General features: G+C 34.4%; 2 protein-coding genes across 2 annotated transcripts; one reads left to right on the top strand and one right to left on the bottom strand.

Annotated features, from left to right (window-relative positions):
• The first annotated feature begins 21644 nt into the window (after positions 1–21644).
• On the top strand, positions 21645–23017 carry LOC149556627 (calcium uniporter protein 5, mitochondrial-like). Its single transcript, XM_089831040.1, has 2 exons — positions 21645–22366; positions 22480–23017. The coding sequence occupies exons 1-2, from the start codon at positions 21818–21820 to the stop codon at positions 22912–22914; spliced, it is 984 nt and encodes a 327-aa protein (XP_089687166.1). The 5' UTR covers positions 21645–21817; the 3' UTR covers positions 22915–23017.
• Positions 23018–59648: 36631 nt separating this feature from the next.
• LOC149556626 (calcium uniporter protein 5, mitochondrial-like) lies at positions 59649–61583 on the bottom strand. Its single transcript, XM_089785898.1, has 2 exons — positions 60936–61583; positions 59649–60248 (listed from the first exon to the last, which is right to left on the bottom strand). Exons 1-2 carry the CDS (start codon positions 61440–61442, stop codon positions 59796–59798), a joined length of 960 nt encoding a protein of 319 aa, XP_089642024.1. The 5' UTR covers positions 61443–61583; the 3' UTR covers positions 59649–59795.
• Between the last annotated feature and the right edge of the window lie 10506 nt (positions 61584–72089).

Genomic DNA, 72089 nt, shown 5'->3' with positions numbered 1-72089 from the left:
ATAATTGTATCTGAAATTTTGTTTATATGTTCTTGCATATTGAATCTCTTTTAGGTGGTTATCATCTAAAGAAATTGATTAAAAAAATATAAATTATTGGAAGAGAAAATTTTTATAGCTTATGTGTGAAATGTGAAAGTGCCTACCTTCAACCTTTTTCAATGCTCAAGATTGAATTGTGTGGACTTGTACAATCTAGGTCAATGTGGATGGTTGAGAGGCACTTGAAATTTATGAAGTGCTTGGCTCAACAAAGAGCATGTCCTACGGATTCTATGGTAGAGAGAGATATAGTATACCAGACCATGGTGTATATTAGTGAAAATCTTCTAAAGTTTACAGTAAATATCTATATAGATCGCATTTGAGATTCCAACTCTATTAACAAATTCGAAAGGGAGTACTTAATAGAGAAAGGTATATTGAGGAGAGTGAGAAGTAATTATAAGTTGTTGAGATAGAAAAAACATGGCCACACTTTAAAAAAGAACCTCGTATATCTCAAGCTTTCATTGGTAGCAGATGGTGTGAATTCATTTGAAGATATGAGATCTATTTACTCAATGTGGCCTATTTTTATTATTAATAATAGCATTGCTCCTTGGATGTCCATAAAAAGGGAGCAGATAATATTGTCAATGATTGTATCATGTATTTTTTCATTTAATAGTTATCTAAATTAATAGTCATAATAATTATGTAATGTTTCTGTTCATTCAATTATTAGGTAAGCATCAAGTTAAAGATATGGACATGTATATTAAGCTCTTTATTGATGAGTTGTTAAAGTTATGGAATGGGTTACTATGTATGACATCTCTAGACCAATAAGAGAAAGACAATTTCAATTCCATGCAATGATTGTATGGACAATACATGATGCCCCTAGGCTAACTCATTTTTGTGGTATGTTATATCATTAAGGTCACATATTTTTAGTTTGTTATAGTGCTTACACATTATTGTTGTATGCTTAAGCTATGCATGATAATTGTACATGATCTTTTAAGTCTTCAGACAAAGAAAAAAATTGCATGTCCAATTTGTGGTCCAAAGATCAAATCTCATAATTCAAGAAGTTTAGGAAAGTAGGTGTTCGATGAGTTTAGGAACTTTATCCACAATAATCATAAGTATCAAATTACTAAAAAACATCATTTTAATGGAAAAAAAGAGACAATATCAAGGCTACGAAGAATGACACCTCATCTATGGAAGTTAGAATATGATCGACTAAATCACAAAGGTAATGTCCAGTTTGTGGTCCAAAGTTTGAAATTTATATTTTAATATTATCTTTTATTTAGTAATGATGTAATTGATACTCGTGAAGGTTGTCAAGGCATCATTGAATTTTTTTTTAGAGGAATAAATAGCTATCCTACTCAATTTAGTAGGTTATCATACTACAAAGATCTCTTAATCATGCATTTGTTTGATACTATGCATATTGGAAAGAATGTAACATAGACACTATGAAAAATATTAGATAGAGGGTGTGATAGAGAAAAAAATGGTAAAATTGGTACTAACATTCATGAATCCAATCATGCATTGAAAGATTTTATTGAATCAAATAGAAATTAGATTACATAAATACAAGTGTCTTTCCTTGGTTGTAATGAAGCAACAAAGTGATGTATTAAAAGAAGTCATAAAAAAATTTAAAAAAATTTCACAGGATTTGCTACAAATATAAGTACTCTTGTATAAAAAAAAAATGATTTTGGGCTAGGGTTGAAAACACATGATTGACATACCTTTGTCAAGTTAACTCATGTTCTCTATTTACAATATATTTGTAAAATTGAATGTACTACCTATTGTACTATTTCATAATATATTGAAATGATCATTTTTTAATGATTGCAATACATCTTACCTCTATCTCTCCCACACCAGTTTGACAACTTCATTATAAAAGTTATATATGATCTTGGAAAATATATGAGGTTAGAAGTGTTATTTCTTAGATTTGTTGCACATATATTATATTTATGACTTGCTTTACTTTTTATGTAATCTAGTGTATAATTTTATCTGAAATATCATTTATATGTTTTTGCATGTTGAATCTCTTTTAGGTGGTTATCATCTAAAGAAATTTATAAAAAAGATATAAAATATTGGAAGAGAAAAATTATAAATCTTATGTGTGAAATGCAAGTGTCTACCTTCAACCTTTTTCAATGCTCAAGAATACAACCTCATACATCAAGTTGAAAAGATTGAATTGTGTGGACCTATACAAACTAAGTCGATGTGGATAGTTGAGAGGCACTTAAAATTTATGAAGGGCTCATTTTGACAAAGAGCACATTCAGAGGGTTATATGGTCGAGGGATATATGGTATACCAGACCATGATGTACATTAGTGAATATCTTCCAAAGTTTGCAGCAAATATTCATGTAGATCACACTTAAAATCTCAACTTTATTAAAAAATTAAAAAGGTGTACCTGATAGAAAAAGGTAAATTGAGGAGAGTGAGAGTAATTATAAGTTGTTGAGATAGAAGAAACATGGCCACACTTTAAATAAAAACTTCGTAATCTCAAGCTTTCATTGGCAGTGGACGATGTCAATCCATTTGAAGATATGAGTCTGTTTACTCTGTGTGGCCTATTTTTGTTATGAACAATAACATTCGTCCTTAGATGTCCATAAAGAGGGAGAATATAATGTTGTCAATGATTGTACCAGGTATTTTTTTTTCATTTAATAGTTATCTAAATTAATTTATAAAAACGCATGAAAATGGTTATAATAATTATGTAATGTTTCTATTCATTCAATTACTAGGTAAGTATCAAGTTAAAGAGATGAACATGTATATTGAGCTCCTTAGTGATGAGTTATTGAAGTTATGGAATGAGGTCACTATGTATGACATATCTATACCAACATGATAAAGACAATTTCAATTCCATGCAATACTTGTATGGACAATACATGATGCCCCTATGCTAGCTCATTTTTGTGGTATGTTATATTGTTAAGGTCACATATTTTGGTTTGTTATAGTGCTTACACATTATTGTTGTATGCTAAAGTTGCGCATGATAATTGTACATGATCTTTTAGGTCTTTAAACAAAAGAAAAATTTGCATGTATAATTTGTGGTCCGAAGATGAAATCTCGTCATTCAAGAAGTTTAGGAAAGCAGGTGTTCGATAAGTTTAGACACTTTCTCTATAATCATTATAAGTATTGAATTATTAAAAAAAATCTTTTTAATGAGAAAGAAGAGACAACATCAAGGTCATGAAGAATGTCATCTCATCTATGTCCAATTTGTGGTCTGAAGTTTGAAATTTATATTTTGATATTATCTTTTATTTAGTAATGATGTAATTGATGCTTGTGAAGGTCGTCAAGGCATCAATGACCAACTTCTTAGAGGAATAAAAAGTTATCCTACTCAATTTAGTAGGTTACTATACTACAAGGATCTCTCAATCATGCATTTGTTTGATGTTATGCATATTAGAAAGAATGTAATAGAGACACTATGGAAAATATTGGATGGAAGGTGTGATAGAGAAAAATTGTCAAAATTTGTATTGACATTCATGAATCTAATCATGCACTGAAAGATTTCATTGAATCAAATAACAATGGAGACCGCATAAATACAAGTGCTCTTCCATAATTATTAACGGAGTGATGAAGTAATAAAAAAATAAAAAATTTCACAAGATTTGCTACATATATAAGTACTCTTGTATCAAAGAAAGGTGATTTTGGACCAATATTGAAAACACATGATTGACATACCTTTGTCAAGGTAAGTCATGTTCTCTATTTACAATATATTTGTAAAATTGAATGTGCTACCTATTGTATTATTTTTTTTTTTTTGAAAAAAGAGGGGTAAAAACTTTATTGAAACTTAGAACAAAGCAGTACAAAACAAGATAGGGCCAAAGCCCCAAAAGAATCAAAAGCCTACATCATCTCTCTCTGACTCCATTGATATCCTCTGTCAAAATCCTCTCCAATTCCTGACATAATTCCCCTGGTAATTGCTCCCACTCATCAATCCTCCAACCATCGAAGTTCCCAGAAGCCCATTTAGCCAAACTATCTGCACTACCTATTGTATTATTTCATAACATATTGAAATGATCATTTTTAAATAATTTTAATACATCCTACCTCTATCCCTCCCACACTAGTTTGACAACAGTATTAAAAAAGTTATATATGATTTTGGAAAATACATGAAGTTAGAAATGTTATTTCTTAGATTTTTTGCTAATATATTATATTTATGACTTGTTTTATTTTTTTATGTAATCTATTTTATAATTTTATCTAAAATCTCATTTATATGTTCTTGCGTGATGAATCTCTTTTAGGTGGTTATCATATAAAGAAATTGATAAAAAATATATAAAATATTGGAAAAGAAAAATTACACAACTTATGTGTGAAATGAAAAAGTGTCTACCCTCAACCTTTTTCAATGCTTAAGAATTCTACTTCATACATCAAGTTTAGGAGATTGAATTGTGTGCACCTATACAAATTAGGTCAATGTGGATAGTTGAGAGGGACTTGAAATTTATGAAGGGCTTGGTTCGACAAAGAGCATGTCTTAAGGATTATATGGTAGAGGGATATATGGTATAGCAGACCATGGTGTACATTAGTGAATATATTTCAAAGTTTGCAGCAAATATCCATGTAGATCAGATTTGGGATTCAAACTCTATTAGAATATTTGAAGGGGAGTGCCTGACGAGGAAAGCTAGATTGAGGAGAGCGAGAGGTAATTATAATTTTTTTTTTTTTGTAGTTAATTAATTATTATCTATCATCAATATAAATTGTTTCTAATTGGTCTAGTTGTTTTCTTTATAGTTGGTCATGAGTGGGATGCACTACATTTGTATATTGCAAACAATCTTAATTGGATGATGGTATGCATTCAACAATCTCAAGAGAATGATTGCTCATTAACATGGGATGATGTTGCTCATTAGTTAAAGAAGCTCATCATAATGAAGATTCCAATATTATGCCAACGGTACTTGATCTAGCATATGACTTAAGAGATAGAAAGCTACGCAAAAGATTACTAATCATGAGCCATAAGTTTAATATCAACTCATAGATCGATGCAAATAATCTTGACATGCTTGAATAATTGCAGATCAAATACCATAATGCTATGTACTACTATGGCTATAAATTTTGCATAAAAAGTCAGACAAAATGAAGAAAACTTGTGATTCCGAGATAAGTGTAGTCTTCACGGTCACCAGTATTTCATCTAAAAATGACATACATCCTCAAAAATTTGAAATTTGATACTATGGCCTTTTGGATGATATTCTTGAGTGCAACTTTAGTTCATGCAAATTAGTTCCATTTATCATCAAATGGTACAAGCTATGGATCAATCAATGATCTTGATAGGATTGTTATTGAACATGATAGTGGATTTACAATGATCAGTGCAAGGTCATTTGAGCTAGTTGGATATGAGCCCTATGTTCTTTCAAGCCAATGCAAAGAAGTGTTTTACTTTCGTATTCCACAAAAACTAGGTTGGTCATTTGTTGGTAGACATGAGCGAAGAGGAAGATCGATAAAGTATAATGTGATCGAAGAAGAAGATATTGAAGAATCAAAAAATAAAGTAAATGATGATCATGAATGACTGTTACACAATGATGATGATGATGAAAAAGATGATGATTCTGGTCAAGTTGATGATAATGGTGACGATGATGATGATGATGACAATGATGATCATGATCATGCTAGTGAAGATGGTGATGATAGTCATGATAATGGTGCTGAAGATGATGATGATAGCGATGAAGATGGTGGTGGTGACAACAATGATCAAAGTGACAAGTACGATGATGGTGATAATAATGATGACATGGATGAAAATGATGATTAATGAAATGTTTGTCAAGGTACGATCAATGTCAAGTATGATAGGGTCATGATTTTTAGTTATAGATTTTTTTATATTTTGATGAATGCATCATATAATTTGTCTTCTATGTAATTTGTAGTTTATAGAGCATTGTAAGTGAACAACTTTTCATTCATTATAATATGGGTGAATTTGATAAGTGAGGTGACTAAATTTTTCTTTCAAAACCATATGTGCAGATATAAACATTAAGTACAACATGTCCAATATTTTTTTAGATATACACATTAACTAGACCATATTTTTGGCTAACTTAAGCTAAATAATTTACATATGCATGCTATTCAATGCCTTTGACCAGGATCTTGTATAGTCACATGGATTGATAGGTATATGTCAATAGACCATATAGATACAATATTTTATTTGCATATCTTCTCTTTACCATCAACATCAACTTTTGTCCTAGTATGTCTCTCATTTTATGGATTGTAGGTATCACCAAGTAGGTATTTGTCTGATCTATCTTCCTTGAGTGAGGAAAATATGGGAATAGAAGATAAAAGTGAGACATCTAGTAGGTCTAAAATAGTGAGATCAACTAGAGGTCAAAATACTAGAAGAAAATTCAACAATGAATGCAATTTTTTCTTTCTGAGGGGGGTCATGTTCTTATGATAGTGAGATTGAAGGTAATGGGAAGGTTCCCTTAAGGTATACACATCTTCAGAAAGAATGGGTACCCAAGGAACTACCTCTAGTTAACACTGATTTTTCTATTAATGAAACGATATATCACATAGTTCCATCTTCATTACATGGATTGAGCCTATTTTCCATGGATGGAATAAAGGTCTAGTACAATAAAATTGTTGAATTGATGGAGTATGTAGGACCTTGTTACAATTAAAACAATTAGATATGGATTGTGGAATATAAAAAAGTATGTGTGAGCATGCATTGTCACCAAATTATATACAATGAAAAGAATGTGACCAAAGTAAAATGTTCACTATGTATATTGATGGAAGGCCAAAAGCAACAGGAAATATTGCAGGATTTCTAAATAGTTTTCGACGTGTGTCAACTAATAAGTTTGTGAATTGTATATTCAAGACACACGAGGGAAATCATGTTTTTGTATGTGTGATAAAATCAATAAGTGCATGGGAAGAGCTTTTGATAGTTTACAATTTGAATTGTGTAGATACAAAAAATTTCCCTATCATGGGATTGGTAAGTATAAGATTTAAACCAATTGCCTCCAATCAATATTGACTCCAATATACAATCTACTTTATTATTAATAATTTTTTTGGTAAGTCTATTACTTTCATTTCACTACTAATTGCTAAGAATGACTAATATTTTTCACTGGGTGACATGGATAGACCACTACCCATAGGCGGGAATGCACCATCTCACATACCTTCTTCAACGAAGGTAAACCTTAATTATTGTAATTGTTTAAATTATATAGAAAAAAATGTCATATTATTAGGTTCTTTTCTTTAAGACTTTGGAGTTATTTTGATGAAATTTTATTGATATTGATATCACAAATGATAGGAAAAAGCTAAAATGATAGCAAATCAAATGTGATCTGAAATATAAGCATCATTTCTAGATGACATCACCCTTAGTGTTGACCCAATGTTCATGGCCCAACAAATCATACAAAAATACAATGATGAAATTGTTAACATTATCATTGAGGGTGACACAAGCGAGGAGATAGAGGCACTGAAAGAAGAATTGGCCTATAGAGTCAAACCTTTGAAGGTAAGTAGTAATTAATTTAAAGAAATAATAGAAGTTCAATAGATGTTCATATTTATAGTATCTTATGGATCGTGATCTAAAATATTATGTGTTCTTCTACAACAATTTGTGACACATATGACATCGTGTGGTGAACATGGTGAGGGTTGTAGCACACAACTTTTGTGTAACACTTTCTCTTTACAACATTATTGAAAATTATAGTATTATTACACCATTGAATTTACTTAAGGCAATTAATTAGTGTTAAAATAGGAAATCTAATATTGAAAGTGAAACTGGTGCAATATTGTTTGTTTTCATCAACATTATAACACTTAACTTTTATTTTTGGATGCTTCTAGCTAGTATCCCATTTGATCTTTATCCATTTCAAATCTCTTTGCTAACAATATTTTATTCTTTAGCTCATGATGAAGTGCAAATGGATCCTTTAGTCGTCACTTTGATATTGCTAAGTGCATTGTCGACAACAAGGAGCATGCAAACATCCTCATCTATGTCACTGGTAAAACCTTGTTTTACTATATTTTGTAATGTGCTAATCGTGCATTGTTTTTTTTGTTGGGCAAATTTTATACTCATAAAAAATAGATAGACCTTCAATTGATAGAGCAACAGAGACTAGTACTACTAAAGCTGATCCATTTCCTAAAGTAGTCTGTGTGACTAGTACTAGTTCATTTGTGGGGACATTGTTGCTGAACAAGAAAACTATGTTTCCATTAAAATTAAAAAAGCTTCTAGGTGCTTTAAAATTGTTATTATTTATAGTATAACTATAGTTTATTTATGTTTTGGACTGATAATCTCATGATGTTTTTGTAGGAAATAAAATTTTCTTTGATTATCTTTTTGATATGACATTGAGGCTATTTGGACCCACCATACATAAAATGTACGTAGTTTCATATCATTGCTACACTATTTTTCTTTTCTTCTATTTATTGTACTATAATTAATTTATTGATCTAACAATTTTATTTTATTTTAAAAAAAGGTGGAATGACCAAGGTCCTCAATTAAAAAATCAACTCATTACATCTTTTGAGGACCTTTTTGGAAAAAAACATTTTTGACTCTTCCCTACTTCTTAAAAGAGCATCAAGACATATAAAGACCATGAGGGACCAATATAGAAGGGGTATAAAGGAGAACCCAAAGTACGACTGTCCTCCTATGATTCCATTGATGGAGTGGAATGAAATAATAGATGCAAAAGAGAAAAGGCTACGTGATAATAAAGGAAATAAAACAGAACATGGCAAAAGAAGGTATGTCATGATAGTATTAAGTAGAATTTAATCACACACTAATTAGTGATATTTGTATAAATATATAATATAACATGTTTCAAATTGTTCATGGACTGCATGACACATTAGTTGCTACAAAAGCAAGACTAGAAAAGGTTAGCCAACACAAACTTGACTTTGGTGGCTATATGAATCTTTAGTCTTGACTTGTAAGTAGCAGCAATAGAATTTTATATAATTTTTTAAATATAATATTGTAAACAATTTTGTTTAATCAAACCATACATGCAAAACTAATGATATTAAGAAAAAAATACAAGGCACAACATTCTCACGGATGAAGATAAAAAATTTGCCTTGAAGGAAGGCTATAAAGTTGTGGCTACACACTTATGCCAAGAATCTTAAAGCCATACCCAAGAATTCGGTGCACCAAATGAGACACAAATAAATTGGTCAGATGAAAAGTAAATCAAATTGAATAGTTGAGAAATTTCTTTTTTGGTGTTAGTTTTGAACATAAATTGACTACATAACAATGCGTATAACATTTCACTACAGCCTTCATATCCTATCACAGAACCTGCGCATGATAAAAACCATGATGTGCATCATAGTGGTGGAGGTATTAATTTGCTATTGGAAATTGATTATAAAATTATGAATACAATTTAACATCTTCAGTTGCAATTTGATGTGTAACCTTTTTTTAATAGTTTAGAGCATGTTGAACATCATGGAGAAGGAGTGGAGCACATTCCAAGTGTTTAGCATGTTGACGTGGCAGTGGATCAAAATGTTAATGTACATGATGTGGCATTGTCAAGTAAGAAGAAAACATGTTATGTTGTACTACTAAACTAAATACTTGTAATAGTTAAAAAAAGAAAAAGAGTATGCCAAATTAACTCATTTACTTGTTCTTGTAACAGAGCCCTCTTTAGTGCAGCAACCTCCCGCTCCTCGAAACAGGAGGAGGCATCTTAATTTAAAATTACATGTGCCACAAGAGGAGGATGAGGAAGATATTAATGCTCCTATCAACCTTTTTCTTAAGAGAGCCAAGAAAAATAAAAAGAAGAAATGATTTTTAAAAAATGCTCTTTGATAAACCTTGTTTGATAAACTTTGTTCGATAATGAAAGAACATTGTTTTAAGTAATTATCTATGAATGTTGCATATTAATATTGATTTTTCTTTCATGTTAATGAATATTGTTATGTGTTAATAAAGTCTTGATTAGTATTATGTATTAATGAATTTTATATCATATTAATGAATGTTATGTGATTGTATTGATTGAATTTTATAGTTCATAAATGGATGAATAAATGAATGAAGTATGTAATTGGATGATAATGGGTAATTTAGATTGATGTTAGGGGGAGGGGGGTGAGGCCAGATGAGCTTCCACCTTCACGTGGTTGCCCTTGTTAAGTAGAGAATATTAAAGTATTCTTGAAACCAAGTGAAGCTCAAACTAACATACCAAGGATATCTTCCTAACTAGCTAATAATTTCTTTTGTTTGAGATAGAGTTCCATGTCCATTCCTTTATCAATAACTACCCTTTTAGGCTCCTCAATTTCCTACTCTATTCTTTTTTCTTCTTCAAAACTATTACCAAAGTAGCAATTTATTCTTGATTATCTTTAGCTTAGTTACCAGACAATATAATTTTGATCCCGATACCTCTGCTTCCTTCAACTATTGTTCTATTGTATTCATTAGGTCTATTAAATCATATGATGATAACTTAGTTGGGTTGTTGATATAGGTCTATTGGTGGAAGAACCTAATGGAGATAACACTATGATTCTTTCACAGAATAACTATCTGTTGAACCTGATTACGGGCAATGACCATGTGCTTCTGCTCCAAAATACTAATCATTTGAATATTGCAGTGAGTGGGCTAATGCCACTACCTAATAATAACAACTATTGCAATGATCTCTACAAGCGGTGTGGCAAGTTTCTACTGGATGTTCAACACATCACTAAGGAAAGAGGGGAGAAATATCCTACAAAGTATTTGTTTATAATGCTCTACAATCACCTCAAAAAGATAATGCATAGAATTAAAAACCAAATCTTGGTTCTTTCATTCAAATAAGATTAGATGTATGTTGAAATGCATGGTTGACCTTCTTTAGCATGCTTTTCTTTCATCTAATATTCTCATATTCATATTTAATGTGGTTGTGTTGGCATCACTATTATCCATGACTTGATAATACTCTATTATATTGACATTGCTATCTACAATATTGAATAGTTTTGTAGATCTCCAAAAACCACAGGTGGAACTTGATGGAAAACCATGTGATTTTGTTGGGAAAAGTGGTCTCGTGGCTCTATATAACAATCTTTTTAGTTAGGTTTACAATAGCCTTAATCTTATTTATGATTTCCATATTTCTAATGCTCAATATACTTTCTTAGGAGATAAATAGGAAAGAGAATTTATTTAAATACATTACACAAATTAAAGTATGTCTTGCTATCATGCAGCTGGATGTTGCATCATCTAAACTTCTTGTAACTAATAAAAAATTCAAGGATTCAAAGTTCAGAAAATAATTGAGTGAAACTGTAGGTTCTTTGCTACAGTTGCGCGTAGTTCCAATTTTCAATGAAAATGATACAGTGAGCAAAAGGAAACACCATACAAGGTATTTATTCCTACAATGAATTTAAACCACATGCTTCTTTGATAAGTATGCCAAATTGTTATTTTCAATCATGTTGTAAGATTGTATCTATTTATGTATTCTAGATGTAAAGATGTTAAATTGGTCTCTTTCACAATTTGGGATGATACTTGGTGCTAACAATGTTGAATCAAATGAAAGTCATTGCTTATAATTCTGAATATTGGGGATTAGGCTACACTACCATTTATCTTTTTCATGTTGTTGAATGAAAGAATCTCTTGCTGATGCATTTGGTTTGATTTTGAAAAACTGGTTATATAGCTAAAAGTACATTATTTAGTATTGAATCAAATGAAATTGGTGTTGATGCCCTAATACATTTGGTCTACATCGTCCTGGTCTACACATTTTAAAGAACTGATTAATCTTGGAACATTTGAACCTGGCTTTTCATTATGGGCAAAAGTTCGCAATAGATAATTTATCAAAAGATGGAGAACAAATTTTAATCGCATCCCATCATTCTAAAATGGGCCAATCCATCTTTTTAATACCCTACAAAAGAGGTGTAATTAGATGGAAAATAAATTGTTAGTGTTCACCACCATGAGGTATAGAAGTATAATTGTATAACATGTCATAACTTGTATAATTTTAATGAGAAAATTGTAATCTTTGAACCTTGCAGGCACTCAATTTTCATGAAATATTAATAACGGACTATTGTTGATTTGATTTGTGTATTAGACTTTCGTTTACATGTCTGTGAACCTGATTAAGGTAAGGGAACAAAAATGAGTTCTTGGTATAATGATATTTATGCATCAAACCTAAAAATGAGAGTTTCTACATAGGAACAACATCATGATAGACCTTGTAATAATATAAATTATATACTTCCAAATATATCATAAATTGTAATAGCTGATTAAACTTTTAGTCCCTTCTTAACTTGCCCATTGTAGGGTTATCATATGAGGTGGCCAAGTGAAGCTTCTGGTGCAAGTAATGGTGGAAGAGGCCCCTTGATATGGAGAATTCCCTTGCACTTTCTAGGCCCAATCTCAAAAGGTGCCTCTTCTTGTGCCCATCTATGGTCACTACTATGTCCCTTCTTCTCCTAATATTGCTAGTAATCTAGTGTTTTTTGTCTATAAGAATGAAGTCTTGTGTGGTGGATTTGATCTTGGTGACTACTTTGAAAGGGAGGAGTTTGGGCTTTAGGATCCCTTGGATTTCACAAATAGTTTTGATGATGGTAGTCTAATGTGCCTCAGAAGGGATAGGTCTTTGAGGTCAATGATGAGGTATTGGAGGAAGAGCATGGGAAAAGATGAATTTGAACTTGTTGATGGTAAGGTGTACAAGAATATAGAGGCACGGAGGAGGAACCTTGATTCTCTTGCAAAATGCTCATATTTTGTGAATAAGAAGAGCTTCATGGAGTGGCCAAGGAGGGGTGTTTTTGTCTTTGATAGGATTAGTACCCCAAAATTTCTCCAAGAGAGGATCATCTCAGACTACTGAGAGTGAATCAAATTCATACTCTCCAGAATTTGTACTACATGGAGTCAGATTGTAGAATTTCCCAATAATTACGGGGACCCATTCTCCACTTTAATTGTCATCTTGATTTTTACAAAGTCTTTCAACAACTATAGTATGACTGGACTCACCCTGTTCCTGTTGAATTTAGGGAGTATCAGTTTCCATTCTCTTTTCGCGCTTTCTCTTCCTTTTAGTCTCATTTTTGTTGCGTGTTATGAAATCAGAGAGATTGAATTCAATAGTCCCTTATAGTTTGAATCCCTAGTAAGAGCCATCTATGACCCATGATTTGGTCTTAACTTTTCGCCCTTCTATTTTTATTTTGTTATTTTTCTTTTCATGATGTTCTCCATCTTTGTAAATTATATTAAAAAAAAAATATTAAACTTTTAATGTTGACCTAGTTTATATCTTACGATGAACGAAGCAAATAGTTGATGGATAGAGGAAATAGTCCAAAAATGCATTTGAGTGGCAAAGTCACTGACTCAACAACCCATCAACTTGAGTTTATTAAAAATTGGAATAAGAATAAGCTATTCTTATTCCACCTTTTTTTAGTAATATCGCTATGCTCATTTTGGGGTCAAATTAGGATAGACGAATTCTAATTCTAATTTTGTATTTTGCAAACAAACATTAGATTGACGAATGGAAGAATTTAGATTTTTCAATTCCTACAACCAAACAGACCTAATGAATTAACTTTCTCCTCTTCGAATTCTCTTGTGCAACCTAATATTACTACTTGATTTTAAATAATCATTAATAACCTCATGTTCCCATAGTGTTGTTAAGTACACTTTCTGCTTAAATTTAATATAATACAATATCTTTTCCTACTATTGTGGAGTAGCTATTGTTTAGGAAATAAAAATAAGCTATGAAGAAAATGGAGGGTCTTAAGATAAGCCTTATCGAAAAAACTGTGAATGTCTTGACATATCTTTTTCCCTTACGAAAAGTTTATGTGAAAAAAATATATTAAAGTTATTGATATATATATTCTATTGCATACATACATATATATATATATATATACATATATATATATTTCTTAAATGATAATATAATATAATTAATATCATTTTTAAATATTTTTAATTGAACGATAAAAATTATATTATAAAAATATAAATTAAAATATAAAAATACATAAAAAATATTAAACATTAATACATTACATTAATAAAAAAATTCTTAAAAATTATTAGTTTCACAATAGTACTTAGGAACAAGTACTAATATATCATAATAGTATTGAGCCTATAACAAGTACTAACAGCAAAATTGAGACCTTATTCTAAACCCTCCTTATTTTAAACTCCACATTCCACTTATTTCTCAATTTTCCATTTTCCAAATAGAAAATGGATAAGAATTTGGGGTTCATTGAGGCAAAACCTAAATACAAACAAATTGCACAATTAAAAAGTGTAACACTCTATTTATCTATGGAACCATAACCAACTATAGTTGTAGACAAAAGAGGAATAATTCTTTGAATACTTAGCACATCAAAGAAGGCAAAAATGTAGTCACATCCACTCACGCCATATCTCTCCAATATATACTAGCACTTGCACCAGAAAGAGGTGCAAGGGGTACGTCGATAAGTTTTATTAGAAAAGAAAAAATGTAAGAGATGTAAAATTGATAGCATATAATCAAATTTTTATATAGAATAGAGGCATATACACACAACTAATCTCTTTAGAAGTTTAAAAGTTGTAGAACATTCCAATTCAAGAGTTGTTTTGAATACATTTAAAAAAATATTTGTTTCACTATAAATACAAAAAAAATTGGAGTCTACTAGGTAGAAAATAAAAGGAAAATGAGATTAATTGATAAGAGGAAGTAGATATGAGTCATTTTTATTAAATTTAGAATTATAATTTTTTTTTAAAGCATTCAAAAGGTAACTTGGCATACCTGATTTTGGATTTCAGTTTGAGGATGCACATTCCAATTGACAGACACATTAAACCCTGGTTGTAGAGTATTCAGCTCTAATGTATTACTGGAGGAAAGGTTGGGCAAAATTAGCCATGACCTAGAAAACCAAAATAAATGTTAAATTTGAAAAAAAAAGCAATAACATGTATAGTACTAAATGGAATTAACCTGGATAGGTCACACAAGTGAAAGCAGTATTCACCAAAATATAATAGTGTGTAAATGTCACCTGTACTATTTCAATGATTTTCAAAATATAATAATGTGTAAATGTCAATTGTACCAATATTAGAAAATGTAGTATATGCAAACACAAATGAAATGGGCAAATATAATATTGTGTATTTATGTCAATTGTACCAACATTAGAAAATGTAGTATATGTAAACACAAATGAAATGGGCATAAAACTAAGTGAGTACAAAACTGATATTACTTTTTGAACAACAATGGATAAAAATTAATCTAAATCTTGAACAAAGAAAGCACATTTTTTTGGATTCCATTGGGATAAAATAGTTACATAGTAAAAACATTCTAATTTTACATTTTTCACCCTTAATGTCAAGAAAGAGGAGAAGTTGACGATAGAATACAAGAAAGATAAAATGCAACAATTTGATGGAAAAAATAAAAACTTTCTTATAGAAGTAATAAAATCATAAAATAACATTAACTTTCATGTTGATTTCATTAGAACAAAGAAAACACATTTGTTTTCGATTTCATTGGGTTTAAATAGTTACATAGTAAAAGAATAATACATAACAAGATAATTAAATAATAAAATAACATACGAATATTTGAATATATAAATTGAAGAAAACTAAACTTAATCACAATTTTTAAAAATTGTCAATTACACTCATAAGTATAAGATAAGATAACATAAGTTTAAAATGAAAATGAAATATTTTAAATAAAATCTAATGGAATGAATTTATAATTTTGAATATTTTAATTCATAATATACAGTAAATAAAAATGATAATTATTTTATTAGGAAAAGAAAAATCTCTATATGAAAACACATTTTGATAGAGGAAACCTACACCTAATTTTAATCTATGGTTTTTTAATATGATATGTAGCTCATTAAGCAAGGTCGGATTTGCGGCCTAAATTTTATTTTTATTTTTATTTTTTTTCAAGAATAGATAGCCCTTGGATTGTGATATCTAAACCAAGACAACTCAAAGGGGAAAAAATCCTAAATCATCGCAGACAGAAATAAAAAATTGAAGGATGAAGTAAACAAAAATAATTAAATAACATTTTTACCTATGCAAGGGTTTCCGGCAGCAAAATGCAAGGAAAAGGATAAGCAAATAAGACCGCTCAATATTGTATTGGTCCTGTTTTTTCAACTTTTATTAATATTTTTTCATTTAAGTTAGTATTAAAGCTAAAGAGATATTTTTTCGTGAAAGATTTGAAGGCCTATGCTAGATTTTTTAATAAAACCTATCGGCATATCCCTTATTTATTTTGAAATACTATGACTTCAGTTTAATTGGCTCTCATTGCTCTGTTATAGTTACAAACAAGTCTAGATGGAGGTTTCAATACTTTCTATGGTAGCAGGAAGGTCAAAGATTAGAGGAATATTGCAATCATTGTAAAAGATGTGAAAGGTTCAAGACAATTATTTAGTGAATTGAAAAAAAAAATGCAAAGAATTGTTGAATTGAGGATGACAATTTATTTAATTTAAGTGATAGCAGGTGTGAAAACAATGTAAACAACCATTTGACATTTATACAATGATAATTTCTTGATCTAAATAAAGAAAGGATACTACTATAATAGCCATTCAATATTTGGCTCGGGCATCCTATGGAATAAGGACAAGTTTAAAGTTTAAAGAACATTTGTATATGGAGTTACTATTTTCAAATACGTTTTATTTAATTTAAAGTTATTTTAAATTTGGTTTAAATCTAATTTTTTTTATACCTTTTGTTTAATTTAGGATTATTTCAAATTTGATTTAAATATAATTTTATTGATAGAATACTTGTTCCAGTGGAGAATAGTTGATCGAGAAATTACCTTTAGTCTCGCATTTCTTCATCCTGCTTCGACCTTGGACTGGTAATCCCCTAGCATAGGAAAAAGGGACAATAATGGTGGCACATAGAACTTAGGTCCAAATTACTATAAGGATTTGAATGTATCTCTCTCTTCTACTGGTCTCTCTAATAATGGCACATCATTCTTGGGTTGATAGCACCATGGAATGGAGATGATCTTGTACCAAGATCCAAGTATATCCCCTTTACTACTTCCAACTTGCTTTCCCTCCCCATTAATTTACTCATGATTTCCCAACACAAATTGTTTTTGCTTTTGCAAAATCCAACATAAATTCTTCTTTTTGCTATTACGGGAGAGATAGAAAAGAGCAAAAAGTGTGTCAAATGGAGAGGTGAACATAAAGGTGCAACAGATTGAAAGAAATGGTTTTTGAAAGACAAAATGATAACGTGTATTGAAAGTGATTGCATTGACAACTAATGTGTATGAGGAGTTGTAGGAGATGAGAATTTCAGTTATTGCTATGATCTAATTAGATACAATCCTTTAATTTTAAGATTTGACGGTGATAGATAGCACAATAATTTCAAATCCCATTCATTAAAAATGTGCACGAGAGATAACATGGTTGGAGGGATATAGTTAATGCAGATTAGATGCGATTCTTGCAATTCAAGATTCACGTGCCACTGAATGGCACCAATGTTTACTAGCACCGTAAAATTAGAGGTTGTCTCATTACCTGAATTAGTGTACTAAAAGTAGTCTTCACATTATGGAGCCATTGTACAATTGGGTTGTGATACATCAAATCCGATGAACAAATTTTGTCAAATTTTGTATCAGAATATTTAATGCTTATGAGAGGAATATGCATGAACACTAAAGATATCATGTCTGGCAAACTAATTTTTCAATTTCTTACCACAAAATTCATACCTAGTCATAGGTATTTCTACTTACTAGAATTCTAGAACACATGACTACTCAGTACAACCCATGTCTGTTGAGCTAATTTTTCAATTTTGTACTAGAAAATGTGGGCCTGTGCACAAGTATTTCTACTTTCCTATAAGAATTCTGGAACACCCTTGTTCAACGTAATGAGCTATTTAAATATTAGAAATTATGAAAACAAACAATGTGCTGATAATGAATTCTGCTACAAATGCAAAACTGTCGGCTAGTAGCATTGACCGAGAACAAAAGAATGCAATGAAAAAAAACTACTTTGTCGCTCCATTTCACCATATCTTTTTTATATAAAAAAATTCACAGCCCAAAACAGGAAAAGAAAACAAAATCGCTTTCTTGGGCAGGCTCTAAATTCCTAACCTTGTTATTATCATGATTAAATCTTACTCACCCAAAATTTCGCATATAAAAACACAATAGAGTAAATCAGTAGCCAAAAATCCAACATTGTTTAAATTCAAATAGACAACTGCAGATTATGCAAATACAACACATGTCACGATAGAACCTAATGTCATAACGTCATATTTACAACAAGAAGCCAAATTTGTCAAAAATCAACCTTCATTTCAATTAAAATACAAAATTGCACAATAACTAAACAACCAAGAGCCACAGCCTCACATTTACAACCATAAACTATAAAATCCCACAATACGCTAGTGTTCTAGCAACCCTTTACAGATAGGAAGTCCCTCCTATTCACCTTGGTAAATATCAATTCAAGCTCCAAAGGGTTAAAGTAGCCATGGATCATTTGACATCCAAAATGGGGAAAAGTGGTTGATTAGTTGCTATCAAATTCCATGGAAGAAGTGACGTGGGCTCAGTGGCTTCCAGCCCCACAATTGGGTCTGAAAATTTATGAAGTGACAAAGCAGGCCAAATAAAAGATGCCAAGAAATATTCCAATCGAGCTATACAAAGAATCTCCTTCTTTTTCATGCACAATCTCATGATGTGACTCCTTAGTCATAAATTTAACCTCTTGGGTAACATATGATGCAAAAACAATCCAGGTTGGAGAACGAAAATAATAGATGCTAAGGCAATTCCAATGAAAATAAACACAAGCACTACTCTTTGTAAATTAAAAAAAAAGAGATTGTTAGCAACAACCAACCTTTGCAAGCTTGTAGAATTAAAGATCAACAAATGTGTAAAGCTTGAGGAGTTTCCAAGTGATTCTGGAGTTGGTTGTTTGGAGAAAGTGGAGATTGATTTTTCTAAGAAGCTACATGATAATATTATGCTACCAAAAACACCCATCAAGTTACTTGTAGGAGAATGGACTAGATAGGTGTGTTAAGGTTCTATATGAGGGCCTTGTTATTCAATTCTACCTATATCAATCGCAGCCCTACCTAAGGTTAGACCTTGTGATCTTGTACAGTTATATTTTGAAAGAAGATAAATTGAGATTTAGAATATATTTAACAAAATTAATTAATTTTAATTTTAAAAATAATACAATAATCATAAAGTAAAATGTTTAAAAATAATTTGATTTTTGATTTTTTTTTAAAAGTTTGTATTTGTATGACATAGATCGTACAATAATCACATATCAAACATTATTTTAGGCGATTAAATAATTAAAATAAAAAATATTAATATACTTTTAAATGTGCCAAATTTAAAATTAAATTTATTTACAAGATTTTTATTTAGGTTAAATATAATTAAAATGATTTATGCATAAGTGATAATAAATTTAATTATAATTACTATCTGATTTCTTTGGATATAAATGCAAAAGATTTTTTTGAAACTTTCATTTGCTCAATCTTTCATGGTCTCCATCCTTATTTTAAACCCAAAAAAAAAAAGTTGAAAAAACATTGCATTTTGCATCAAAGAACACAATTGAATACCCATCATAAAAAATGCAAAATAGAGTAAATTCCACAAGATAAACTGAAAAGATTTGAAAATTAACGCAAATATACAAATGGGCAAATTTTGATTGCAGAATGGGACGACCTGAACCGTGGCGATGATTTTTATAGAGAAGAATGGAAAATGGGAACATGCCTATGTTGAAAGAAGATTTAGTAGACATTGAATGCCACAACATAGAATGTGATATCTATAATGACATTTATAGCCATTTATTCAAGAAAAATGTATTCCATGATATAAAAAAACAATGAGGCCTTGAGTTTTTTTCATGAACATGATGTGTATTTGTTGGAAGACGTACCTAAAAATGACTGGAATGAAGATTGTACAGCGTATTCACACATAGGTAGGCAAAATTCCTAAAAGAAGTTTAGACTCATGGAATGACATGATTGTTGGATATGCACAATATGGATTTTTTTGGAAAGGCTTTCAAAACTTTCAATAAAATGCAATTGGATGGTGTAAAGATTGATCCCATGACCTTTTTCTCAATTCTCGGAATACCAAAATGGGGAGATTAGAAATAGGGTATGGATATCCACCAAAGCATAATTAAAGGGGGATTTGTGCCATATATTATAGTTGAAAATGCAATAATCTATAAGAAATGGAGTCGACATCCAAGGTAACATACAAACAAAGAAGCCCCATATTGGTCCAAGTCTAAAGCTAAGTGTCAGTTAACCCTTAACGCGTTTACATTTTATTATTATTATTTAATTCATAATTATACATAACCAGAGACTGTCTATTAATCTAGATTGATTTTTTCCTATGTTGATGTATCTCATTAGATTAGCCTAGAGTAAGCATAGATCAAACTTATTTCCCTTCAAAAGCTACATCATCCTCTTTTTGTTGGGGGATGGGAGAGAGAGAGTAAGGGGTGGCAGAGAGAGAAAGTAGGGGATAGGAGAGAGAGTGAGAGTAGGAGATGGGAGAGAGAGAGTAGAGAGGGAGAGAGAGAGTGAGAGAGAGAGAGAGAGTAGGCAGTGGGAGAGGGAGAGCGAGAGAGAGATAAATATAGTAGGGGATGGGAGAGAGAGAGTGAGAGAAAAAGAAAGTAGGGGATGTGAGAGAGAGTAGAGGGTGGGAGAGAGAGTAGGGGATGGGAGAGAGAATAGGGGTGGGAGAATGAGAGAGAGTAGAGGATGGGGGAGAGAGAGTGAGAGAGAGTAGACAAAACCTAAATACAAACAAATTGCACAATTAAAAAGTGTAACACTCTATTTATCTATGGAACCATAACCAACTATAGTTGTAGACAAAAGAGGAATAATTCTTTGAATACCTAGCACGTCAAAGAAGGCGGAAATGTAGTCACATCCACTCACGCCATATCTCTCCAATATATATTATAATTAATTTAAATGTTTTCACGGGCTTTTAACAGCTGTCTGCATTTTAAAACCAACCATAAAAAGGGCCAAACAAACATAGAAAGTGGAAATTAGTAGAGTTTTGCACGGAATGCCATAATCCAACGGCCGTATTTCTCACGGAAGTCGGTAACAAACTCCATTGAAACGGGCCGATAATTCTGACGCAGACGGGCAGCTGACATGGTAGCGGGCAGCGGGTAGAAATATTCGATTTAAAGCAGAAGGAATTCAACGGTGCAAGCACGATCAAATTTTGAGGGTGAATTCGATTTTGATGACGGATCCATTTGAGAAAAGCTCGAATATTCGATTTGTCCCATCAGGACTGGGCGGCCTTAAATACTACTCCCTTGCCATTGTGCTTTCATTCCATGGCTGTTTCTTTGCAGCCAAGGATTTTGTGGGGCTGCGACTGTAAATGAGGTCCAAAGTCATGGCGAAGGCCGCTCCAAAAGCGCTCTGCCATGTCTGGCGCTGTTTTCAGCGCAATGGTTCTGAAGCCTGTAAGTTTAGAGTGGCGTCGCCATTGTTGGGCTCTTGCCCGTACCAGTGCATTCACCGGCGTGACTTGGTCGAGGCGAGGCAGACACCACAAGTACGGCCTTGGGTATTCAATGGCGAGCTGCTGCGGGAACAATTGCGCACAAATTTGAAGAAGAACGATTTGGGTGAAAATTTGAAGAAGAATGATGAGCACCTGTGGCCTCAGCAGACCAGTTCCCCGGAATCGCAAAAGATTGGAGTGGAGGAGTGGAGAAGATTGGCGAGATTGAATCGGTTAGATGCCTTTAAAAGAAGGATAGAGCAAATCCCTCATGAGATCATTTCTTACAGGGAGCTTCTGAGAGTCTGTATGGCATCAGCAGAACAGAGTTCTGAAGAGGAAGCCGTCGCATTTGTTGAAAATTTGGATGAATCCGGCCACGTTCTTGTGCTAGGCCAGACCGTTCACCTTCGTCCACACAAGGTATCTTTATCTTTTCCATTTTCACCCGTATCTCTCGTTTTCTATTTTCACGGTTTTTAGAGTGTTAGGGTTTCGAGGGTTTGCTAAGGGTTTGGTATTGCATGCTGTTTTAGGTGGCACGAGCTTTAGAGATGGTAATGGAAATGGCTGTCCTTCCCGAGACCGATCGGCGCTGCCTAGAGCTCGCAAATTTGGAGGATCAGAAGAAGAAAATTGATGAAGAAGCCGTGAAGCGGGCAAGAGCTGAATCATGGGGAGGATTGATGCTTTTTACTGTCAAGACGGCTCTTTTAATGAGGTGGACCTTCTGGGAGCTGTCGTGGGATGTGATGGAGCCAGTTTGCTTCTTTCTCACGTCGGCTTACGTTATGGCAGGATATGCATTCTTCCTCAGAACTTCCACTGCTCCCACATTTGAGGGCGTCTTCAAAGTTCGCTTTGAGGCGAGGCAGAGGCAGATCATGAAGGAGAGAAATTTTGATCTCGGGCGCTTCCAACAACTTAACACGGTTTTCAAGCCAAAAAAATCGATCGCCTATGCTAACTAACAGTAGGATTAGCCGTATCACCAGCAAATTTTGCCCCTAAAGACAAGAATTTTTCTTTTCTTTTTCTTTTCGTCTAATCCCATGATTTTATGATTTAGGTTCAGACATTTTTGTGGCTTCATTTTTTTTCACCGAGAGCTGGAGATTTCTCTTTGAGAACATTTTCCAGGGTTTTTGGGTCAGATTACTGACTAATTTCTTGACTGCTTGTTTCTAACCTTAATTGATTCATTCTACTTTACGCTGACTGACTGTTTGTTTCTAACCCTAATTGATCCTTTCTGCTTTTATCAGTTTGTTTATAGCCCTAATCGTTTCATTCTGTTATACTCTAACTACCATTTTAAGAAGATTTTTTTAACCTTATTTTATTCGTTCTGCTTTAATCTAACAGACAGTTTGTTTCTAACGTTAATTGATTCATTTTGCGTCTCTGACTACCATTTAAAGAAGGTTCCGGTAAATTCTTTTCTAAATGAATAATGATACTCTACCACTGCGAATATAGAAATGAAGTTTCGGCTATAATACCTTGATTTCTTAAGGGGTTTCCATCCACTACAATCTCTTTTGAGATTCCTTAGGGTTTTGAGCGCAATGGCTAATTCTTTTAGATTTGTTCTAAACACAACTTTTTACACCGGCTTACAACAAATTACATTTAAAGAGAAGTGAGAATTTCATTTTAAATGAAATACTTGCTGCTACTGTAAATGGGATATGTATTAGTTACCACGATTCCTGACAATGTTTCAGTTGCCATTATGCTAAAAGATACCCTCCACTCATGTTAGCTCTATGGGACGTGATTTACTTAATATCCTTTATCGGAGATTTCTTAGGGTTATATACTGAATTAATTTGTAGTGTTAGGGATACCATTGTTTTAAAGCCGGTTCTTGGTGACACCTCACAAAATGGTATGATTTTCATGATGTGAGAAACATATGTAAAATATATTCACTGACTGAAACTTGTAGGCCAGAGCCTTGGACAAAATTTCCACTTAGAGAGGCTGTTATTTTCCAACCCCACTAACGCAAGGCAATAGAGGCAAATTTCTTGCTGTTAAATCAAACTAAATATATGTTCTTGTTCCCAGCATATTCACCTTATTGAATTACAACCTAAATCTGATTAGTAGGCCACTAAATCATGACCGGAGAAATATAGTGAATTCTAAACCAGGCTGTGTCTTGACAACCTGTACCTAGACTTTGATGCAAAGCCTCACCGCATCCTACAAATTTACATGTTAAAATCCAATGCCGTGGTACACGAAGATGAGCCATCCTTTACCCTGTCTCCACTATCCCCCAGGCGCTGTCTGCAAAGCGGTAGATGTTTATTCCTAGGGGTGTCCAGGATGCCAGGGCATACACCCATGATTGCTATTGGATAACTCGACGAAACTTGAATGTCCCAGGAATGACAGGGATTTATGGAGTTTGCTGCATTTTAGGGATTCTGAATCCCTTAAACATTACACCACATCTTTCAGTGCACTATTTGTTCACCATAACACAAGGAATTATTTTTACATAACTGGGAATGTTATCATATATATCCTTAGTAGTGGAATGATTGTAGGAGATATTTTTCTACAACAAACAAGTTAAATTATGATATTGCTACCAGGATTTAATTATGTATTTTAATTATGGAGGAAAAACTGTAGTTAAACAGTGCTCGTAGTTAACCCTGTTTGAACTGAAATAGTACTAGGATCAGTGACTAATGAAAAACATCACCTAAATCCAATTGAGTGTCAATTGTTCTATTCAATCGCATGAGACATTAGTTCCCTTGAAACATGGGTCAGTAAGTTTGACCTGGAAACTACACATTTAAATCCCATTAGTTCCCTTGAAACATGGGTCAGTAAGTTTGACCTGGAAACTACACATTTAAATCCTGATAGCAAGATAAGAAACTACATAGCTAAATCCTGATAGCAAGATAGATAGATAGATAGATAGATAAAATTTTAACGTCCACGAGGCTAAAAATAGCCTATGGGACAGCAAGACAACTCAAGTAGACTTAAGTAACAATGTTCGTTGCTTGTGTAGGATGATGATGAGTCCACCCAATTGCTCAATGTACTCTTTGTTGAATAGGTTATGCCAAGAACTGTCACATATAGTGTCCGCAAATTTATCTCTACTACTCTTGTAGGCTTCACATTCTAAAATAAAGTGTTGTTCAGTTTCCACTTTTCCAAAATTGCAGAATTTGCAAATTTTTTCTTCCCAAGCCTCTTTTGGCCTCTTCCAACGTCCGTTCTCACAACAAAGTTGGTGAGAGTTGGTTCTCAGCTGAGCAATAAGAATTTTAGCCCTCCAAGAAATGTTGGCTCCTATGTATGCTTTTTGGAGTTGATCACAAGCGGGGTTGAACTCATTTATATAATATAATTTCTTCCTTCCGATCTCGCTTCTCCAATTTCTCTTGTAGAATTTTTCCATGACAAAGACCTTTATTTCTTTATTATTTGTGGGACACACATTGAATTGAATATTCCATTTACTCATCCATTTGATGTTTTGTTGCATCCATGTCCTTTTTCGCTGACATAGTGTGTCACTAAAGACCACTTTAGGCCATCTATCCTTTTCCATTTTTTCGAATTTTTTTTAGATAACTTAGAAGGCGAACCATAGCAAGTGCCTCAATAGCAGCAGCCCCCATTTCACTTAGCATGATATCATATGGAATAGTGCTTTTGATTTTAAACTTGCTTGTGATCAAGCGTTTTTGGATTCCTTCGATTTGTTTCCATTGTGCTTATAGTAGTGTTGCTGGCCCATAATTCACACCCGTAAAGAACAACTGGCAGCATAAGAAGACCGAACAAGGTTTGAATAGTTTTCCAATCCCACAACTCTGCTTCACGACACTTATTCTGAAGAGCATAAAAGGCCTTCCACCCACCTAATATCCTTTTATACCTGCAGCTAGACTAGTTTAGTTTTTTGTTGAAATCGATGCCAAGGTGTTTATACTCCGCAACTTCTTCAAGAACACTTCCATTGTAATAAAATTTATGTTGGTGTTGTTTTTTATTATTAGAGAAAATCATAACCTTAGTCTTGCTGATATTGACCTGCATCTCCACCATTTCGCAAAAGCACTCAAGAGAAGATAGACGATCTTGCAAACCATAGGCAGATTTGGCAATTAAAATGAGATCGTCCGCATATAGGAGCAGTTTTATAACAAATTCACCTAGCTGAATGCCTTCACCCTTTTGCATGTTTAACCACTCTTTCAATTTGTTAATATATAAACCAAACAAAGTAGGAGATAAAGGGCAACCCTGTTTGACCCCGATATCGCTCCTAAAACATTCTAAAATGCCATCTGAAGTTCTGATTTTAACTTTCACCTCTTCGTACATCCTATGAACAGCAACTCTGAGATGCATAGGAATTCTCAATTCTTCCATCTTAAACCAAAGCTTGTCTCTTGGGACGGTGTTAAAAGCCTTTTTAAAATCGACAAAGCAACAAAATACCTCTTCCTTTTTCTCCTATTCTTTTTCAATAATGTGTCTCAAAGGGACACAGTGATCCACTGTCGAGTGCTTTGGCCTAAAACCAGCTTGCCCTTTAGCACGTTTATGGTTTTCTTCTGCCCATTTGCTGATCCTAGTTTCTATCATGCTGTCAAAAAGTTTAGCAAAGAGGGGATTGATCATTATAGTCTTGTAGTTGGAGGGATTGTTAATATCACCACTCTTACAAAGTGGTATTGCAAGGCTGATTGTCCAATCTTTCGAAAACCCTTCTTGGAAAATTTTGTTGAAAATTTCAGTGATGTGCGGTGCAAGAGTTTTCATACCCCACTTCAGATATTCTGCTTGGAGCGCAACAAGGTCTTTTGCTTTACCTCCACCTAACTTCTTAATCCCTGCCTCTATCTCTTGCACAGTGAAAAGATTTGTATCATCATTGACTAAAGGTGGCTGTCCCACTCCACCCTCTTGTTCATAAAGTTTCTTAGCATATTCAAACCATTGGGTGGCAGTAATATTATTATTTTCAGTTTATTTTCTCCTTGATTGGAGTTCTTTCCAAAAACGTTTGGAGTTATTTCTGCCCAAGAAAATTAACTCCTCTCTCCTTGTGAACATAAAATCAGTTTTTTTCTTCTTTAGGATCTGTTTGTAAGTCTTAATGTCAAGGTTAGTTTTATTTGACTCCCTTAGGTTTCTTCTAGCCCTCTTGCATTCCTTATCAAACCAAGCATTGGTTGGAAAACAATTAGTTTCAGATTTTCTATTTTTTGCTCTCTTGCATTTTGAAAGAGCCTAATGAATCAAATTTGATAAATCATAACTGTTAACACCATGTTTATACATAGGGTGTCCCATACAAAGTTTTTCAAGAGTAGTTTTGAAAGTGTTATTGTTTTTTGAAGTTAACAAAATTCTGCCCTAAGAAGGGGGGTATTGAGGGCCTTGGGTTTTTGCTCCAATCCGCCTATCCTTTGCCCAATACAAATTTACGTACAGCGGTCTATGATCTGATTTGAGATCCCAAATGTGTTCTCCAATTGCAACTTCTTCAATATTTTCATACAAATTCTGCGAACAAATTACATAATCTACCACACTTGCTCCGTTGTATGTGTTGCAAGTGAAAGTGCCTGACTTAGCCCATCTAGCCAAACCATTACAAATTACGAGATCAAATGTGCCACATAGAGTGATCAATTTTTTCCCAAAATGATTGCAGCCTTTAGCATCTTCGGATATTCTTTCCCATTGATGATTTCTTTCTTCTGTGAGCCAAATAGGGTTATCATTTACTTTGGAGCTGAAAATACTTGCTTGCCAATTTGCTGTCCTAGCATTGAAATCTCCAACAAGAAGAACATCCTTATGCTGCGAAAAAATAACATCATCTTTTTTTAACACAGCATAGGGGTCATTGTGATCTAAGCCACACTTTTTATAAGTTTTAGATATTTGTGGAGCAAAGTAACAGGCTGCAATCTTGATAAGAGTTATTTTCCACAATTTTGAGCCATATGAATTGTTTATTAGAATCAATCTTTTCCAACTGAATGGCACGACTTTCCCTTTCTTTTACTAGAACCATTATACCTCCATAACCTTTACCATTTCCCACTACCTCATTCCACACTGCCATCTTCCAGTAGCCTTCAAACAATGAGGTCTTACATCTCTCATGCTCATGTGTCTCTATGAGACAAATAATGTCTTTGCCTTCCGCAATAGGTCCTAACCCAGGCCCACGTCTCCATGGATAACCTCTGCAATTCCAACAAACTAAACTTAAGGACGTTTGGGTTAAGTTTGATTGCTATTTGTTTTGATGTGAAAAACTCGAAATTGAGTTATTATCGCTAAGCGTGATTGCTGATCTTGTTGTATCGCTGCATGCTAATGTGTTTGTTGTCACACCTTTGTTGCCTTCTTGCTGCCCTTCATTGGAGCGGTAGCTAAAATGAGTAATAATTGCTTTTCCCTTGAACATCCAAGCTTTTTTGCCTTCATTTCTAGCTGTTTTGATTTTTTTCATTTCCATTCTCTCAGCTTGTGGTTTGTCAACCCTCCAAGCTTGACAGATTTGTCCTTGCCACAACAACACATCTTGTAGGAAATCCCTCGTTAAGTCGAGGGTGTGTTCACCTTCCCCATAATCTTTTATCCCTTTGATAATTATATTGGATGCCCTACGCTGCCTTTTCTTAACCTCTCCGTCTTGTGTGTTCACACGAATCTTTACCTCTTCTCTTGCCATATCAAGGTGTTTGCTGTTTTTGTTCCAAGTTTTGGTGACTTCTGAAAAACTACCTGTTCCATATGAAATACCTAGTATAAAGACGATCCCTGCTAGCGCATTGCAGTGGCCAAATTTCTCTGTTGAACTTTAGGCATAAGAGGCTTCATTCTGTTAGAGTTGCTTGTGCTAGGGAAGGTTTCTGAGCTCACAAGATACATGTACTTTAGTGCTATTAGAACAATCCATCACGCTGAAACGTGCCTAAAAATTATAAGAGCCATATTTTCTGAAACGTGGCTGCAAATTATAAGAACTATCTATTATGTTGTCCTTTTGAAGGTGTACAACAAAGGGACTACCTAGGTGTGCACATTTAGGACATCTGGGTGTGGACCACATGGTCACATGCTCATATTTCCAATGAAAAGAGTATATTTTAAATCGTTCAAAAGTCTCTATGTAACATTTCTCATAGCACTGGACTCTATGCCCGTCCTTGAAAGACGAATATGCTTTGAAAATAGTTACCATACCCGGGCTCATATTCAAGAGTCCTATGAAACATTATCATTGCCACTGGTTCAGGAACCATATAAACAGTTCAAAACAGAGCTTAGATTATTCGTGTTTCATTTGTTTTCATGAAAGAAATATTCATGTTAAATTACTATTCATGAAACATGGGTCAATGAATTTAACTCAAAATCACAGAATTAAATCTTGATAGCAATATCACAACATTAAATCTTGATAGCAATATCACAACATTATTAATGTCACCATTTCACAGAGCTCAGAATTTATATAAACAGGATTTATATAAACAGTTATCATACCCTAACTCACATTCAAGATTCCTTACGAAGCATTAATCACTGCCATCATTTGACATAGTTGAAAGGCCGTGTTACAGTGTTCAGAATCTATTTAGAAAGTTTTTATATCCAAAAGCTCACATTCAAGAATCTCTCCCAAACATTAATCATTGCCACTGGTACTATAAGTTGGGGGTTACAGAGGGTTGAGTATTTAAGTAGACAGTTCACACCCAAGCTCACATTCAAGTTTCTCTCCGAAAAAATATTAATAATTGCCTAATGGTTACAGATCTCTTAGGGTTTGTTTTGAAGGAGCTGGATTCAAATTTTCTTGAACAATAGCAGGCTCTCTGTTTTGAAACTGCAAATTTGAGTTGGTGAAATTGAGTTGACCTAAATATTCGCTGGACCATAGTTTAAACATTTTTTTAACAATACCCACCAATAAGTGTTTTAAAAGCTCCATCCACATTATTATCCCAAAGTAAGAAAGTAATGTACTGTAATCATTCAGAAATCTATTACTACCATGTGACACATGTTAAACCTTAAAAAAGTCGGGTTCTACAGATTCAGAGGGGAAGAGAGAGTGGACGCATTTATTGAACCAAACTCTACCATTTGCAACGCAGAGATCAATTTAATGAAATCAAACAAAATTTACCAAGGACTTGATCTATTCCAGGTATAAGGACTAAAATCCTTTACACCAGTGTCAGTAAAGGCATGCATATGCTCAGAGGCAGCAGGCGGTCAGACTCATCCGCTGGATTAAACAGATCTTCACAACTCGTCTAAAATGGCAGTCAAAGGCCACATGAAAGGATCCCGCACCTACTAAAACCTGAAGAAACTGATAAGTATTTATAATAACAGACAGTGCCACCAACTGTACGTAGAGAAGTTGCATATACAAACATGAACATTCCATATAAAAGCCTGCCTCTATAATTACTGTAAACCTCACAGATGCGCATATTGGCAGGGTGCAGATGACACCGAAACAGGAAATTAGCCCGTTTTTCTTGGAGTTTTAGATATGTATGACATCAACGAGTAAGCAAGTAATCCTGTCACCCTATAGCCAAGTGTTACCATTTGCCTGGTTAACCCCAGAATGGTTAATGACATCCATATCTAAAACTATTCTCTCCTTAAATTTACTACAATAATTGTTTTGCACATATACATATAAGTTTTAAAAATTAAACAATTAATTAGAAGAAACAAATTATTAAAAATAATAATAATACAAATAATCTATAAGTACAAATAAACAATCAATTACAAGAAATAACAATCAACTTAGAAAAAATTAAAAAATTCCATCAACAAAGAAATACAATAAACAAACTTCTATCAACAAAAAACTATAAATATAAATAAATTGATAAATATTTGTTTTATCAATAAAATAACAAATAAACGTATAAATACTTGTTCTACCCATAAACTGTACAGTTAATAAAATATAATTTCAATTTTTCCTTTATATATACTGCTTGTTCTACAAATCTAAAAGTAATCTTTTTAAAAATATTGATTTGAAATTAATTAATTTGTTTAAATTTAATTTTTTAACTTTTGAGTTATTCAAAAGAACTATTTTATTTATGTTGGTTAAAAATATTTATTTGAAACATTTAAAATTTTTAATGACAATGGTTAATATTATACATATTTAAAATTATTTACCTAAAACTATAATATATTTTTAGGAATATATATTTTAGTTTTAAATATAAACAATCAATTATAAAAAATGAGAATAAATCCATAAAAAATTCTTAAAGAAATCATATATAGTACATAGTACATCAACTAGCATTGTTTTTCATCTCTTGCTCTCATCTAATCTTAACATGTATTTTCAATTATACTACTTATCTTTAAGCTATTTTTTGTATGGATAAACCATAATTTTTTTTTTCAACATATTGAATTGATATTAATTAAGTTGTTTAACTTCTGAATGTTTTGGAAAATGTGTGTGTGTGTGGAGGCCAAAGATTGAAAAAGTTTATTAAAAGACCCATTTCAATTGGGCACAAAAAATAAGAGATAGGTAGGTACCCTTGGTTTAATCTTTATAGATTTTCATATAATCAAATTCAACCAATTTGAAACTCATTTTTGATTAGAGAATGTATAGCTTTATATCTTGTATATAATTGCTAAAAATCAAGACTTGGCTAAGGTGAGTTGTTAGAAAATTAACTGAAATGTAATTCATATTTTGAGATATAAAATTATTCGTCATAGGGGTCATTTGACTTAATAAATTTGAGATTGATATTGTCAATATCATCTCAGAGGGGATCTAACATGGAGAAAGTGCATTAGGAAATCCACATTTCTCCTTATGATAGGTTTCCACTTTTTAAATATTTTACAATTTGTAGTGAATACAATAGGGAAAAGAGGAACATTATTCCTACCTATCATATTAAGGCCAAAGTTGCAGGGCCTAGGAATCATTTGATTTTCATTGATATTAATCAACACCTTCTCTAGACCTCCTAGATAGATGCTCTTAAATAGTCTCCTACAGAGAAGCTTTATACTGTATTTTTCAAACTTAGTCATATGAACCATTGCAACAAAAAATGATGAAATGTTGGAAGGGTACCGGTCTTGATTAACTATAAATTCATTTCATAGAATTCTATACACCACTCTAATGACTAAAAAATGAGTAGACATCAACATATCTTTGATTATAACTCTTGTTATAGGCCCATCAAATGTAATTTGTTGAGCTTAATAATAGTCTCCATACTTGGGCATAAGCAAGAAAGAACCTATATTAAGATATTATCTTGAGCTCTCTTTATATATTAAGCATGGAGGCCTAAGATGGAAATTGAAACGATGCAAATGTGAACCAAAAAGACAAAGTGAAAATGTTTTTGATTAAGTAAAACAAGTTTTAATGGGTGCCTGAAACCCCATAGTAAACAAAATACAATTGAAATAAAGTCCAAAGCATAAGGCATAACAGTAAAAAAAAATAGGCTAAGGAAGGCCACTAGAACCAATCCTAAGAAAAAACAACTTCTTAAGGAGCAGGCAAGCCCAACAAATCTTAAAACCAGGGAAAAAATAGAAAAGCTAGGAGAACAAATCAGGGCACCATTTCTTTGACCAACTTTTTTGTCTTGAGCTCCAGCTTTTTCATGGTCTTTGCTACTTCACTCATTAGTTGAATGTCATCTGGAGTGTCCTCCCTATCCCTCTTACTCTTGTTCTTCTCACTTTATTGTTCGGGCTCTCATCTAGGGGGTTGACATCCTCTTTAGAAACCTTGTTTTCCTCGCAGTCTATGTCAACTTTCCCACCTGTGCTAACCTCCATCATAGCTTGCACTTGTTTGATATTATCATTTAAGCCTTTGATAATATTTAGGCTCTGGTTAGCAAAAATGTGGAGAGAGCTCTCCATCCTGTCCAATCTCTTTTCCATCTCATTAACCTTAGTTTCCATAGTGCTAATTCTACTAGACCCATCATCTCTTCCTTCCTTTCCAACCCCTGCAGTCTATTCTTTATCTCTTCAGTTTTGTGGAAAATCCACTTGATTGACCAGAAGTTGTTTGCCATGCTATTTTAGGCATTTTTGAGGAGATTCATCCCCATCTCCCTAGCATTGTCGTTGAGAATCGCCAAGTCAGATGACTCAGATCAGTGAGTTCCTCTAAATGTATTTTACTATCATTTCCCTCTAAGACCTTGGACTGGATAGTCTCTCTAATAACGCCCATTGTCGTAGTCTGAGTTTCAAAGTTCCTCTAGACCATTTTCCTACCCTTGGAGCCAAAAGAAAAGGTAGTTTTCTCCTTGCCATAGTCTTCATTTCTGTCCTCCTGGGCATTGAGAGGGGTTTCATAACCCTTGCCAGAATCTTGATCAGCTTCAATATCAATTCCCTTTCTCCTCTTGGCTGGGCTTTCCACCTTCTTGCAAACTGGGACCTTGCTAGCTCCCTCCTCTTTCACATTAATCTCCTCCTTCGTATGCATCCCCTCATCCTCTTCATTATAATCTTCAACTGAATTAACCTCAAACTTAATGCTTTTACCCGCCAAGCCTTTCCTAGCTTTTTATTTCTTGTCTTTTCCCAAATCCGTAATTATCTTGGCCACCTCCTCTTCATCATCCAAATGTAGCCCGACACTATCCTCAATATCAGATAGGAGATAGGAGATTTCAGTAATAATATAATTTTACTTTGCCAATCTTAATATAAGAAACTTAAGTAATTGAAAGATCATTTGACGTGTCAACCGAGAAGTTTGAAAAGACACAACACATTAAATTTTGTCGAACAAAACTATGCCAAAGATATCTTAATTAATAAAATCATCTTAGAACATGAAGCATTCCCTTTCTGTTGTATACTAATGGCTATCACTCTCACGATACACCAACAAAAAGGGAAGGTTTTCATTCTAAGACCAGAAAAAGCATCTGAGACCAGCTACATCCATCAAGTATGATTAAGAAAGACAAAATTGATCTATCAGTCAAGAATGAACCTAGACTAATAGACCAAACTCAAAGAGAATTAATATCAACAAGACTAAGCTTGTTTTCACAATCAAAGGAGTTAGAGGAACAATTGAAATAAGTGAAGTTGTAAGTAAAATGGTAAGAAACTTATCGAAAAGATATGCAATTGGATTTTCTTCTATACAAGAGCAGAGAAAAATTGATAAGAGAAAGATTACCATTGATTATCTTATCGGTAGGTTAATAATCTTTGAATTAAGCAACTATGATAATAGTCAATCAACTAGTGACGTAACACTATAAGTTTCAGCAAGTGAAGGACAACCCATAAGAAGAAAATTTGTTGATGTGATGACTATAAAGGACTAGCAACTGAAGAGAAAGAACTTGAAGAGTTGGAAGCCTTGATCTAATGTAGGAGCATCCTAGGCTTGCTTGCAATCCTGCATGTTGGATGGATTTTGGCTTGAAGATGTGGACTCAGTCACCAAAGGAGTGGTGCTCGGTCATTATTAAGCATAGTTTTGGCTGTGGAGCTTGGCAGACATTGGGAGCTTGGTAGACACTGGGAGCTTGACATACTCTATGGAGCTCGTCAGACTTTGGGAGCCTGACATACTCTATGGAGCTCGACATGCTCTGGGAGCTCAGCATGCTTTGGGAGCTCGACAACACTTGTGGTTTTTTGATACTCAGCTTGGTCTTTTCTGACACTTGGCTTGGTCTTGGTTCTGATGGTACCGAACTATCTATGAGATGACCTTGGCATTTATTTTATGTAGGGGTATTTAATTTGTGTTGAAGCCGACTTGTCACTCAACATATATTTAATGTGAGGGATTTAATTTAGTTTGTAATGAATTGGGCTGACTTGTGGCTCAGTTGGGTATAAGTAGGGGGTCTTGTAGAGTCTTTAGGTATGATTAAGGGATCCGTCTTGGAGAAGAGGATGCAAAATTTGAAGGGATAGTGACTGAAGCTTGAGAACCAGATGATTGTTTGGTGGACCTAAGGGTACAAGTGTGGATTCTCTGTGGTGTTCTTATCTAGTTGTGGATATGGACTAGCTGGGATTGAGATTGTAAGTTGGATCTTGCAGAACTGATATTATAATTGTTGTTTGTATTTGGCCCTAACCAAGAAGGCCTTACAACTTGACATATGGCATGTAATCAATTATTTTATGAATAAAGAATTGTGATTTGGTATCAAATCTTAGATTATTGTTATTCCATTGTATGGTTAATTTTTGGGAGCTAGGACATCTTCTCTAGGGATTCTCCTACCTTGCACTATGCCAAGTGGTATCAGAGCGAAGGTTGTTCCTAAATGTGTAGATAGATTGATGAAGTTGAGGCAATTTGCACCAGGTTCTTAGGTTGGAGAAGGTTGATCTTGTAGAGTTGATTAATCTTCTGAATTCGTGGATCTATTGCTTTGGGTTTTTGAAAATTTTGGAAGATGCCTCCAAGAAGATTGGACCCTAGGGCAATTAATGATCTTAGTGATGTTGTGGAGGAAAGGATCTCAGAGAAGATTAGAGCAGAATTCCATATGAGATTGCATGGATGCAGAGTGACATGATTGCTGAAATTGTAAGCACTTTAGTTGTTGTAACTAGACATGTGGGTACTAATGATGGCTATGAGGAAGTTGTTGAAGAATTTGAAGCTACTGGATCTAGTGGTGAGGACAGATTTGATCATGTGGAGAGATCTATTGGAATTAGGGCTGGTTAGTTTGCTAGACCTAGATCTCAGTTGAAGTTGAAGCATAAGATGGAGGTTTATAATTTCTCAGGTACTTTGACTCCTGAAGACCTGATTGATTGGATTGGTGAATTGGAAGACTACTTTGAGTTTGAGAATATTGAAGATCCACTTAGAGTGAGGTTGGCACAAACTAAGTTAAAGGGACATGTTGTTCTTTGGTGGCAAGAATTGCAAAGAGACAAAGAAGAAGAAGGTGAAATGAAGATCACTTGATGGAAATTGAAGGTAACTAAGTTGAAGGCTAAGTTCATTCCTACTGATTATGAACTCGATTTGTTTAAAAGGTTGCAAAATTTGAAGCAGAAAGATGTGATTGTGAAAGATTATACAAAGGAGTTCTACAAGTTGACTATTTGGTCCGGTCATAGAGAACTGCCAATGAAGTCAATGAAGCTTTGTATAGATCAATGATTGGAAATCTACATTACATTGTTCATAGTGGACTTGACATAGCTCATGCAGTAGGCATTGTTGCAAGATTCTCATCACAAGAGAAGGATTCACACATAAAAATAATTAAAAGGATATACTGATATCTTAAAAGGTATTGAAGAACATGGTCTATGATATGAAAAATGAGGAGACTTTCATCTTAAGGTATATACAAATGCAAACTGGACAGGTAACATTGATGATATAAAAAACATGAGGAAGGAGCATTTTTTCTTAGGAGACATATTAGTTTCATGGACTAGTAAGAAGTAGAATTACATTTCACAATCAACTACATAAGATGAATATATCTTAGTGGAAATCAATTGTTAGCGAGATGCATGGATAAAGAAGATACTAGAAGGAATATAGGGAATAGTTGAAAAATTAGTGGTCAAATGTTGTGACAACACCTGTGCTATCAATATATCAAAGAATCCAGAAATGCATTCAAAAACCAAACATATAGTAGTCAAATACCATTTTCTAAGAGAACATGTACAAGATAAAGAAGTCGGATTGGAATATATTCTACCAAGGAACATATTGTTGATATATTTACAAAAAATTGCTGATATATTTATAAAAGCGCTACCAAGGGAAATCTTTCAGTTTCCTAGAAGAAAGCTAGGGGTCCTACCCCTATCATAAATCAAGAAGGACGATGCAGAGTGCATCAGTTCATGAAGTGTGTAACAACATATCATTTGTATGGACTAATGTAGTAGTGGACTACTCATGGAGGAGTAGTCTAGAAGGAGAGTACAGGAGCAGGGTAAAACATCATAATGAAAATATTGTTTTTAGTTTAGTGCCTTTGGCATTTCTATGGAAGGGGGAGAAAGTGAAAGAAAAAAAAAGGGAGAAAGTGAAGAACATATCTAGAAGAAAGAGTCAAGAATACATATCAGAGAGAATATTAGAGAAAGTGAATGGAATGGTGCATAGCTAAAGTTAGAACATCATATTGTATGGGGGACATCAGTTTTGGCAAAGAATTGCTCATTATTATAGTTTTCCATCAATGCCAAAGGGTGGGACTGTTGGCATAACTAATTAACTGATCTACAAGTTGTTGGAAAAGAAAGGAATGTATGGATTGCATGTCCATTAGTTATACTATTTTTCATTTATGAAAAATTGTTTAACATATTATTTTAACATGATACTATATCTTTAGAAAGTATATTATACATGGAAGTTGAGAAGGGCATAGAGAAAGAATGGAAAGAGGAGACTTATTGGGTAACAATTGGAATAAATAATGAAAGCAATGTTAGTGACGATATTTCTTAGCAGATTATTAGAGACTTGGAGTTTTATCATAATAATAAATAAATATCTTATCAACGTATCAAAAAAGTTAAAGTCGACATCAGGTTAAGGCAAGAAAGATTGTTTGAGAAGTTTCTATAGAAATGATAGAAGTATGGTATTGTGATCATTGGATCTAGGTTTAGGGTTTCATGAATTGATATACTTAAGGAAATAGAGAAGACAAGTTTTTGTATTGTGATTGGAAGAATTTTGGCCTAAAAAAGGAAGAAAGTGGAGGTTGTAAATATAGCTATCAAAGTGTTGCATCAATGAGTGGGTTGCGATCGAAGTTGAAAGAAAAAGATGGTTAATGGCATGTAACTATGTTGAAGAGCTTTATAGGTTATGATATAGAAAAGCAATGAAAACTATAGATCATTTTTGTGTCTGCTAGCATCTTACCATTGTAATAGTTGAAATCCCTTGAAAGTGTGACCCTAATTGGTCTGTTATAAAACCTTTAACAAGGTAACATTCTTAGAATAGGGTGTTAAAATCCTTTATCAAGGTTACTCCTAATAGAATAGAGATCCTAATAGGTCTAGAGGAAAATATGTTAACAAGGTACACTTGGCAGTGTTTTGTAACCCTTAATCAAGCAAGCTCCTAAAAGAGTGTATCCTAGAAGAGTGCAATATTTTTTGCGACCGTTCTCACACTGTGGTTTTCATCCAAAACAAGTTTCCATGAGATAAATATTGGTGTTATTATTGTATGATTTCTTTTACTGTTCTAAATGAATGTCTATGCACGTAACCGTTAACAATGTTATAGGTAGAATTGAATCTTATCGATAACAATATTGAAAGTTTTTTATAGTAATAAAGTTGGTGATTACTAATTCACCCCCCTCCCAATTATCAATCCTATACCTACACATTTTCTATGGAATGTTTAGGTTTTTCCTTGTAATGGAGCTTAAGGTTAGAGCCATTGGACTATTCTATGCATTTGTGGAGATTTATCTCCTTGTAAAATGAGTTGTGACTTAGTCTTGCATTAGATTTTGGATATAAAGATATGTAACATTTAGTTGATATATTCTTTAAGAAAAAAAAATGTCTATGAATTGGTGTATATTTGGTATATTGTCCAAGGGTTCCTTGGTGGGGCATAAATATCTTATTAAATAAAAGAAAAATCAAGCACTTCTAAGAACATTATTAAAAAAATACACAAATAAATAGGGGAAAAAACATTCCCAAAGAAATAGGAAAATTTTTGTTAGATTGTGGTGACTGATCAGGAAAGTACTGTACATACTTCATAAATAGTGGGGTTCGGGGCATCGCCCTTAAATTTTTTTTTTGGGCAGTAGCCGACATATTATGGCCGACATATGGCCGACATGTTATAACCCTAAAGTTGTTTAATACTTGTATAAAAGGGCTTAGGGTTGGGTATTTTTCATAATGTTGTGATACGAAATTGGTTCTTGCGGCGGTATTGAGCTGTAAGGGATTATGGATTGTAATCAGGTTGTAATCACTGGATTGTAATAAGATTGGACTTGCTGTTTGGTGGACGTAGCCTAGGGATTGGGTGAAACACGTTAAATCTTGGTGCCTTGTGTTCATTTCTGTGTGTTCTATTATTTTTTGTTATCGGTTATATTTGCATGTAGTTTTTATTTCTGTCCGTGGTTTATCTTAACAAGTGGTATCAGAGCAAGGCTGTCTTTCAGTTATCCTCTGCAGGAAAGTCTCACGGTTAAGTGGGAGTCTCACAGTTGAGTGGGAGCGATGGCAGATGAGGGTAAGTTGAGGGTTGACAGGTTTAATGGGTAGAACTTCCAGTTATGGAAGATGCAAATGGAAGACTATTTATATCAGAAGGATTTATGGAAGCCGTTGGAAGGAAAAGCCAAGAATCAGGGAACTATGTCAGAGGCTGAATGGGATCTTTTGGACAGAAAGGCACTCGGAAGCATTCGGTTATGCTTGGAACCATCAGTGGCATTTAATATTACAAAAGAAAAGACGATAGAAGATTTGATGAAAACCCTAACGAAACTGTATGAAAAGCCCTTCGCTTCAAATAAGGTATTTCTCATGAAGCGTTTATTTAATATGAAAATGGCAGAAGGTGGATCTGTTGCAGATCATTTAAATGAGTTTAATACTATTACTAGTCAATTATCTTCTGTGGGTATCAATTTTGATGAAGAAATTAGGGCTCTCTTGATTTTGTGTTCTTTGCCTGAAAGCTAGAATGGCTTGGTAATGGCGGTGAGTAATTCTGTTCCTGGATCTAGTACCCTAAAATATGATGATGTGATCGGTGTTATTTTAAGTGAGGAAACTCGTAGAAAATCATTAGGTGGATCTACATCAGGAAGTGCTTTAAATGCACAAAGCAGGGGCAGAACGACTGAAAGAGGAAGTAACTCTGGAAATCGTGAGAAATCAAGAGGAAAGTCAAAGGGGAGGAGGTCTCAATCGAGAGGACCAAATGATTGCTGGTACTGTGGGAAACCAGGGCACAAAAAGAAAGATTGCTGGAATCGAAAGAAAAATGAAGGAGATAAATCAGATGGAGACAAGGAGGCAAATGTGGTAAGTAACAAATTTGAAGAGGATGCTTTGCTTCTGTCTTTAGAGAGTGTTGATGATTCATGGGTTTTAGATTCTGGTGCTTCATTTCATGCTACACCTCATAGAGGTTATTTCATTGATTATGTCCAAGGGGATTTTGGGCTTGTTTATTTGGAGGATAATGAACCCTGTCAGATTGTTGGAAAGGGAAAAATTAAGATTAAGTTGCGGAATGGGAATCATTGGCTACTACATGAGGTAAGACATGTTCCAAAACTAAGTAGAAATTTAATTTCAGCAGGGCAACTCAGTGATGAGGGTTGTGTAGTTACTTTTAATGATAAAAATTGGAAGGTTTCAAAAGGTTCCCTTGTAGTAGCGGTACCATTTCATTCGGTCAGTTTTGGAGGATGGACAGTTAAATCTGGAGAAGATACATACCAATAATAATCCAGCAGATATGTTGACAAAGGTTGTAACAAGGGAGAAGCTGAACTCCTCTTCAGCTTCGGTTGGTCTTTTAGACTGAACATGAATAAAAGAACAGTAGAGTCCAGGATGGTTTGATCCAGTGGGAGCCCCATGTGGTAGTGGTATTGCTACAGGATCAGTCTCCAAGTGGGAGATTGTTATTTAGTGTGGAGCCTGATCAGTCCCCAAGTGGGAGATTGTTAGATAGTGGTGACTGATCAGGAAAGTACTGTACATAGAATTTTTTTTTTTGGGTAGTAGCTGACATGGTAGCCGACATATTATGGCCGACATATGGCCGACATTTTATAACCCTAAAGCGGTTTAATACTTGTATAAAAGGGCTTAGGGTTGGGTATTTTTCATAATGTTGTGATACGAAATTGGTTCTTGCGGCGGTATTGAGCTGTAAGGGATTATGGATTGTAATCAGGTTGTAATCACTGGATTGTAATAAGATCGGACTTGTTGTTTGGTGGACATAGCCCAGGGATTGGGTGAACCATGTTAAATCTTGGTGCCTTGTGTTCATTTCTGTGTGTTCTATTATTTTCTGTTATTGGTTATATTTGCATGTAGTTTTTATTTCTGTCCGTGGTTTACCCTAACAATTTTTTTCTAGGAAAATAGGGAAAAAATAAAAATGTCAAAAAAAAAGTAAGAGATAAAAAGTTAAAAAAAAAAAAAATTAAAGCAACTTAAAAAAGTGATGCGAAAAAATGATTATACTTAGTCCCACATGCATTGGTGAAGAGGGTTAAACTTCTTGAGAGTGATATAAAAGCAATTTTATGGAGCTCCTTGGTTATGATTGTTTATGCTTGATTGAATGTTGATATTGCTTATACTTTAGTTCTTGGAGGAATTGTGCTTCTTCTTGTTAGTTAGTGAGGATGAAAACTCTTGTAGATGACATTCTCCACATTGATGATAAATATTATCTAGGGGATTGGGAGTGGCTTAACTACAAGAGTAACATTGGAGCTTATAGAGAATGTTATTAAGATTTTGGGAAGCTCAATAAGTGTATTCATTATTGTTGTTTTGTAAATTTTTGTGATGTGTTAGCAAGGGTTTGAAACCCTTTGTATTTTCTAATTGTAGTTGCTACAAAAAATTACATTAATTTCCAACATATGGTATATTGAATTTGTGATTGTGATTTGATTTAATCATTTGGATATTCATGGGTTGCAACAATATTTCAATTTTAGACTTTGGATGATTAAGATTGTAGGTTTTTGCCATATTATGTATTTGAAATATAAATATACCATTCTATTCTATTATATTTTTTCTCTTCAAGAAAAAACTTAGACCAGAATAGGGTTGCATATTACAACTATTCATGTAATTAAGGTCTTTTCATTCCAAAAGCTCTTTTGCCCAATTGATCTACAATAGAATTTCTCTCTTGATCAACATATCGGACCATGAAGCCATTGACTCTTTCAATCAAATCTTAAATTAGTTTTAAGTTATGCATGTTGAGCTTCTAGTTATAAGTGTTCTATTGTGTGACATTGATTGTTACTAGTAAATCTTGAGGTGTTTCTATTGGAAATATTCAAAACTATGCTAAGTTATTGAGAGGGGAGGGGTGAATCAGTAACTTCTAAAACTTTTACCAATTTTAATTATCAACCCAATAAATCAATTAACACTTAATTCATCACATTTGATCTAATTGCATGCATGGGAAACTAAAAACATGAAAGCATCCACAACACTTGAACACAAACAAATTTGGTGACCTAGAAACCTTCCAAATAGAAAGTAAAACTGGGGTGGGGATGATATTCACAAACTTTAGTACTGTAGCATAAATTTGGCCTATTAAGGGTTACATTGATCACTTATGATGATTTGTCGTGTTAGGAGCAAATAGGACTGCTAGGTCCACCTTGTGAGAGGATTTACAAATATACAATGAAGTATGAACTCAGTAAAGAGATTTAGAAAAGATTGTTAGGTCTACCTTATTAGAGGATTTTGACTGGTTCACCTATTAGAATGAAGTAGTAGATCTTTGATTTGCAATTGAGTTTGCTGATGAAGATTCCTTGTTGTACTAATCACCTTTTTGTGATAGATTTGTCACTGCTCCTCCTTGTACTGATATGACCTTTATAATATTTTATCTATTGTATTCACAATACATATGCTTTCACTTTTGCATTCTTGCACTTTCTTGCTCTTTCTTACATTTCCATACCTTAGATATGATACAATACATCACATATATATACCAATCCAATTTATAAAATTACAAAGTCGACCATGACGCAAGTTAACACAAATATTACAAAGTTGGCCCACATGAAGACACTCGGGTTCTAAAGACTGACCTAGTGAGGTTCTGATACTCGACATCCACTATCACTGCTTGGCATCATCATGCTCTTGGTGGACATAGAAACTCAATCCATATTGATCACTTTCAAGTAGTCTTGAATTCAGTCTGCATTGGTGACTTGGTAGATATTGTGCAACTTGGTAAACACTGAATAACTTGGTTACCATGAAGTAGCTCAGTTAACATTGGCTTTGCATCACCTAAATTGTGAACTCGGTAGATATTGTAATGCTTGGTAAACATAGGCTTTACATCACATGAAATGCGAACTTGGTAACCACTGATAAACTTGGTATACATTGAAATGCTCGGTTTGAATTGCTAAACTTCACACTAATTGAATCTGCTCGGTAACCACTGAAATTAGTCCAAAAGGCTCGGTAGCAACTGTAGAAGCTCAGTGATTACTGAATTACATGTCAACCGCTATAAGTTGTTCAATGAGCTAGTAGTTGTACATAATCTAAATAAGTGTGTGTCACTAATAAAAAACTTGACTGATATGTCAACAATCTCCCCCTTTGGCATTAGTGACAAAAACACTTATTAGCCCAAAAATGAATACCTTGTATTCAGCACCATGTGATACTAGCTTGGTCTTATTTTTGAGATTTTTCAAAAGTGATCTTTGTAAGTATATACAGGGTATATCTATACCATAGCATATATCTCCCCCATACTATGTGTTCTACTATGTAAATATATCTTTTCTCTAATATCACAACATATCTTCCCCTGTAACTTTTCTCCCATATCTCATCTCCCCCTTTTTGATAGTAATGCCAAAGATTTATTCAATATATTTACATGGAGACACCAAAATGTGATAAGAATTTAGAGTGTACCTTGAGGGTAATTGCCATGGTTTTATTCCAGTTTTCTTGCAATACCTTGCATATATGAATGGTAATTTGCACTTCTACTGATAATTCAATCATGTGGTCAGCAACAGAGAAGTTGTTATCCTGAATCAGGGTCTTTGAATATACAATGTGTTTCTACATAGAATTCATGACTGGAAGGATCATATTTTGTATATCAACCAGTGTTGAATAGATCCTTGCTTCTTCTCTTAACAACTCTGCTTGCATGTCTGTCAAAAATCTAATCTTCTTAAAATGTGTAGAGCTTGAACTAGGGTCAAGTTGTAGTTGTTGAGCACTTGCTTTAAGATCAATATCAATTTTGGACAATTTGTCCTTAACTTCCTTAGTATACTCAGTGGCATCACATAGCTTTGCAAAAATTGATGACACATTTGAACAAGATGCCTCAAGATTGACCAAAATTGTTGAAAGCTCAACTTGATGAATAGCTATTTGCTAAGAAATGTGCTCAAGCACTTTATTGTTGAATTTCTTTTCAGCTTTTCAACCAGCTTTTCTTGACCTTCGGTGTCCTCATTGAACTTTTGGACTGCCTCCCCAAGCTGAAACAAAATAGGTTGAGAAGAATCAACCTCAATTTTGATAGCCTTAGTCATAACATTCTTGGCATCATCTATAATCTTGTACTCTCTATCTCTTTCCTCTCTCAATCTTTGCTGCTTGGCTTTTTTCTAGAGGAGTTCACCAAATATGTGCATTTGGTATGTAGAAAGATTGTAGATATCCCATTTGGGAATTTCTATTTCCTCACCCAAATCTATATCTTCTTCTATCTCCTTTCCTTTCAAAAATTTTGTACTCGATTGAACCTTAGATTCAATTGTCCTTATACTTATTGCTTTAGTACCTGGAATGGAAACAATAGTAGACATACTCAAACTTGCAATAAAAACTGATATAGCACTGACTGGTGGAATACTTATAGAGATGCTAGAAGAATCCAAAATTGATGAAGTCAAAATTGTAGAATCCAAAACTGAAGTAGACAAAACTGGAGAGCTTACCATGGATGCACTCAAAACTGAAGAAGTCAAAATTGGAGAGGTGATGACTAAAGAGCTCAACTTGGTAGATGAAGAGAGAGTCTATAGCTTGGTTGATGAAGTGAAAGTCACTTCTATCAATTATATGCTGAGCTGTGTAGGGGCAAAGAGTGATTGGACATTTGATGTATCCGTAGTAGTCACAACCAAACTTGTTGAAGCTATCTCCATACTTGATGTAGTCAAAGATTTGCTCAAGGAGTGAGGAAGTGAGGCAATGACTGTAGAAGCTATCTTGACTAGGTCAATCTCCTCATCATCTTGCTTATCTTCCTCAGTAGCTTCTTCACCTTGATCCTCTTCATATTCCTCATCATCAAAATGAGTCACTTCTTCAATATTTTCTTCCTCATCTTTCTCCTTATCCTCTTCTTCATCAACATCTTTTACTTCAATTGGATATTCACTTGATTTATGAAGATGATAAATGTTCTTCCAAGTGTTTGTAGCATTCTTAACAACATGCTCTATATACTTAATCAAAACTAAACAAGTATTAAACCTTAGAGTCATTTTATCTTCATTTTTCTTTAAAGACTCTTTCACCTTAGCATATGATGTGCTTGGTAATAATTGCCTTAGGGTTTGTGCATATATGTCTTTTACTGTTTGCACGGAAAAATTTGATCTTGGCTTTATTTTTTCCAGCAATTCATTAGAAATTTGAGAAGCAATCTAGTCTGGTGAGTACTTCCATTTACCCATTTTGCTCAACACTAGTTCTTCAACTTGTTTCTTCTCTACCTATGTGCTAGTCTCATATTTCAAAGATTTGAAACTTGTTATTCCATCTCCTTATTCCATTTGCTTCATTTTTTCTTGAAAGGTCATTGGAGGTCTACTGAGTACAATGTCACTTCCTTTCTTTCGAGACCTCCTTGTGAAGACTGCAGTAGATGCCTTTGCAAGCTTGGTGATGATCACCTTGCCCTTTTTCTTTGAGGGTTCTTCTCCTTATGATTCTTCTTCATCCTCTACCTATTCTTCATCTTCACCTTTACCCTCAGTTAACATGAGAGGTGCACTAGATTTCAGTTTGGCCATCCTCCTCTTTCCTTTGTTAACCGCTTGAGGGAGCTTTATTTCCAGCTCTATTCTTGCCTTAGCCTCTTCATAAGTACCAAAATAAGGGGCCTTGGGATCAACAAGTTCATTGACAAGGGCTTCAATGATATCCTTGTTCTCATCAATGTTTACCTCATAACCAAGAGGCTTGACCCACACAACTCTAGGCTTAACTGCCTGGATGTATACCTTGTCACAATCAACCATGAAGCACACATCATCCTTGTAGTCCTCAACTAACTTCTTAGGTATCCTAAACCTATTGTTCATTTTATCTTTGAACACATTGAAGTAGTTGTCCATGATGTTGCCATAGTTCTCTCCCATTTCTACAATATATTCATTTATTTGGTATAGTACAGACACATCTTTTCTCTAGACTACAAATGCCTTTTGAAGGGAAGAACTTCTGGACATAAAAGAATAAATAGGTTAATAGAGAACCAAATTTGCACAAGTTATTCTTGGAGGTTCTAATACTTTCCATGTTCTTATTGAATTGTCTCAATAATAACTCGACAAGGTCATAAGATAAGTTATTCTTCACCACTTTATACACCAAATCCATAGCTTCACATGATATGTTGTTAAGATGGCTTGAACTATATATCTTATGAGCTATAACATGAATTCCAAACTTCAACTCTGCATCTATGACATTGCTTACCTTCATGCCTCTTTCATCCCACTCAGCTAGGGTTTTCTTTTCCAACTCTGCTCGACCTAGGGTTTTAGTCATTTTGGCTTTGGCGACCATGGGAAGGTTAGTGATTCGATGAATCATTTTCTTGGTTATCAATATTGGTTGCTCTAACCACAGTTGCCTATTATGCACCCAGCTAAGGATATACCTAATCCATTTAATTTGAAACTCTCAGGGCATATGGGGAATGTGAGTTAATCCTTTTGCTTCCGAATGTTGATGCTTGGGTTTCAGGGTTCCATCAACACATAACTAAGCTAGGGCATCATCCATCTCCAGAGTACTAATTTCTTGAATTGTACATTTAAAATGAGTTCAAATGTCATTAACAAGAAGTACCTTGGGAGGGATTTGAGATTGAGCTCTGCTGGGGTCTAGAGTTTTAGCAACCGCATGCATGAGCTTGAAATCTGGTGCCTTCCATTCAACACCTTGAACCAACATGTCAAAACCTTTCTTGACCTTGCTACTGCTAGATGCCATTTTCACTCAGTAGCTTGAGAGAACTTCGAAAACTTTTGCAGGAAATTTGCTCAGGTCACTTGATAGCACAGAAAATAGCTCTTTGCAATAGCATTCAAAAATTCATGGTGAGAAATGAATTCGCTTCCATGCCTTTTGTTAAATTTTTTCCATTAATGCTTAGTACGGTGGTAGATGAGTTGGCATAATGCTTGACAGTTTGTCATCCACTATTCTATATTGATCACTTGGTGAAGTCTTCATGACCCTATAACCATAAGTGCCTTTGTTACTCTTGACCTTGCTCGGTAGAGTCTATGACCTGACCTTACTCAGTACTAATTGATACAGATCATGCTCAGTGATCCCTTTGTATCTTGCATACAGATTTGAATCTTTGTTACCTTTCAACTGGAACTAATTCTAATGTCTTCTTTGATAGCCTAGTTCTAATTCTTCCTTGAGAACTTAATTAGAAATGGTAGAGTCACGCAATTCTTGAGTGACTTAACCATCATTACTTAGACCAGTGTCCTCAGTAGACTTAGGAATCCATTGTTGTCTCATTTGCTTTCGAATGTTATCAACTTTTGCTTTCTTTTCATCTTCAATTTTACCAGTATTCATACAATTGTTGGCAACATGACCAAGTTTTGTACAAATGAAACATCTTATAGTGGTATCTCTTTTCCTCATATGATGTTTAACTCAATTCATACCAATGTGTCCAAATTCTCCATAGTAATGACATCTACACTAGGTATTATAATCCCAACCAAATATTGCTTTCACAATTTTTTTCCTACAAGATTCAATGTCTTTGTTTTGAATTCTGATGCCTTATGTCCATGTTTCTTACATTTATGATAGTTGCCTTCAAATTTTGGTTTTTCTTTGCATTCATTAGCCTTATGCCCATGCTGATAGCATTTTCCATTGAATTTTGCTTTTCCATTACTCCAACATTTGTTTGATGTATGACCTATCTTACCATAGTGATTACAAGTAGGTCTTTGATTCCTTTGAGCACCTTGTTTGGAGGATTCACCTTCTTCTTTGTATCCAATTCTTGCTTTTCCTTTTTGCCTATAGAGATTTTTCTCATTCAATCGATCCATGTCTGCTTGAGATTTCATCATTCTTTCATTGATTTGCTTCTCAATGTTTAGGTCATTTCTCAATCTTTCACTGATTTGATTTTTAGATCTCAACTCATTTCTTATTCTTTCATTGATTTGTCTTTCAAAATTTAGACCATTCCTTATTCTTTCATTGATTTGTCTTTGGCTCATGATTTTCTCATTTGCATTAGAGAGCTGATCGATAAGGTCTGCATGCTAAAGGGATTGGTTCTAGATCTCATTGTTCCTTCCATCCATTTCTTCTTTTATCTTGTTTTTTTGTTCCAAGACTTCACATAACCTTACTAACTAAATTTCTTGTTCTCTTTTCAGCTTTCTTACTTCTTCTTGCAGGAAACCATTCTTCTCTAGGAGTTCTTTGATTGCATCATTTGCTTCATCTGAACTACTTGAAGGGTGAAAGTCTTCAATTCTTTTTTCAATGTAAAGATGATCATTCATTTGATTTGCAAGTTCCTTTCTTCTTTTCAGGGATTTGGAAAGTTGCTCCTTAGCTTTCTTGAGTTGGGCAATGGTCATTTCCATATCCAACTTTTCATTGTCAATAGCTTTATCAAGTCTGAATATCTCCATATCCTTGACCTTTGCTCAAGCTGTTAAACTTTCTCCTGAGAACCACAAAGCTCTGATACCAATTGTTAGAAATATTCGAGACCATGCTAAGTTACTGAGAGGGGAGGGGTGAATCAATAACTTCTAAAACTTTTACCAATTTCAATTCTTAACCTAATAAATCAATTAATGCTTAATTCATTACATCTGATCTAATTACATGCATGGGAAACTGAAGACATGAAAGCATCCACAACACTTGAACACAAAGATTTGGTGACCCAAAAACCTTCCAAATAGAAATTAATGTTGGCATTACATTATATTTTTCATTAGTGACAATGCTTATTCAATTCTGTATGGTTGCTGAGCTCATCATTCAGTCTCCAGTTGAAATTGATCAATCTCATGATAACTAGGTTTCACAGTTCATATCGAGCATTCCAGAAGCTACCGAGTGAAAAAAGACAGTGTGCAGTCCAACAGTTATCATCGAGCAATTCAATTGTTACCGAGCTTCACAGTGTCTACCGAGTCATTAGTCTCTGTGATGTGAAGCCAGTGTCTACCAAGTGATGGGATGAGTAGTGTTTATCAAGTGCGAGCAAGGTAAACAAAGTATTTAGTTTCCACCGAGTAACACTATATCTACCGAGTCTCCAATGGTCACTGAGTTTGAAGCTATGTTTTGTGATTGGTACGGATTGAGCTTCTACTTCTACCGAGTGCATGATGATGCTGAGTAATGTAGTGGACGCCGAGTATCAGAAGTTCACCAAGTCAGCTTACAGAACTTGAGTTTGTACTATTTGGCCGACTCAGTAATATTTTGTTTACTTGTATTTTAGCCAATATTGTAATTGTAAATATTGGAATGGTATATATATGTGCTGTATTATATCATTGTCATGTATGGAGAAGTAATGTTTTGAGAAGAGTGAATACGAATCAACAATAGAGTAGAGTATTCAACAAGGTCTATAAGAAGCAGTAAAGTTATATCTATCACAAGAGATGATATGTATTTCAAGGATCCAATCAACAATCAAGTTGTAAGTCATATCTACTATTTCATCCTAACAGGTGAATCAATTTCTAAATCCTTTAATAGGGTAGACTTAACAATCTTTCTTTAAATCTCTTAACATTGTGCATACTTCATTGTATGTTTGTAAAACCTCTAACAAGGTGGATCTAGCAGTCCAAATTTCTCTTAAGAGGGTAGATTATCAGAAGTGGTCAACGTAAGCCTTAACAGGCCAAATTTATACTATAGTATTGAAGTTTTGTGGATATCATTCTCACCCCAGTTTTACTTTCTATTTGGAAGGTTTCTAGGTCACCAAATATTGTGTTAATGTGTCATGAATGTTTATCTTTTAGTTTCTCATGCATACCGTAGATTAGATGAAGTAATGGTGAATGGATTATGCTAATTAAGTGCTAATTAGTTCAAAGTTTTGAAGTTACTGATTCACCCCTCCCCTCTTAGTAACCTAGCTAGTCTTGATTATTTCCAACAATTGGTATTAGAGATTTGTGGTTCTCAAAATAAAGTTTGACAGCTTGAGCAAAGATCAAGGACAATGGAGATATTCATACTTGACAAAGCTATTGATAATGAAAAGATAAATCTGGAGATGGCCATAGCTCAACTCAAGGAAGAAAAAGAGCATCTTTCCCAATCCCTAAAAAGAAGGAAGGAACTTGCAAAATAAATGAATGACCACTAGTATGTTGAAGAAAAGATTGAAGAATTTTTCCCTTCAAGCAGTTCAGATGAAGCTAATGAGGCAATCAAAGAACTCCTAGAGAAGAATGGCTCCCTATAAGAAGAGGTAAGAAAATTGAAAAGAGAACAAGAAATTCAGTCAATAAGAATGTGTGAAATCTTGGAACAAAGGAATAAGGCAAGTAAAGACTTGGAGGCAAGGAACAATGAAACTCAAAATCAATCCCTTCAACAAGAAAGTATTATCAATCAGCACTCCAATGCAAATGAGGAAATCATAAATCTGAGATCTGAAAATGAAAGGCTAAGAAATGACTTAATCACTGAAAGACAAATCAATGAAAGATTGAAAGTTGATCTGAATTCTGAAAAGCAACACAATGAAAGGGTAATGAAATCCCAAGTAGACATGGATCAATTAAATCAGCAAAGTGAGCATAATCTTTATAAGCAAAAAGGTAAAGCATGACTTGGATACAAAGAAGAAGGTGAATCTTCCAAACAAGGTGCTCAAATGAATCAAAGACCTACTTGCAATCACTGTGGTAAGATAGGTCATACATCAAAGAAATGTTGGAGCAATGGAAAGGAAAAATTCAATGGTAAATGTTACAATTGCAGTCATCATGGTCACAAAGCTAATGAATGCAAGGAAAAACCAAAATTTGAAGGTATATATCAAAAATGCAAGAAACAAGGTCACAAGGCATCTAAATTCAGATCTAAACCATTCAATCCAGCTGAACAAATTGTAAAAGCAATATTTGGTTGGGACTACAATACTTGGTGTAGATGTCATTATTGTGGAGAACATGGACACATTGGCATAAATTGTGCAAGGCATCATTTGAGAAAGAAGGATACCACAATAACATGTTATACATGCACTAAACTTGGTCATATAGCTAAGAATTGCATGAGCATAGGAAAGGTTGAAGATGAAAAGAAAGCTAAAGTTGATAACATCAAGAAGTAGATGAGACAGCAGTGGATTCCCAAATCTACCGAGCAAGCCAATTCAAATGATGGTCATGTCACTCAAGAAGTGGGTGACTCCACCATTTCCAATTAGATTCTTAAAGGAAGAACTGTAATTGTATCTTCAAGTCATATCTCGAATAGTTCCAATGAAAGGAAACATAAGATCCAAATTAGTATTTCAGATACAAAAGGATCACAAGAAATCAGGTCATACCGAGCAAGGTAGGTCATAGACTCTACCAAGCTAGGTCAGGAGTAATAAAAGTTTTGTTTGATCGCTAAGTCACAAGCTTCTACCAAGCACAGTGAGTGGATGACAGTCTATCATGCACTATGTCATTATGGCACCAAGAATTAATGGAAAATTTGTATCAAAAAAGGTAGAATTTGACTTCATTTTTCATCGCAACTTTAGTATACCTATAACAGAGCGATTTCCAGGTGCATCCAAGCAATCTCGAGCGAATTTGCAGCAAAGAATTTTTGAAGAATTTTCTCATTTACCGAGCAACCATGGCATCTGAAAGTAGCAAGATAAAAAGAGGTTCTGAGATGTTGATAAAAGGCGTGGAATGGAAAGCACCAAATTTCAAGTTGGTACCAGCAGTTGCGGACTCACTCGACTTGAATGGAGCTCAATCGCAAATCCCTCGAAAGGTACTCCTTATTAACTATATTCACACTCATTTTAAGTGTTCTATGCAAGAAATTGGAATCCTAGAGATGGATAGTGCCCTAGGAGAAATGTGTGTTGATGGATCTTTGAAACCTAAGCATAAGCATGTAGAGGTCAAAGGATTAACCCATATCCCGCATCTGTTGAGGAATTTCCATGTGAAGTGGATTAGGTATATTTTGAGTTGTGTGCATAACGGTTAGTTATGGTTAGAACAACCTGTGTTGATCATGAAGAAAATGATTCATAAGATCACATGTCTCCCCATGCTAAACCAGGCTAAAATAACTAAAATGCTAGGTCAGGAAGAGCTTCAAAAGAAAACCTTAGCTGAGTGGGATGACAGAGGTCTGAAGATTAGTAATGTATCTGATGTGGAACTAAGGTTTGGAATTCAGATCATTGCACATAAGATATATAGTTCCAGTCAATTGAATAGTGTGCCATGCAAGGCCGTTGATTTGGCATATAAAGTTGTGAAGAAGAACCTAGAATTTGATCTGTTAGATTTATTGTTGAAACAATTAAACAATAACATGGATAGCATTAGGACATCAAAGAACAACCCCTATAAATTTGGTTCTTTGCTAACTTGTCTTTTCTTTTATGTTCAAATTTTTTTCCCATCCAAAGGTTCAGTTGTATGCAGGAAGGATACTCCCATTTTGTATTAGATTAATGAATTCATTGCAAAAATGGATAAATTTTTTGAAATTATTATGGATAATTATTTTGAAGTTTTCAAGGAGAAGATGAACAACAAGTTCCAGATTCCTCCTAAACTAGTTGAAGATTATAAAGATGATGTATGCTTCATGGATGATTGTGATAAAGTTTATGTCCAGGTAGTCAGGCCTAGAGTTGCATGGGTGAAACCTCTTCCATATGAGGTTAACATTGATGAGACAAAAGACATTATTGAAGCCCTAGTCAATGAGCCAGTAGATCCAAGGCTATCTGTCTTTGGAACCTATGATGACACCAAGGCCAGAATAGAGCTTGAAATCAAGCTACCTCAGGCAGTAAACAAAGGTAAGAGGAAGGTAGCAAAGTTGAAATCTGCAAGTGCCCCTCTCATGCTTACCGAGGGAAAATGAGAGGATGAAGAAGAATCAAAAGAAGAAGAGCAGGAATCAGAAAAGGAGGAAGAGCTTGTGAAAAAGAAAGGCAAGGTAATTATTACCAAGCCACCCAAGGCCTCCACAGCTGTGTTTACCAGGAGATCTAAGAAGAATGGTGGTAGTGAAGTTGTATTAAGTAAGCCCGCACTCACCTTCCAAGAAAGATTGAAGAAAATGAAAGAAGGTGCTAGTATCACAAACTTCAAAGCTTTAAAGTTTGAAACCAGGAGAAATGTAGAGAAAATGCAGATTGAGGAGCTAGTGCTGAATAAGATGGGAAAATGGAAATATTCCCCAAATCAATTTGCCCCTCAAATCTACAATGAATTATTGGCAAGGTTAAAACCAAGATGGGAATTAGCTGTGCAAATAGTAAAGGATATATATGAGCAATCATTGAAACAATTGCTACCAAATCTTACAAATGCAGAGGTTAAGACAACAATGAAAGACAATGACGGTAAAATGATGATCATATTTCATACTTGTTTGATTTTGATCAAAGATATTGAGCATGTAGTTAGAGATGTTACAGCTATGTGGAAATAAATTTATCATTTGCACAAACCAAGTAAAGATCCAGTGGAGATCAAGGATGATGATGATGATAGTGATGATTAAGAAGACAATACACCATGTGTCACTTTTTATGCTAAGGATTATCAAGTATTGAAGGATGATGAAGAAGAGAAAGAGGAAGAAGTTGTTGATGAAGATAAGGAAGGAGGAGATGAAGAAAATGATCCAGTGAGAATAATTGCACAAGTTATAGCCTCCTTTCCTCACTCTCCACCAAAGACTGCTACATCATTTGGCATGGAGATAGCTTCAACAAATGTGATTGCAAGTACAATAGATACATGCTCCCTCCCAGCTCCATGTATCAATAATGGAAGTGCCAACCACTTTATCTACCGAGCTACAACCCTCTTCTTTAGCTACCGAGTCAGGAACTTCATCAGCAACATGTGCAGTAAGTTCAACATCCAGTTCTACAATTTTGTCGACTTCAATTTTGCATGCTCCTATAAGTACATCATTTGTAAATATTTCTATCAGTGCTCCTATTGTGTGTGCTCCAGTCAATGTTCCACTTATTATTACTTCAATTTTGGATAGCACTTCAGTTTTGGATCCTGTTAGCACTCCTCTCAATTTTCCTCCAGTAGGCCCTATTCAAATTTTTACAGCTAGTCCTATTGTTTCTGTTTCTAAGTCCAAGGCAGTAATGCCAGAAGTTGAACCGAGGACACCCCTAAAAATTCTTTTTACTGGAAAGGAAATTGATGAAGATATAGACTTGGATAAAGAAATTGTAATTCCTAAGTTGGATCTTGATACTGCTATAGTTGATGAAATGAGATTGGTCAGCCAACTATTGGAATAGAAAGCCAGGCAGAAACAACTCAAAGAGGAAAGAGATAGAGAATATCGAATAATTGAGAGTGAAAAGAATATTTTGATTGAAGCTGTAGGTGTGGATGTTGATTCTAATCAACGTATTTTGCTACAGTTGGAAGAAGCAGTTAATAAGTTCAATGAGGACACTTCTGGTCAAGAGAAGTTGATATAAAAGGAAGAGAAAAAGTTTGATAATAAAGTGCTTGAGTACATTGCTCAACACATTGCCATAAATCAGGTAGAACTATCCTCCATTTTGGCTAACATTAAAAATTCTTTTACAAATGTAACATCACTTTTTTCCAAGCTATGTGATGTTTCTAGGTTCATTAAGGAGGTAAAAGAGAAATTGAATAAGATTGATGAAGATATGAAGGCCAATGCTCAAAGGTTGCAGCTTGACCCTAGCTCAAGCTCTGCACATCACATTAAGGTGAGATTTCTATCAGATATGCAGGCTGAACTACTAAGAGAGGAAGCAAGGATCAGATCCACATTGATAGACATCCAAAACATGATCCTGCCAATCATGGACTCAATGTAGAAACATATTTCCTACTCAAAAAAATTGGTCCAGGATAACAATTTTTCTATTGCGGACCATATGATTGATCTCTCAACAGAAGTTCAAGTAGCTCTTCATACCTGTAGAATTTTGCAAGAGAACTGGGATAAGACATTAGCTCTTATTCTCAAGGTACATTTTGAGTTTCTCTCACATTTTGGTGTCTCTGTATGAATATATTGTATAACTCTTTGGCATTATTGTCAAAAAGGGGGAGTGAGAGACATTTTGTGGAGAGCCAAAGGGGGAGAGAATATATTGATATATGTACAGAATAAAAGGGAGAGAGACTATGTATATATTATGTCTTATGTATGGGGGAGATATGCACAAATGTATATACAATAGCTTTACAAAGATAAATTTTGAAAAATCAAAAATTAGTATGTCAGTATACATAAGTCTTGGCTTATAAGTGTTTTTGTCACTAATGCCAAAGGGGGAGATTGTTGGCATTATGTTATATTTGTCATTAGTGACAACACTTATTCAATTCTGTATGGTTACCGAGCTCATCATTCAATCTCTAGTTCAAACCAAGCAATCTAGTGATAACCAAGTTTCACAGTTCATACCCAACATTCCAGAAGCTACTGAGTGAAAATACATAGTGTGTAGTCCAACAGTTATCACCGAGTAGTTCAGTTGTTACCAAGCTTCACAGTGTCTATCGAGTCATTAGTCTCTGTGATGTGAAGCCAGTGTCTATCAAGTGATGGGATGAGCAATGTTTACCAAGTGCAAGCAAGGTAAACAAAGTATTCAGTTTCCACTGAGTAACACTATATCTACTGAATCTCTAATGGTCACCGAGTTCGAAGCTACGTTGTGTGATTAGTATGGACTGAGCTTCTACTTCTACCGAGTGCATGATGATGTTGAGTAATGCAGTGGACACCAAGTATCAGAAGTTCACCAAGTCAGCTTACAGAACTCGAGTTTCTACTATTTGGCCGACTCAGTAATATTTTGTTTACTTGTATTTTAGCCGACCTTGTAATTATAAATATTGGAATGGTATATATATGTGATGTATTGTATCATTTCCATGTATGGAGAAGTAATGTTTTGAGAAGAGTGAATGTGAATCAACAACAAAGCAAAGTATTCAGTAAGGTCTACAAGGAGCAGTAAAGTTATATCTATCACAAGAGGTAATCTGTACTTCAAGGATCTAATCAACAATCAAGTTGTAAGTTAGATCTACTGTTTCATCCTAATAGGTGAATCAATTTCTAAATCCTTTAACAGGGTAGACTTAACAGTCTTTCTTTAAATCTCTTAACATAATGCATACTTCATTGTATGTTTGTAAAACCTTTAACAAGGTGGATCTAGTGGTCCAAATTGCTCTTAATAGGGCAAATCATCAGAAGTGGTCAATGTAAGCCTTAACATGCCAACTTTATACTGCAGTGTTGAAGTTTTGTGGGTATCATCCCCACCCCAGTTCTACTTTCTATTTGGAAGGTTTATGGGTCACCAAATATTGTGTTCATGTGTCATGAATGTTTATCTTTCAGTTTCTCATGCATACAGTAGATTAGATGAATTAATGGTGAATGGATTATGTTGATTAAGTACTAATTAGTTCAAATTTTTGAAGTTACTGATTCACCCCTCTCCTCATAGTAACCTAGCTAGTCTTGAATATTTCCAACAAGTAAAACTAGGGTGGGGATGATACACACAAACTTTTGATGATCTGTCCCGTTAGGAGCAAATAGGACTACTAGGTCCACCTTGTGAGAGGATTTACAAATATACAATCAAGTATGCACTCGGTAAAGAGATTTAGAAAAGACTGTTAGGTCTACCTTGTTAGAGGATTTTGACTAGTTCACCTATTCGGATGAAGCAATAGATCTTTGATTTGCAACTGAGTTTGCTGATAGAGATTCCTTGTTGTACTGATCACCTTTTTTTGATAGATTTGTCACTGTTGCTCCTTGTACTGATATGACTTTAATAATTCTTTATCTATTTATGTGATCATATTTCCACAATCCATCATAGTTATGTAAATAAGTTTCTAGATTAGATTGTGTGGAGATTTTTACCATCAACATTTCGAATCACACTACATGATCCATCATCAGGATGAGAGAGCAAGAGATGTCAAACAAAAAGTTTGACATCTCTTGCTCTCTCATCCTGATGATGGATCATGTAGTGTGATTCGAAACATTGATGGTAAAAATCTCCACACAATCTAATCCAAAAACTGATTTACATAATTCTTTATCTGTTGTATTCACAATACATATGCTTTCATTTTCGCATTCTTGCACTTTCTTGCTCTTGCTTACATTTCCATACCTTGGATATGATACAATACATCACACACACACACACACACACACACACACACACACACATCAATCCAATTTACAAAATTACAAAGTCAGCCATGACACAAGTTAACACAGATATTACAAAGTCGGCCCACATGAAGATACTCGGGTTCTGAAGATTGACTCGGTGAGGTTTTGATACTCAGCATCCACTGTCACTACTTGGCATCATCATGCTCTTGGTAGACGTAGAAGCTCAATCCATACTGATCACTTTCAAGTAGTCTTGAACTCGGTCTGCACTAGTGACTCAGTAGATATTGTGCAACTTGGTAAACACTGAATCACTTGGTTACTATGAAGTAGCTCAGTCAACATTGGCTTCGCATCACCTGAACTGCAAACTCGGTAGATACTCTAATGCTTAGTAAACATAGGCTTTACATCCCATGAACTGCAAACTTGGTAACCACTGATAAACTTGCTATACACTAAAATGCTCAGTTTGAATTGCTGAACTTTACACTAACTGAATCTGCTCGGTAACCACTATAATTAGTGCAAAAGGATTGGTAGCAACTGTAGAATCTTGGTGGCTACTAAATTACATGGCGAACACTGTAAACTGTTCAAGGAGCTCGGTAGTTGTACAAAATCTGAATAAGTGTGTGTCACTAATAACAAAATTGATTGATATGTCAATAATTTCTACTCAACTTTGATATTGAATCAACCTTTTAGCCCCAAGAGAGATACTCTGAATTTTGTGAAATTATTTTTCACTTCTCCTATATATTCTAATCGCTTTGTCAGTATCCTTTCATTTTGATCCCACATCGCACAATTGATGCTACATGGTCTCAAACTGCCCCTAGTAGCATTGCTTAAATTCATTTTGACCCATCCTATCTCTTGATCCCACACGACACAACCAATGCCAGTCGACCTCAAATTGCGCCTAGTAGCATTGTCTAAATTCATTTGACCCTTCCTATCTCTTGATTCTACTAGGCAACTCCATCTTTTAGAATGTGGGAAAGATTAATCTTTCTAGCCTCATTACCAAATGATAAGCTAATTAACAAACTAACCATGTTTAATTAATTGATTAAGTTGGAGTAATTTGACAACTAAAGTTATTAATTAAATTATCATAAAGGAAAACCACTACAAATTTGAAGAGCTTCTTATTAGATTTCTAGCCAAATGATTTTTATTTATTTCTTATCTACTAAACAAATTTAAAGGTATTCTTTTTCTTAAAGAGTGCCTTCTTATTCCTCTAGTACACATTTACTTTTTTTCCATAACTTTTGATGCATTTACAGAGATGTTTTAAAAATAATAATGAAATATTCTATGTATAAAAATTGTGCGACCAATGTAGTGCATGGTGCACTTACTTAAAGGAAAATTTAAAAAATGTACTAAAGTATTAGGAAAACAAGTTAAATATCCAATAGAACCTTTCACTTTGTTAACATTATTTTTTTGAAAAAATAGTAGTTTAAAAATTAGAACATCTCTAATTACTCATCTCGTATTTTTTGGAGAAAAAAACAAAAACAAAAAACTTCACTCTTTTAGTTCTTTTTTCCATTCACTTCCTCTTTACAAAATTATAATTATTTTCTACTATCAATCTCTTTAAAAATATCATTACATTGTGGCCATACTTTGCTAACTATGACATACATCTAGAAAAAGGAACATCATACAAATATTTAACAATTTACTACAATTTTTTTAAATATACAAATTTTAATAAACTATTTAAATATTTCATGAAGTAAAAAATAATTAGAAAACACTATCACTACTTATGATTACAATTTCTTATAGTTAGAACATTTGAATGTTCTTTGTAAGTCATATTACATTTTTTATTATGATAATCAAAGATAGTTCTACCAAATCTTTTATTTCAATATTCATCTTTAAATTCCTTTCTTCAAATCAATGATAGAAACACAAATGCAATTATTATTACTAATTATAACTTACTCACTTTGAATATGCATATTCTTTAAAACTAAATATTAGATCATTTATTACTAAAATTAAAACTAAAAAATAAAGAATATTATATATAATTCACAATTTTTTTATCATAATATTCATTTGAAATTCCTTTCTTCAACCTCAATCATACAAAACAAACCTTATTATTATTATGATTAATTATAACTTATCTTACAAACCATTTAAAACATATTATATTTTTCTAACAAAATCCTTTTGCATATTTTAGTAGGTACCTACAACGTTCTCTTCTTTTCGCATATTACGCGGCAAATCATGTACTTGGAATTATCCTCCCTAACTCATTACACTTGAATCTTGGCGTAGATATGATCTGAAGCTCTTTCAAACGCTCATAGTCAAAATTTCTGTGTTTCATGAGCTGCCTTTGTCTGGTGAGGAAGCGAGCTCTGAAGAATCCTCCAAATGTGGGAGGAGATGAAGTGGTAAGAAAGAAGACATATCCGGCCATAAAATAGAAAGATGCCACGAAGAAACAGAGAGGCTCCATCACATCCCATGACAGATCCCAGAAAGTCCACCTGATGAAAACGGCAGTCTTGGCAGCAAAAATCCCCAATCCCCACCACAATTCAGTCTTTGTTCGCTTCTCGGCTTCAAAATCGATTTCCGCTTTCTGTTTTTCCAAATCCGCGAGCTCTGCTCTGCAAGGATTTCTAATGGCCGCCGGTTGAAGATCAATCGCCTGCTCTATGGCTCTTGCCACCTGCAAAAACACCAAAGAATGAGCAAAAACAACCAATTTCTTGAAGAATTTCGATTCCCTTAAGAACACCAAATTTCCCTTTGAATTCCGGAAAACCCCCAATTTTTCTTCGGGTTCCAATATGAAATCCGATTGCCAGGAACACCCATTTTTCTTTTGATCAGCAAAAGCCCAATTTCTTCTAGAATTCAAATTACCAGCAAAACACCCAATTTCCTTTCTTTTAAATTCCAAATCTATTTTTCCTTTAAATGCTGATGAATTAGCAGAAAAAACAAAAACACCCAATTTCTCTTAGATTTCCAATTACCAGCAAAACATCCAGTTTCCCTTTGAAATCTAATTACCAGCAAAACATCCCTTCGAATTCCAATTACGAGAAAAACGTTCAATTTCCCTTTCAATTCCAGAAACCAGAAAAACACCCATTTTCCCTTTGAATTCACCAAATTTCTCTCATTTCAATCTGTTTCTTTTTCAATTAGCAACCTTTTATATTCTTGACAGGCTCATAACTTTCTGTTTTCTACAAGATTATATCTGCAGCTCATCTCATTTCTAATCATTAATTACTGGAATTATTCCAGAAATCGATCACATAACAAACACGATGTATAAAAATAATGGAAAAAAAAAAAAAATTGCATTCCAATTCCGTCAAGTATTTGAGTTTGAATTTTGTGTTACCTTGTCAGGGCGAAGGTGGACTTTGCGGCCGATCATGAGAATGTGCCCTGATTCATCGAGGATCTTAGCAAGGGCCATTGCTTCTTTCTCAGAGCTCTGATCCAATGCCTCACTGCAAACTTGCAGGAATTCATTGTAGGAAATGGAGTCGTGGGGAATTTGATGCAAACATCTTTTCACAGACTCCAGGCGAGCTAATCTCAGGAATTTTCTGGCGTCCTCCACCGTAATCTTCTGGGTCTTTGGGGGCCGGATTTGATCCAACCCAAGCATCTCATGAGAATGAATAGCATCCATGTTCTTCAGCAACAGATCGCCATAAAATATAGAAGGGTAAATTTCTGTTTGACCCACCCCAATAAATTGGCGCCAAAGCCTGAAACAGGGCAATGAATTTCCTAAATGTGGGGGTGCCGCTGTAAGACTGAATCCTTTTTGGGTACAGCGGTTTAACATTGGATTTGGCCGCCACAATTGGTGAAATGCTCTGTAAGTAGCAGCCGCCATGGATTTGAATGGAGCTAGAAATTTTTATAAAGCAGACCCAAATTCAATGAAAATGGCACTGGGTAGAGTGGTATTTATCGATTCCACGATGTGGGAATTTCTTCCACTCGGCGAATCAAAAATCCCATGTGTCAGTCAGATCATGAATCTGTTCCCTGCCTGATTCTTCCCCAATTTTTGGCCATTTTAGAGTCGATTTTTGAGAGCATTTCGCACGTTAAAGAAATATCAAAGTGAGTTTCCCACGTTGAAGAAAGTTGTGCAAAAATTTGTGTTGGAAGATAATGAAGTTAGGGGAGATCATCAAAATTAATTTCAATATATCAAGGAAAAACTTCAAAAATGCTATAAAGAATATACGATGGGAGAATAAGTTCTTGAAAATGAAAAGAATGGTATTAGACAAGAGCGTGTGATTTTTACTCCAAGACAACAAGGCACTTCTTTCAAAGACAAATGCATATTTGAATATTTCATATATTTCATAGATAGAAAATTTACATTCTTGGGACAATCCCTTTTTGGAAGATGCATATTTGAATATTTCATATATTTCATAGATAGAAAATTTACACCCTTGGGACAATCCCTTGAGTCAACCTTATAAAACTTCTTGAGCATAACCTTATCACATTGCCTAAGGTGACCTTATGAGGACCTATATTTTCTACTAACTATTGTGCATACAATAGACATAATAAACATAAAACTTCATATCGTATAGAGTTAAACATAAAATTCAAGATCTCGTTGATGATGGTATAGTTGAAGTTGAGGATCCTAATATCCCATGTAAAGAAGAACAAGACACTACTTGCAAGCATAATCAAAATCACGAACCTATGTCTAGCCATGGTTCACATGTACCCTCCACTTCTTCCTTCATCTCCTAAAGCTTAACAACAACAAACCACACATCTCCATCAAATAAAGAAACCAATGTTGATGGCTTTCATGTTAACCATGTTGATCCTCGAGGGATATCTCCGAAATAAATCCAAGCTAATCAAGTCTTGATATAAACACCGCCCATACTTCAAAGATCCTACATGCTAAGCCATCATGTCGCTCCACCCAAATCTTATCCACTTCTAGGAGGCCAACTCAAAATGATCCCCCATCATACCTCCAATAATCCTCCACGACTTCCAAACTTCTATCTTACCCTTGAAAGTGGCCTTGTGTCAAGAAGATAATCCAAAGTGTGAAGAAATAACTCGTGTCAAAGATCAAGCTCAAGATACCATTCAATCTTGTCCAACATATGACCTAGATTCTATCTCCCTCAAGTCCCATGATGACTCCATCATACACTTTCATTTCTTCCAAGAAGATTCCCTTCCATATCAAGAGGAAATTATCCTTCTAATTGTTATTCCTAATCCACCTCCTAAGAAAGATTATGATATCCCATCCATATTTCCTAATTATCCCATCCATCCTCTTCCACACCAAGATCAAGGTTCTCCATCATCTGCTTGTCATGACCCTCCATGTCTACCTTGAGAACTCATTAGTTCTCATAAGCCCCTCATGATGCTAATATTCCTCAAGCTTCAATTTCTCATATAAAAGATATTGTTGAATCATTTTTTATAAAATAAATTCTTAAAGATGATGTTCTTAGTATCATGATTTGTTCTAAAGATGTTGATATCCTATCTACATCTTATATCCATCCATTTAACCGTAAACATACACCTTAACCATCCTCCAAATCTAATTTGGGTCCTTGAATCCCAAAGCTAACGTCTTGATCCCATCCATCCATATTGGGTCCTTATATCCCTCCATCAAGTATCCCTATCACTCCTAGATCACTAATTCTTTACCCTATCATAAATCAACATAAAAAAGGCACATATACTTCAACACCTCCCAAACGCCTATCTATACAAACCCTTCATATCATTCCCATCCATATATGACTCCCAACAAGAAATCAACACATGACATACAATATTTGGTAACACAGAAACGCTCTAAGGTGAAGGTAAAACTATAGTGGGGATGACAACCAAAAAATCTTCACTGCTATAGTAACAAAGTGCCTGCTAGGCTACAATTTTGATCACTTTTAATGATCTACCTTGTGAGTGGTCTGCTCTATTAAAAGCTAATCAGATTGTTAAGTCTATTTTAACATCACAGTTAAGTGAGTATTCTATTAGGAGATTTATAATAGGCTTGTTAGGAGCACTTTGTTAAGAGATTCACTTGATACACTTGTTAGAATGTAACAATACCTTGATCCTTCAATATACACTGAAATGCTGATAATAGATCTTCTCTATCTAAACTATAATCACCTCTCTATGTCTAATTTGTAATATATACTCACTACACTACTCAATCGCCTTCCTTCACAACTTGTTGATTCTCCTTTAGTTGCACATACATATATTCCTCATACTCACAACAACATTTTATGTCTTGAACCCTTCTTTTGTAGCCATGATACAAAGCTTCTAGATCGCAATCAATAATCTACATTCATTTTTGTTATTGCTTGACCTTTCCAATTTTTTGATTGGTCCATCATAATACATAGGGATTAATGATACATAATCACATGTGTAATTGCCTCCTTAATTATCTCCTCCAACTTAGAAACACGATTCATGCTCAATAAAATGGTTTACCTAAGATTTTGTGCCATTCCAAACTTATATACACAAACTATGTAACTTGTCACTTATACCTTCTTGATGCTCAACTATGCTCGGCTTAAACTGTGCTATCCTCTGAAGTGTTGGGCTCATGTGTAGCACTCAAAAAAAATTGAAATGTTCAAGGCAAATACTGATGTGCTCGGCAACTATATTTGCCTCGACACATATTGAACATGTATACTTTTGCTCTATGTAGCTTGGCCTTAATAGTGGCTTGGTTACAATGTTGACTGACTAAATTTGCCTTGTGAATGACAAAGTGTTTTGCACCAATAGACAATACTAAGATTGCCTTTAGGGTCAACAATCTCCCTCTTTGGTTTCTACTATGAAACACATGGATGCCAATAGAATCAATGGTATAAAAAGGGGGATGACACTATAGGGGAAGACAAAGAGATTGTTAATGAATCATATAAGTATTTCTCTTCTATTCTATACAAAGAGCTAAACTTGGGAGATGAGAACTGGGTGGAAATTTTCAAGACCATCCCCAGTGTGATAACTGCTAGCCAAAATAAGGATCTGGTGGCTATTCCAATATTTGAAGAAATCAAGGAGGTTGTTTTCAATTTGTTGACTGAAAAAGCTCTTGGCCGAGATGGGTTCCCCACTTTCTTCTTCCAAATTTATTGGGAAGTTATAAAAGACTACCTTGTTAAAGCGGTTCAATATTTTTTTTGGTTCTAGGAGCTTGCTTAAAGAGATCAATGCTACTTTGCTAGTTTTGATTCCTAAAGTCATTGGTGCAGATTCTTTTGAAAATTTCAGGCCTATTAGTCTTTGCAACTCTTTCTACAAGATTATTTTCAAAGGTTTTAACTAATAGAATTATCAAAATTCTACCAGAGATTATTGCACCTCAGCAATCAGGATTTTTCCTTAGAATACAAATCCTTGATTCTGTCATTGTCGTTCATGAGGCGATCCATTCCTTAGATGAAGGTAAGAAGGAAGGCTTTCTTATCAAACTTGATCTATCTAAGGCTTATGACAGGGTGGACTAGATGCTCCTGGATAAAGTTCTGGAAGCTTTTGGTTTCAATGACAAAACTAGAAAGATTATTTCTCAACTAATCTCTACCCCCACTTTTGCAGTGATGGTTAATGGTACTCCCTCTGATTTCTTTAAATCTTCTAGGGGTATTACGCAAGGAGACCCTCTTTCACTGATCCTCTTCATCATTCTACCAGAATTCCTGGGAACACTCATTCATTACAAAAGGGGCATAGGAGAATTAGCTGGATTAAGACCTTCTTTCAGACCCTTGATTTTCTCTCATCAACGATTTGTGGATGACACCATCTTAGGGGGGGAGGATTTAGTAAAAGAAGCTAGAAATGTGAATAAAATTCTCAGCACCTACATGTGACACATATTTTTGGTTATTTTTATTCCAAATAAATAATTAAATATGAATTTTTTACTAGATAGCTTTTTCAAAATAAAAAACTCTCATGTCTAACCACCTTAACTAATTGAAAACTTTACAAATTTTTTTTCTTATACTAGGCAAAGCATAGAATGTGACACAACTTTTAGATTTCAAAAATGTTATACCGTTTGAAAATTATAGCTATTTTTAAATTAGTGTGTCAATTGACAGTTTATAGACATCTTCAATAGAAATGAACTAATAAATACTTATCGAAATCATAATTTGACAACAATTATATCGATGGAATCTTGAGAGTGCGCTCAAAAAACCGTTTTCGTTTCATTGGATGTGGATGAAAAAAATATTGTCAGATGACTAGTCAAAGTCTGAGTGCTAGGGAAACATGTCTCAAACACATTTTTTGAGTTGACCAAAGAGGTTTGGTAAATAACAAGCTTAATTGAGTACTCGAAATGTGGTGGCAAAATACAAAATTTAAAAAAATGAGATGGTGGGAACTAATTGTACATTTTAAACCAAAAGCTTACAAATATATTTAAATATGTTTTCAGATTTAAGATATAATGATATTTGAATATTTTATTATTATATATTATATAACAAATTTTATTGTTATAATATTATATATGATATTAAATATGATTAGATAACATATTAGGATCATAGTACTATATATTATTATATAGTATTATATATTATCTATAATGTTATATAAATAATATCTATATATTATTATTATTAGTATAATATTAAATATATATTATTACATATACTGCTATAATATATATCTGAACATAGTATTAGAATGTATTACACAACATTATATAGTTTATTAAATCACCATATGTCCCTCGGGGTCCTAGGATCCCTAGGGACACATGTCACAATGCAATGGGTCGAATGGGGTTGTAGGTTAGCCTACGATCCCATTCGACCCATATGATCAATTACCATATGTCCCTAGGGGTCCTAGGATGCCTAGGGACACATATCATGATACAATGGGTTGAAGGGGGTTGTAGATTAGCCTACGACCCCATTTGACCCATCTGATCGATTACCATATGTCCCTCGGGTTCCTAGGATCCCTAGGGACACATGTCACAATGCAATGGGTCGAATGGGGTTGTAGGTTAGCCTACGATTCCATTTGACCCATATGATCAATTACCATATGTCCCTAGGGGTCCTAGGATGCCTAGGGACACATATCATGATACAATGAGTTGAAGGGGGTTGTAGATTAGCCTATGACCCCATTCGACCCATCTGATCATTTACCATATGTCCCTTAGTGTCCTAAGACCGCTAGGGACACATGTTGGGATGCAATGGGTCGAAGGGGGCTGTAGGTTAGCCTATGACCCCATTCAACCCATATGATCGATTACCATATGTCCCTAGGGGTCCTAGGACCCCTAGGGACACATATCACGATGCAATGGGTAAAAAATGGTTGCAAGTTAGCCTATGACCCCATTCAACCCATATGATCGATTACCATATGTCCCTAGGGGTCTAGGAGAGATAGTCCTCAAACTTCAACCAAGAAACATTGAGAAAGTTTTCCAACTTCTGAGGGGGCACTAGTACCTCCAAATATCCTATGATGGATTGGACAAGTGGTATAGAGAAAATGAGAAATAATCCAAGGAATTGGTACAATCAACGTTCTTGATTGACAAGACACCCTAGGGCCGGAGAGTAGGCAAGGTGGACATGACCCAGGGATGCATGAAGGATGGCATTGGGTATTCAATTATTTTCCTTAGTAGAGCAATGGGTCTCCCCATAGTGGGTCACCTACAAACATGGATGGATCACTTCATTGAGACCATCAGGACCACACATATGCCTATTGATTGGGTCACCATCCTAAGTGACAACTTGGATGAGTAGTTGATCTTAGTCAAGACTAACCCAAATTTCTATATGACATCTTATATGGTGTGCCTACTAGAAGCCAGAACCATAGGCTACCCATGGCTTTACAAGAAGGGAAACATGCAAGATGCAAATGCTTGGCCCTATGTGCTTTACCCACAACTAGTGAAGAAGAAGCTCCCACTACAAAGTGTGGAATATAGGGTAGTCAATGATCAATTCACTTTCACCATCATCAAGTTTATTGAGGAGATTATGCCAAATGAATGTCAGTAGAGGAAGTGGCAAGAATAACTGAAGTAGGAGCATACTACATTTAGTTTAAAAGATTTACATAGCTCTAGGTAGTTTCTACTCTTTTGTACCCAATGTTCCCAATGTTCGACTAGTGTCATGATCAGTTCAAAGGATTAAAGTAATGTGGGGTGTGAAGTGGTGTTCACTAACCCACTCCAAATCAATGCAGATACCATTACTGACTTCTCCTTTAGTTTGTTGCAAAGTGTCAAAAAGGCATTCCAATCGTTGTGGCCAAGTTTGGTATCCCAGATCTCTACATACCCATCTTGGAAACTAGAACTTTTGGGAGCTCCTTGGTATTTGAATGCAAGAGGTTTGGGTGTCATTCTATCTACCATGGAGGACGATGATGATGCCATTATATCTACACAAAAGAGGGAGACATTAGTCTATTATTGTAGGGAAAAAAAGACTCAATTAAGACCTAGACTAATGAAAAAATCAGGAAAGACTGGCCAGAACTGTGATTAATCCCACCAATTGTCTTTTTTATGCACTAGCATACCAGTGTAGGTGTGCAAGGTACCCTAATGCACCTCTATTTTTCATTCTAAATGAAAAAGTGTGCAATCGTGCACATAGTGCACCTACGCACCTATGCATGTGTGCACATGCACACATGTGCATTAGTGCTTTTTCTTTCTGAGGGTGGGAGGGGGGGTAGTGTTTATTTTTAAATGTTTATGTGGAGGTGCACACCTCCTAAGGGTGCACACATGCACATGTGCGCACCTCTGAGAAGTTGTTCTATACCTTAGGTTAGGTGGTTGGAGGTGTGGTCTCGCAAAGTTGTAGAGGTCACTAGGGTGCGAGGGTGTGTTGCAACATGGAGAGTAGAAGATAATGAGTGCAAATAAGAGGTCGGGGAGGGGGATATATAAGCACAAGGCCTTGCCTTGGTGCACACATCTGAGGGTGCACACATGCATATGTATGCATCTACACACGTAGCACACATGCACATGTGTGCAAGTGCACAATTTATGCACTAAATAGTAAAAAAGTTGATTTTTTCCCTTTTGACTACTTGACATTGCCATGTTGAGGATTGGGGTTTGACCTAGACCCTAGGGAGGGTCCTAAATGATCAAGGCTTCAGACTAGATGCCTCACAGAGAATTTTGAGATTAGGGGGTCCCCATTTTGTGACTCAAAATGGGGCGTGCGTTGTGGGACCACAAATAATAGCCCCAACAAAAGGGAAATAATGACAAAGGAATTTCTTCATCAACAAGAATTCTTCTTACATGTGTCAAGTGACAACTAGATTTCAAGTATTTCAAGTAGCTTTCAAGTCCTTTGGAAGTCAAAACTTCAGAATCTAGAATCTACGGGCTTAGTCTATGCTTAGTGTACCAATTTCCTTTGACGTCTCAAGGTGTAGTCTATCATGAGTATCTAGCAACTTGGAGAAAATCTTTGGCTTCACTAATCCATTCATTGAGAATCACAATAAACCTATTTGTCAATCACTATCTAACTAGATGAGAGAATCCTTCTTTAGGGCTCTTGGTGAGTTATCAATTCTTTCTCTTTGAGTTTTTGGTAATCTTCTTTAAATTTCTTCACGGAGCTCACATGTTTCAACTTGATTCTTCCTTGAAGCATTTTCATTTATTGTATAGAATAGGATAATTGTTTTAGAATGCATATCCCTATATTTTATTACCTCTTGTAATCTTTTGGAATCTTTAACTATAACACCTTCATAATTCTTATTTTTTTTCTTTTCTACCTTGTCCATGTTTAAAATGTGTGGTCAAGGCATTGGTGTTCCTTTCTAGATCTATTCTTAATTTGAAAGATCTTGTGTTCCTCTTTTAATTAACTTTTAGGAGACTCTCATGCCAAATAGTGATCTTAGTAGTTCTTTGAAGAGACCCTTTGTCTGAACTGACAAGTTCTAAGTTATCCCTTGCTACCGCCAGCCTAGAATTGAAAATCACCAAGATAATCAATTCTTAAATTTGTAAAGTGTTGAGAGCTATCAATCAGTGATTCTAATATTAAGACAAGAAGTCCTCTACAACTGCAAGCAAGACTTGTTTTCAGTTGGTACAAGAAAAAAAATCATCTGAATGCTTTGATAAAGAAATACCTCTTCCCTAAAGTTGAAACTAGATGGGTTGATGTATTGTATGCATCAAGAAAGAATCTTGATTGCACCTAACCCCCAAACTGACAAGAAAAGAAAGACACAACTTTGAAAGAAAACACATGACTAAAAGTAAACACACTTGCCAAAAGTAATTTTATTTTGAGATGTTTTCTGTTTTAGGCTTCGAAATAATGTTTTAGCAAGTAGCCATTGACTGGAAATGGAACCAATTTCCCTTTTAAAGAACTTAGCCTAAAAGTGTTCTCCCAAAATCTCTGCAATATGATAAGGACCAATCTACAAGAGTTGAAACTTGGTATGACTACCTAGTTTTTCTTTTGCCTTGTCTCATAAAAGAACATAGTCTAAGATTCTAAAAGATTTGATTGTGGCTCACTTGTCGAGAAAATGCTTTATGACAACCTGATGTTTTGACATGTGCTCTAAAGATGATGTCATTTTCTCATCCAATTCCAAGAGATTGATCAATCTAATTTGGACTCTATCAACATCCTCAACATACCCTCCCATAAATTTCAACACTAGAATCTTGAGATTGAGTGGGAATACCGGTTCTTGTTTGTAGACAAGTAGATATGGGAATATTGCCAAAGAATTCTTAATCCTAACTTTGTTTGTCCACAATGCATATTTCAATTGAGTGTGCCAATCTTTTGGATTTTCTGTGCAAGTGTTTTATCAATGTAATCAAGTTCTTATTAGTAGACTCTGCTACACAATTCCCTTGGGAATCGTAATTAGATGGAAACTTGATTATAACTTGACTGTCCAATGACCATTGAGTAAGGAAAATTGACGCAAAAGATGACCTATTATCACACACTAGGAAGAATGACATTCCAAACCTAGTGACAATGTGCTCTTCTAAGAAATTAGTAATCACTTTTGTTCAACAGTTTCAGAAAGTTTCAACTTCAGTCCAACATGTGCAATAGTTTGTAGCTATGAGGACAAACATGTGTTTTGTTGATGATGGTGTGTTTACTAGTCCAATAAAGTCCAATTCCCACTTGGCAAAAGGGTGTACCTCAAAAAGTGGTTGTAATGACATAGTTGGGTGTCTTTCTGTGTTGGTACTTGTTTGACAAGTGTGACAAGAGCATACGTGTTCAAATGTGTCCTTGAAAATTGTATACCAAAAGTAACCTAATCTCAAAATTTTATGGGTCAAAGCCTCTACTGATCCATGTCCAATGTCGTACTTTTCATGATACTATTCCAGTACTTCCTTTTGCTTCTCCACGTCCCAAATATTTCAAATAAATTCCCTCATAGTTTCTTATCTTGAAGCATGTAGGATTCACATTTCATCTTGAGTCCTCTACATTGAGAACTATTCATCCAGTTAGGGTATTGATTCTACAGGAGGTAATACACAATATCTTGATGCCACACATCTATGATTATTCCTTCATCAATGTCTACCTAGGACACTATGATTTGTTCTTCATTGTCAATCCTGATCTCATTGTCAACTTTGATCTCATTGTTAGCTATCATCTTTGTCAACCCTTGTCCTCTCACTAGCTTCATTGGTTTAATTTCCAAATTGAAATCTTGTAATATAATCATCCGTTTTCCTCTTCTTTCACCTAATTTATTCTGCATTAATAATGATTTGACTGTAGGATCTGACACAATAGCATATATCTTATTCCTGAGTATGTAATGGAAAAATTTCTTGACTACCTTTATCAAGGTGAATGATTGTTTATCAAGATTGGAATAGTTCAATTCGACATTTTTTAATGGACAACTCATGAATGCGATAGGTCTCTCATCTTCTTTATCTTTCTTTTTGGTCAGAATCCCTACACATGAATGCTTTGAAGAAAAATAATAGATTTTAAAAGGCAACTCATAGTTTGGACTTACAAGTACTAGAGCCGTGGAGATAGCTACTTTGATATCTTTGAAAAACTTCTCGATTTCGTGAACCCATTCAGTTTTCGCCCCCTTCTTTAGCAAGTCATTGAGGGGACAAATTATCTCAATGAGCCCACTAATGAAATTTCACACAAAATTAATCTTTCCAAAGAAAGGCTCAAGCTCTTTGCAACTATGAGGAGGTGAAAACTTCATAATTGCTTCTCTCCTCTTAGGATCAATGGATATCCCAACTTCAAAAATAATGCGACCTAGAAGTTTTCCTTTGGTAACCTCAAATGAACATTTCTTAGGTTTAAGAGATATGTTGTACCTCTGACATTGATTGAAAACTTGTCTTAATAAAGAAATATGAGTACTCCAATCTTTTGAAAAGATGGTTAGG

The sequence above is a fragment of the Cupressus sempervirens genome, chromosome 5 (genome assembly GCF_028749045.1).
Source record: "Cupressus sempervirens isolate cs-2001-9-10 chromosome 5, ASM2874904v1, whole genome shotgun sequence".
NCBI lineage: Eukaryota > Viridiplantae > Streptophyta > Pinopsida > Cupressales > Cupressaceae > Cupressus > Cupressus sempervirens.
This window is presented reverse-complemented; position numbering and strand designations above follow the sequence as displayed.

What these genes read in the sequence shown, in the direction of transcription:
- LOC149556627 (XM_089831040.1), top strand. Translation starts at nt 21,818, where the DNA reads ATGAGGTCCAAAGTCATGGCGAAGGCCGCTCCAAAAGCGCTCTGCCAT. An exon ending in TTCACCTTCGTCCACACAAG is followed by an intron (nt 22,367 to 22,479) that starts GTATCTTTATCT and finishes ATGCTGTTTTAG; the next exon opens with GTGGCACGAGCTTTAGAGAT.
- LOC149556626 (XM_089785898.1), bottom strand. Translation starts at nt 61,442, where the DNA reads ATGGCGGCTGCTACTTACAGAGCATTTCACCAATTGTGGCGGCCAAAT. An exon ending in TCCACCTTCGCCCTGACAAG is followed by an intron (nt 60,249 to 60,935) that starts GTAACACAAAAT and finishes GTGTTTTTGCAG; the next exon opens with GTGGCAAGAGCCATAGAGCA.